Here is a 72,089-nt window from a genome sequence, read left to right as displayed (position 1 = left end):
TTCATCCATAGGCAACAGAGGAATATCACCCCCCTTAGCTCCTTCATTCTTTTCCTAAAGAGATCTGTATACCTACACAAATACACTAGCAAAGATATGAAAACAATTATCAAAAGGCAATACAAAGATATTAAGCTTTATGTACAGTCTAGCTCAATATATGACTTTCCAGAGTCCCAACTACAGTTCATTGGGATCGAGAGAGCTTCAGCTTCAGTGGTCCTGTTTCTTCAGGGATCCACTCCTTCTGCGGAGCTTTCTTCATGCGGGTATAGTGTATCCACAAATCTGTACCCTTCACTTTCACAGTGGTATAAGTGATAAGTAGCACCAGGTAAGGTCCTTTCCACCTTTCTTTCAAAGGCTCATCCTTCCAGGTGCGGATGTAAACTTCATCTCCAGGTTGAAATTCATGCACCGGTGAATCTAAAGGCAAAGGAGCTCGCTGGTTAAGGTACCTGTGCAAGGAAGACAAAGTCTGTGACAAGGATAATAAATAATTGACCAGCATTCCCTCTCCTTTCCTGTGCGTTTGGTCCTCTTTTCCTGTCATCGAATTTACAGGATATGGTTTTCCATACAGTATTTCAAAAGGACTCACTTTTTCTCTTACTCTAGGAGTAACCCAAATTCTCATTAATGCTATAGGTAGGACATCCACCCACTTCATTTGCGTTTCCTGACATAGCTTCGAGATCTGTCTCTTCAGGGTCTGATTCATCCTTTCTACCTTCCTGCTTGACTGTGGCCTCCAAGGGGTATGTAAATCCCATTGTATTTGTAAAAACTTAGAGACCCCTTGAACTATTTCCGCTACAAAGTGAGGTCCATTGTCTGATGACATCCCTTCAGGGATGCCGAATCTCAGAATCACCTCTTTGAGCAGAATTCTAACCACTTCCCTGGATTTGTTGGTACGGCACGGGAAGGCTTCAGGCCACCCAGAAAAAGTATCAACTAACACCAAGAGATACTTAAACTGGTTACATTTTGGTAACTCAGAGAAATCTACTTGCCAGTATTCCCCCGGGGTTTGACCCCGTCTCACTTGCCCGAGAGGAGGTTCCCATTGAACTTTTCTCGATGGAATCAACGCTCCAATCAATGATTCCTTTTCAGCAACCCTTTTAGCCATTTCATATGCCTTTTGATTTCCTTTAATAACCTCAGTTTGTCCTTTCTGGTGGGCTTTGCAGTGTACAATTGCAACTTCTTTTGGTCCCAAAACAGCTTGCAGCAGTTTTAAAATCTCTGGTCCATACTTGATAGGGGTTCCCTGAGAGGATAACAGTCCACGCTCTTTCCAAATGGCTCCATGTGCATGGACCACTCCAAACGCATATTTGGAATCTGTGTATATGTTTACCCTTTTATCTTTGGATAGCTCTAAAGCTCAAGTAATAGCTATGATTTCTGCTTTCTGAGCGGAGGTATTGGGTGGCAATGCTCATGCTTCATCTTCCTCTTGTAGAGTTACCATGGCATATCCAGCTTTTCATTCTCCATTCACCATGAAGCTACTTCCATCTGTGAAAAGTTCAACTTCTGGATCGCTTAATGGTACATCTTTCAAATCGGGTCTGCTGGAATATACCTTTTCGATAACATGTAGGCAGTCGTGTTCTAGCTCTCCCTTCTCATCTATTGGCATTAAAGTGGCAGGATTTAAGGTTGAAGACAATTTTAAAGTGGCATCGTCTTGTTTGATCAACACCGTCTGATATTTGGCTCGCCTGCTAGGAGAGATCCAGTGATGCCCCTTTTGTTCAAGTACAGCCATCACTGCATGTGGTACAAAAACTATGATAGGCTGCCCCAAGGTTAATTTCCGGGCTTCTTTGACTAGCAGCACCACTGCAGCTACAGCTCTCAAACATGCAGGCCATCCTTTGCTTACTTCATCTAACTGTTTGGAGAAGCAAGCTACTGGTCTTCTCCAGTCTCCCAGAGTCTGGGTCAGAACTCCTAATGCTACATGTTGCCTTTCATGCACATATAGCGTAAATGGTTTTGTCAGGTCCAACAACCCCAAAGCGGGGGCCCTCATTAATTCAGCTTTGATGGTATCGAATCCTTTCCGGCATTCTGGAGTCCGTTCCAAAGTTTCCCCAGGTCCTTTGATAGCAGCATATAATGGTTTGGCAATTAAACTGAAATTTGGTATCCAAAGTCTGCACCACCCTGCCATTCCCAGGAATCCTCGCAGTTCTTTCTTAGACTGCGGAGGAGCTATTCGACAAATAGCTTCATTTCGTTCCACGCCCAGTTCCCTTTTTCCCTGAGATATTTCAAATCCCAGGTAAATTACAGTTGTCTGCACAACTTGGGCCTTTTTCTGGGATACTCGGTACCCAGCCAGTCCTAGGAAATTCAACAAATCTATGGTCACAATTTTGCATTCCTGCTCAGTCTTCGCCCCCAATAGTATATCATCTACATATTGTAACAGGGTAGTGGAAGGATTCTTACCTTGCCATTCTTCCAATTCTTTGGCAAGTATGTTACCAAACAAGGTTGGGCTGTTCTTGAATCCTTGCAGTAGTACAGTCCAGCAGAGCTGTGTCTTCCTTCCAGTGGTGGGACTCTCCCATTCAGAGGCGAAAATCTTCTGGCTCTCCTCTTCCAGGGGAACGCAGAAGAAGGCATCCTTTAAATCTAACACTGTAAAATACACATTGTCTTCGGGTATTGCAGACAACAAGGTGTAGGGATTTGGTACAACTGGATGTACATCAACTGTGATTTTATTAATTTCTCTTAAGTCTTGTACCAATCGATACTCTTGGGTTCGAGGTTTCTTAACTGGTAAGATGGGAGTATTGTACTCTGATTGGCACTCCCGCAACAGTCCATACTGCATAAAAGTATTAATCAATGGTTCTAAGCCCACTCTAACCTCTAATTTCATAGGGTATTGTCTTTTTCTTACCAGTTGAGCTCCCGATTTTAATTCGACCTTTACCGGAACAGCGTTCTTGGCTCGTCCAGGTTTCTTGGAAGCCCATACCAGGGGTATTATAGCATTCAAAATTTCCTCTGGGATTCTGGTCCCTTCTTGTTTCTTTTCAGTCAATAGACACAGTTGAGCTCTCCACGCTGTCTCCTCGGGCACATGTAACTGAATGGACTTATCAGAGAATGTTAATTGCGCTTTCAATTTACACAATAGATCACATCCCAGCAATGGGAGGGGTCATTCTGTCATATATAGAAATTCGTGAGTCAATGTAGTGTTTCCAGTTGTGCATTCCATAGGTTTTAAAAATGGCCTAAGAGCTCGCTTTCCCGTGACCCCAACAATTGGCATATACATTTTACTTAAAGGCCCTTTACAACTAGTTACTACCGAATGGGTTGCCCCGCTATCTACTAAGAAATCTATAACCTCGTTCCCCAGCTTTACGGGAACCAGGGGATCGGCTGGGGAAATCTTGATATTCTCCCCTGGTCCCTTCATTCAGTATCAGATGTCCCTAACATGATCAGATTAGCATCTGATTCTTGCCCCCCTTCTCCTGAGGATTCAGCAAATGATTGTCTTCTCTGTGGGCATTCAGATTTCCAGCGTCCTTCCTTTCTACAATAAGCACACTGATTAGGACCCAAAGGAGTACGGTTCAAGGAATTAACTTCCCACCCCACTCCGCTCCGCATTTTCCCCTATCTCTATTATTATAAACCTTGCATACTATTTCTATCAACTGTGATACAGACATCCCTCCAGCTCCATTTACCTGTTGCAGTTTCTTTCTAATGTCAGGGGCTGATTGTCTGCACATCCTCAGCCTCCCCACTGTCCTCAATGCATTTCTTTTCACGTTCTTTGCAGCAACCCTTTTTCTTTCCTTTCCCATTAACCCTTTCTGCTAATACATACATCCCATCAGCATCGTCCATCAACGATCTACATTTTTTCTTTTTTTTTTTTCTTTCATGATCAGGCCTCAAAACAAAAAACAAATCGACGTACGCAACCTCATCCCATTTATCCATCCTTCTACAAAACAGCATTAACTGCAAAATAGTGTCATAATTCAGTGATCCATTCTCTGGCCATTTTTCTCCATCATCCAGTTCATACATCGGTCACCATTGGGCACAATAAGCTTTTAATTTATCTTTCTTTAGGGGATCCCCTCCAAACCTTCTCCAATTTTTCAGGATGCATCCTAAGGGAGTACACAGGGGTACTTTGGTAGAGGCAGCTGCACCCATATTACCAGACTCCAACCCCCTGTCGGAATAGGAATCCTCTTTAACCTCCTGCTGCGGGCCTTTCTTGATGCGTCTTATGCAGAGCAAGTCCACAAAAGCGGCTACTTACCTCCATAGTCCCTTGCCTCCTTTTAAATATCTCATATTGGTGTTGCACCGTTGAGTTGCCTGTCGTCCGTCCGCAGACAGGAACCGGTGAATTCCCCAATCAAAAAGGTCAGTGCGTGCTGGAGTCCTTCCCGGTCCCATCTCTTGTCTGGAGAATCATAGAATCATAGAATCACTGAGGTTGGAAAAGACCTCTAAGATCATCAAGTCCAACCGTCGACCTAACACCACCACCTACTAAACCATGTCCCTAAGTACCTCATCTACTCGTCTTTTAAATACCTCCAGGGATGGGGACTCAACCACTTCCCTGGGCAGCCTGTTCCAATGTTTAACCACTCTTTCAGTAAAGAAATTTTTCCTCACATCCAATCTAAACCTCCCCTGGCACAACTTGAGGCCATTTCCTCTCGTCCTATCACTAGTTACTTGGGAGAAGAGACCAACACCCACCTCGCTACAACCTCCTTTCAGGTAGTTGTAGAGAGCGATGAGGTCTCCCCTCAGCCTCCTTTTCTGCAGGCTAAACAACCCCAGTTCCCTCAGCCGCTCCTCATAAGACTTGTTCTCCAGACCCCTCACCAGCCTCGTTGCCCTTCTCTGGACATGCTCCAGCACCTCAAAATCCTTCTTGGATGGATCCTGGAGCAGCAGGAAAATCCGGGCAAGGCTTAAAATAGCGGTCCCATCTGGGTCACCAGAAACTGTCGTCCCACAAGTGGGGTCCGGTACCGGGTGTGCAATAAGCCAATCTTACGCACAGAGCCGAGATATTTAGTTAGCTCATGTTTGCACAAAGATGGGTGCTAGGTGGTAATTCCACAAAGCTAGCACACCACACAAAAGAACTACAGCGTATTTATATTGTTACATGATTAGCAAAAACCCGCCTAAGTTCATGCTCATTGGTTATGTTCAAATTAGCCTCGCTTGCTATGTAAATTAGCACGCATGCTCCTTGCAGGTGTCGGGGGGGCAAGTCTTTCCAGTCTTGAACTGAGTCGGTGGTCACAATCTCCCCCTGCCGCCTTTACCTTTCCCCTAGTTACTGCAGTTTCTTGCAGTAATCAGTCTAGTACAATGAAGACTACAGTCTAGGATAGCTATTAACCCAAACATGGCTACAACAGGGTGTCGTGGTTTAATCTCAGTCAGCAATTAAGCACCACGCAGCCGCTCGCTCACTCCCCCCCACCCGGTGGGATGGGGGAGAGAATTGGAAGAGCACAAGTTAGAAAGACTCGTGGGTTGAGATAAAAACAGTTTAATAATTGAAATAAAATGATAATAATAATATGATAATAATAATAATAATACACAAAACAAGTGATGCACAGTACAATTGCTCACCACCCGCTGACCGATGCCCAGCCAGTCCCCGAGCAGCGGCCCCCCCGGCCAGCTTTCCCCAGTTTATGTACTGAGCATGACGTTACATGGTATGGAATGTCCCTTTGGCCAGTTTGACTGTGCCCCCTCCCAGCTTCTTGTGCACCTCCAGCCTTCTCAGTCAGTAGAGCATGGGAAGCTGAAAAGTCCTTGGCTAGTGTAAGCATTACCTAGCAACAACTAAAACATCGGTGTGTTATCAACTTTGTTCTCATCCTAAATCCAAAACACTGTACCAGCTACTAGAAAGGAAATTAACTCTATCCCTGCCGAAACCAGGACAATATCCACCCCTTATTCTATACCATTTGCATCATGCTCAAGTCTCACATTTTCCAGTACATTTTCATTAATCACCACCCCCTTTTATATATATATATACACACATACACAGATATCATTCCCTTCATCTGTGGGCCATCCCTCTAAAATGTTCGGTGAGTTCATTTAGTCCATGACTTCAGGCTCCATCAGTCATAATAATCTTTCAGGGCAGGAAAAATGGAGATAGTATGTGGTGTTGGATTGTTTCATGTTGAAGTCAGTTCTGGTACCATCATCACTGTGCTTTGCTTGGTTTCACTGAAGTTATTCTTCATTACTCTGGGTGATTCTTATTATAATAACATTAGTATGGCATATAATATTATTAGTATTATTAGTATATCTGTGTATTATTAGTATAACTATTATAACTATAATTAGTACTTAACATGACATAATTCAGATCATTGGCTATTCTCACCCAAAATCAAATCCCCTTGAGGCACACATCGGACTTCCCCATCCTTCCGCATTATCCACCAAGTGCACCCAGGTCCTTGAGCAAAAGCAATCCCACGGATGGGTCTGCCTCTGCCCGAGGCAGGAATAACCCAGACTGTCTTCCCCAGCATATTTTTTATGTGCACTACAGGGACTTTATTCCCATCTACAGTACGTAAAAGTTCTGACTGGGCAGGGCCTGCTCGATTGGCAGATCCCCGAGTGTTGACTAACCAGGTGGCCTTTGCTAAATGGGTATCCCAATGTTTAAACGTCCCACCACCCATTGCTCTCAGCGTAGTCTTTAACAGTCCATTGTATCGTTCAATTTTCCCAGAAGCTGGTGCATGATAGGGGATGTGATACACCCACTCAATGCCGTGCTCTTTGGCCCAGGTGTCTATGAGGTTGTTTCGGAAATGAGTCCCATTGTCTGACTCAATTCTTTCTGGGGTGCCATGTCGCCATAGGACTTGCTTTTCAAGGCCCAGGATAGTGTTCCGGGCAGTGGCATGGGGCACGGGATATGTTTCCAGCCATCCGGTGGTTGCCTCCACCATTGTAAGCACGTGGCGCTTGCCTTGGCGGGTTTGTGGGAGTGTGATATAATCGATCTGCCAGGCCTCCCCATATTTATATTTCAGCCATCGTCCTCCATACCAAAAAGGCTTTAACCGCTTGGCTTGCTTGATTGCAGCGCATGTTTCGCATTCATGGATAACCTGGGCTATAGTGTCCATGGTCAAGTCCACCCCTCGATCACGAGCCCATCTGTATGTTGCATCTCTTCCTTGGTGACCTGAGGTGTCATGGGCCCACTGAGCTAGAAATAATTCACCCTTCTGTTGCCAGTCCAGATCCACCTGAGCCACTTCAATCTTAGCAGCCTGATCCACCTGCTGGTTGTTTTGATGTTCTTCAGTGGCCCGACTCTTGGGTACGTGAGCATCTACGTGATGGACTTTTACAACCAGGTTCTCCACCCGGGCAGCAATATCTTGCCACAATGCGGCAGCCCAGATGGGTTTGCCTCTGCGCTGCCAGTTGCTCTGCTTCCATTGCTGCAACCACCCCCACAGGGCATTTGCCACCATCCATGAGTCAGTATAGAGATAGAGCACTGGCCACTTTTCTCGGTCAGCAATGTCTAAAGCCAGCTGGATGGCCTTTACTTCTGCAAATTGGCTTGATTCACCTTCTCCTTCAGCCGTTTCTACAACTTGTCGCATAGGACTCCATACAGCAGCTTTCCACCTCCGATGCTTTCCCACAAGACGACAGGACCCATCAGTGAACAGGGCATATTGCTTCTCATTTTCTGGTAGTTCATTATACACTGGGGCCTCTTCAGCACGCGTTACCTCCTCCTCTGGCAATATTCCAAAATCTTTGCCCTCTGGCCAATCCATGATCACTTCCAGAATTCCTGGGCGACTGGGGTTTCCTATTCGAGCCCATTGTGTGATTAGTGCGACCCACTTACTCCATGTAGCATCAGTTGCATGATGTGGACAGGGGACCCTCCCTCTGAACATCCAGCCCAGCACCGGCAGTCGGGGTGCCAGGAGGAGCTGTGCTTCAGTGCCAATCACTTCTGAAGCAGCTCGAACCCCTTCATATGCTGCTAATATCTCTTTTTCAGTTGGAGTATAGCGGGCCTCGGATCCTCTGTATCCCCGACTCCAAAACCCTAGGGGTCGGCCTCGAGTCTCCCCTGGTGCTTTCTGCCAGAGGCTCCAGGTAGGGCCATTCTCCCCGGCTGCGGTGTAGAGCACATTTTTTACCTCTTGCCCTGCCCGGACTGGCCCCAGGGCTACTGCATGAACTATCTCCTCTTTAATTTGTTCAAAGGCTTGTCGTTGCTCAGGGCCCCATTTGAAATCGTTCTTCTTTCGGGTCACTTGATAGAGAGGGTTTACAATCAGACTGTAATTTGGAATGTGCATTCTCCAAAAACCCACGACGCCTAAGAAAGCTTGTGTTTCCTTTTTGCTAGTTGGTGGAGACATGGCTGTTATTTTGTTGATCACATCCATTGGGATCTGACGACGTCCGTCTTGCCATTTTATTCCTAAAAACTGGATCTCCTGTGCAGGTCCCTTGACCTTACTTTGTTTTATGGCAAAACCGGCCTTCAGCAGGATTTGGACTATTTCCTTCCCTTTTTCAAAAACTTCTCCTGCTGTGTTGCCCCACACGATGATGTCATCAATGTATTGCAGGTGTTCTGGAGCTCCACCCTGTTCTAATGCAGTCTGGATCAGTCCATGGCAAATGGTAGGGCTGTGTTTCCACCCCTGGGGCAGTCGGTTCCAGGTGTACTGGACGCCCCTCCAAGTGAAAGCAAATTGTGGCCTGCACTCCGCTGCCAAAGGGATTGAGAAAAACGCATTAGCAATATCAATTGTGGCATACCACTTGGCTGCCTTTGATTCCAATTCATATTGAAGTTCTAGCATGTCTGGCACAGCAGCGCTCAGCGGTGGCGTGACTTCATTTAGGCCACGATAGTCTACTGTTAGTCTCCACTCTCCATTAGACTTCCGCACTGGCCATATGGGACTGTTAAAGGGTGAGCGGGTCTTGCTGATCACTCCTTGGCTCTCCAGTCGACGAATCAGCTCATGGATGGGAATCAGGGAGTCTCGGTTGGTGCGATATTGCCGCCGGTGCACTGTGGTGGTAGCGATTGGCACTTGTTGGTCTTCGACCTTCAGCAACCCCACAACAGAAGGGTCCTCCGAGAGACCAGGCAAGGTGGACAGCTGTTTAATCTCCTCCGTCTCCAAGGCAGCTATACCAAAAGCCCACCGGTACCCTTTTGGGTCCTTGAAATACCCTCTCCTGAGGTATTCTATGCCAAGGATGCACGGAGCATCTGGGCCAGTCACAATGGGGTGCTTCTGCCACCCATTCCCAGTTAGACTCACTTCGGCTTCCAATACAGATAGCTGTTGGGATCCCCCCGTCACCCCAGAAATATAGATGGGTTCTGTTCCTATATATCTTGATGGCATTAGGGTACACTGTGCACCGGTGTCTACCAGAGCCTTATACTTCTGTGGGTCTGATGTGCCAGGCCACCGAATCCACACAGTCCAGTAAACCCGGTTGTCCCTTTCCTCCCCCTGGCTGGAGGCAGGGCCCCTCTAATCCTCATCACAGTACTCGTTTCTCATTTCTTGTACGTATGAGTCAGAAGTTTCTTCATTAAGATCAAGAGTAAGATCAGCCCTTCTACTCTGTCTGGGGAACTGCCCGCTGGAAACTGGAGCAGCAATTTTCCTGGAAGAACCTCTTTCTGTGATTGTTTTCCCTTGTAATTCACGTACCCGTGCCCCTAGGGCTGCAGTAGGTTTCCCATCCCACTTCCTCATGTCCTCTCCGTGGTCACGCAGGTAAAACCATAGGGTGCCCCGTGGTGTGTATCCTTTATATTCTCTCTCTTGAGCAAAAGAACGCTTACTTCTAATAGCCGAGATACTGGTCCGTATAGGTGAGGAGTAGGACCTATCCTCTCTGAGTTGCTGGATCTCCCGGGACAGTTTCTCCACAGCCGAGACAATGGAGGAAGAAAGACTTTCCTCGTATTGCCGGAGTTGACTAGCCAATTCATCCACTGTTTGTTCCTCTCCATCTTTCCAGGTTATCACTGCCAATGAATTGGCGTATGACGATGGTGCGCTCCTTATAAACTTCCGCCACATGGGTCGTGTGCACTTGACTTCGTCTGGATCTTTGGATAGTTGTTCATTGTTCAGGTCATCATAAATCACCTCCAGCACAGCTAATTCCCTCAGAAACTGGATACCCTTCTCCATGGTGGCCCACTTGCTTGGGCGACATATGACATCTTCCTTGAAGGGATATCTTTCCTTCACGCTTGACAAGAGTCGCCTCCAAAGGCTGAGGATACGTGTCCCTTTTCCAATTGCTTTATCAGTGCCCCCTTCCCTAGAAAGGGATCCCAGCTGCTTGGCTTCCCTACCCTCTAATTCCAGGCTACTGGCCCCATTATCCCAGCATCGGAGCAGCCAGGTGACAATATGCTCACCTGGACGACGGCTGAAATCTTTTTGTATATCTCGCAGCTCACTCAGGGATAGAGATCGGGTGGTCACTGCCTCGTTTATGAGTTCTTCCTCTTCCTCCTCCCCGATCAGCGGCCGGCTTTCCTCCTCCCGTTCTCGTGATGGTCCTTCTCTAGGGTCATCTGTCTCGTATACTTCTTCCTCCGGTTCCCTTTTAGAAGAAGCTTCTTCCTCCCTTACTAAACGAGCTGACTTCCGCTTCCAAAATTTCTTCTTGTGTACAGGGGCGACTGATACCGGCACAGGCTCGTTCTTTGGTTCAGCCACAGGGCGTGTTGCTGGGGTTGGAGTGGCCGCAGTGCAAGTGCATGTCACCGGAGTCTGAGTGGCCGCAGGGCCTGTTGCCGGGGTTGGAGTGGCCGCAGTGCATGTCGCTGGGGTTGGAGTGGCCGCAGTGCATGTCGCCGGGGTTGGAGTGGCCGCAGTGCATGTCGCCGGGGTTGGAGTGGCCGCAGTGCATGTCGCCGGGGTTGGAGTGGCCGCAGTGCAAGTGCATGTCACCGGAGTCTGAGTGGCCACAGGGCCTGTTGCCGGGGTTGGAGTGGCCGCAGTGCAAGTGCATGTCACCGGAGTCTGAGTGGCCGCAGGGCCTGTCGCCGGGGTCTGAGTGGCCGCAGAGCCTGTCGCCGGGGTCGGAGTGGCCGTAGTGCGTGTTGCCCGGGTTTGAGTGGCTGCACGGCCTGTTGCCCGGGTCTGAGTGGCCGCAGTGCGTGTCGTTTTACTGTCAGAGCCAGAGACCTTCCCTTCCCTTTGAGGGTACTGAATGGTGTTGAACAGGGCTCGGTAGGCATGGGCCAGGCCCCAGCATGTTGCAATGAGTTGCATCTCTCTAGAGTTGCCAGGGTGACAGCATACTTTGTCCAAATATTCTAGTAACTTTTCAGGATTCTGCATTTGCTCAGGGGTGAAGTTCCAAAACACTGGGGGTGCCCATTGGCCTAGGTACTTGCCCATCTTGTCCCACACACCCTGCCACTCATAATTATTCAGCCTTGGGGCAGATCTCTGGATGATATTCTTAAATTGCTTACCAACTTTAGACAAAACCGAAACAATATTCCCAAGAAGTATTAATAGAAGTATCTTAACTGCCCAAGGATGCTCAAAATACTGAAAAATTACTGTAATGAAGGAGGAAACATCATAGAAGAAGGTAGTGACACTGCCATTCTGTATTTCCTCCGTAAAAAAACTCTCAGAAAAGTTACTGCAATTGCTAGTTGTCTCCACGATATGGTATCCATGGTACAGTAACGGCTTCATTGCGAAGTTTACATACCACAGAAACGTCAAGGTCAATGTTCTAAAAACAAACCTCACAAGCGAGACATTACTATTCACTGCAGACCACAGCAAACTGCAAAAACCAACACCAATCTTTAACATGTACAGCAGGAAAAAGAGCGCGATGCAGATTATACAAATCAATATCGAGAACAGAGAAACCAGCTTTGCGACCCACAACTATTAACAGATATAAGTTCCTTAATACACTCCGGTTAATCTGTTATTATCTCAAACCCTTCGTGCCCCACGTTGGGCGCCAAAAAGGACTGTCGTGGTTTAATCTCAGTCAGCAATTAAGCACCACGCAGCCGCTCGCTCACTCCCCCCACAACCCCGGTGGGATGGGGGAGAGAATTGGAAGAGCACAAGTTAGAAAGACTCGTGGGTTGAGATAAAAACAGTTTAATAATTGAAATAAAATGATAATAATAATATGATAATAATAATAATAATACACAAAACAAGTGATGCACAGTACAATTGCTCACCACCCGCTGACCGATGCCCAGCCAGTCCCCGAGCAGCGGCCCCCCCGGCCAGCTTTCCCCAGTTTATGTACTGAGCATGACGTCACATGGTATGGAATGTCCCTTTGGCCAGTTTGGCTGTGCCCCCTCCCAGCTTCTTGTGCACCTCCAGCCTTCTCAGTCAGTAGAGCATGGGAAGCTGAAAAGTCCTTGGCTAGTGTAAGCATTACCTAGCAACAACTAAAACACCGGTGTGTTATCAACTTTGTTCTCATCCTAAATCCAAAACACTGTACCAGCTACTAGAAAGGAAATTAACTCTATCCCTGCCGAAACCAGGACACAGGGTCAGACAAAACTGTCAGGGAGACCCTCCCGTTGAGTCATGAGGTTCAGAAAGGACCCCCTTGCTTTCTAGACTCCTTCTCAGAGAGGAGTCTAGGTGCGGCTGGATCCAATCCTAGTCCCAGACTTGGTCAACGGTTTATGTCTAAAGGATTATATATGCGCAATTAATCCTTTATATCACTTAGCTAAGATTTCAAAGTTTAGCATGCTATTAGTCACTTACCGAGGATCTGTTGCGGCAAGGAAACTCTCAGCCTCGAGGAGTAACCTTGAGAGGCGTCCCTACTCAAGGGGAGATCCCGCCGTGCAGCCCGCTGCCATGCAGGAGAGCTCAAAGGGCTCTTGGGCTGCTCACTATTTATAGGGGTAAGATCATAGAATCATAGTCATATTTGCATACCAATCACTGTGGTTAGGTGGGTGTATTTCTCACAATAACCCTTGGTTATTGTGGTGTTATCTGGCTCCCAAATCCACCTTGAATGGACACAGCTGTCACTATCAGCATCCATTAACGACTGCCCCTGGTAGTTCTCACTTAGGTAGGGTTACAGGAGATAAAGGTCAGGTTGGGCGGGGGAGCACACTGTCACAGGCACCATGTCCATTCAGAGAAGACCGCTGTTTTTGAATTTTAATTTTGGAAGTCCATCTTTTTCTGTTCATTGTATTAAATTCATGGGGGTTTTTGCAACTTTCTATCAGTATAGCATATATAGATAACATACGGGACTGTATTGTGTTAGTGTCAGAAAAATGGGGGATCCTCAGATACTAGTGACTTTTTATAAAGGGACATGAATTAATGTTTTTGTTCTTAGTTTCTTAGGTTTTGAAGGCCAAAAAGCATTATTAGATTATTTAATCTGACTTCTTTCATACCACTCATTTACTTTCACAGTTACCCCATACTGAAACTAATTATTTCACGTTTTAGTCATTAAGCATTTAATGCTAGTGAATTGTTATATCCCAAAATTGTTATATGCCACAGCTAGAAGGTTCTAGTGAAAGATATATCACCAGTACTCAAGCACATAATGTACTAGAGAAAATATTAAGATTTGCCCAATTTGGTGGGCAATATGTAGCAAGAAGGAGACCTCCCAAAATTTCATGTCAGTTGGACCTGTGGAGAAACTCCCTTATGATACCTAGTTAGATATTTTGAGTCTTTATCTCAAGATTTGACAGAAAGGATTTTTTTTTTATGCTACCTGAGAAGAGTGACGTAGCCCCTCTGATACTTTGTCCCCCTTCTTTTTCAATCACTGATTCTATAAAGGAAAGAAAAGAACTCCGACAAATTGTATATAAGTGGGATAAAAATCTTTCTTGTCCTTGTTTGTGTAGTATCATATTTGATTATCATTACTGTCTTAATTAAGAATTTCTAATGTCATGGCCATGTTAGAATTGCAAACCTTAGGCTTTTCAACATAGACTGCAAAGCATGTGCAGGGAAAGGGGGGACATTTGTTTGTTAATGAGTAATGAAAATAGATCAGAGGCAAATGTTATATTCTTAAGATAGCAAAGTTTGTGCTTATTCTTTTGTCACGTGGGAAGTTATTTTAATAAATATATAGAATCATAGAATTGTTTAGGTTGGAAAAGACCTTTAAGATCATTGAGTCCAACCATTAACCTAGCACTGCCAAGTCCACCACTAAACCATGTCCCTAAGTGCCTCATCTACTCGTCTTTTAAATACCTCCAGGGATGGGGACTCCACCACTTCCCTGGGCAGCCTGTTCCAACGCTTGACAACCCTTTCGGTGAAGAAATTTTTCCTAATATCCAATCTAAACCTCCCCTGGAGCAACTTGAGGCCCTTTCCTCTTGTCCTGTCCCTTGTTACTTGGGAAAAGAGACCGACACCCACCTCGCTACAGCCTCCTTTCTGGTAGTTGTAGAGAGTGATAAGGTCTCCCCTCAGCCTCCTTTTCTCCAGACTAAACAACCCCAGTTCCCTCAGCCGCTCCTCATAAGACTTGTTTTCTCTAGACCCTTCACCAGCTTCGTTGCTCTTCTTTGGACTCGCTCCAGCACCTCAATGTCCTTCTTGTAGTGAGGGGCCCAAAACTGAACACAGTATTCGAGGTGCGGCCTCACCAGGGCCGAGTACAGGGGCACGATCACTTCCCTACTCCTGCTGGCCACACTATTTCTGATACAGGCCAGGATGCCATTGGCCTTCTTGGCCGCCTGGGCACACTGCCGGCTCATGTTCAGCCGGCTGTCGACCAGCACCCCCAGGTCCTTTTCCGACAGGCAGCTTTCCAGCCACTCTTCCCCAAGCCTGTAGCGCTGCATAGGGTTGTTGTGGCCGAAGTGCAGGACCCGGCACTTGGCCTTGTTGAACCTCATACAGTTGGCCTCGGCCCATCGATCCAGCCTGTCCAGGTCCCTCTGCAGAGCCTTCCTACCCTCGAGCAGATCAACACTCCCGCCCAACTTGGTGTCGCCTGCAAACTTACTGAGGGTGCACTCGATCCCCTCATCCAGATCATCGATAAAGACATTAAACAGAACTGTCCCCAGTACTGAGCCCTGGGGAACACCACTTGTGACCGGCCGCCAACTGGATTGAACTCCATTCACCACAACTCTTTGGGCCTGGCCATCCAGCCAGTTTTTAACCCAGCAAAGAGTATGCCCGTTCAAGCCATGAGCAGCCAGTTTCTCCAGGAGAATGCTGTGGGAGACAGTGTCAAAGGCCTTACTGAAGTCCACGTAAACAACATCCACAGCCTTTCCCTCATCCACTAAGCAGGTCACCTTGTCATAGAAGGAGATCAGGTTAGTCAAGGAGGACCTGCCTTTCATAAACCCATGCTGACTGGGCCTGATCTCCTGGTTATCCTGTACGTGCCGCGTGATGGCACTCAAGATGATCTGCTCCATAACCTTCCCCGGCACCGAGGTCAGGCTGACAGGCCTGTAGTTCCCTGGATATGCTTACTGCCAGGAAATTCTTGGGTAAACTTCTTTCTTTTTTATTCTGCTTGCAGGGGAGCATTTAGGAATCTAGGAACAGATGTATAAAAGGGACATTCGATTACACTCAGAACAGGCCCCTGCTATTGCAGGTACCAAATTATACAATCCCTTTCATGAATTTATCAAGATTTATTTTAAGAAAGATTTTGCTGGGTTTTTTCTTAATTTAGATAGGTACTGCCACATACATGTATTTTCACTGTTCTATCTGGATATTTTTCTTTTTGTCATGTCAGAGTTTTACCTGGACATGATTTTCTGGAAAACTGTTAGACTACTCTCAGAACCTAGTTATTTATAATGAGGCTTTTTCAGAGTTTTTCATCTAGAAACGTTACAGCTGGCTTTCCCTTTCCCTAGCATGCTTACAAAGCTGTCTTTTATTCTGCTGCTTCTCTCTACACTTCTTTACTATACATGCTTTTCTAAATATATCCTTTGCTACCATGCTGCCTATAAGTCTACCGGTTTCTTCAGAATATCTGAATAAAATAGATTACTAGGGTTTTATTCCATCCTTGTCATTATATCCCTCATTTATATGACTGACATATGTGAACTAGACTAGAGATATCATAAGAACAAAAATAAGAAAAATATAAACAGGCATATTTTCTTAATTTGCTGCTTACATGTTGGAGATTATCTTCATTCTTTTGTTTTACAAATACAATGACTGTTTTCTTTTCATAAAGTCCAGCAGTCCTCTTTGACTCAGTTATGATTAGACACAGGAATATTTCTTCTATCAAATATGTCAGATTTGTGCAGAAGAGGATAGAAGGAGTTTTATCTGTTTATTAAAAAGATTGTATCTGTCTTCTAAAAAGAAAAGTCTACCATGCATTCATAAAATGTGTAGATCAGGAGTGAGATCTAACCATTTAATTTAAGAAAATGAAATTCACTTGCAGTCATCATTATAAAGCCAAATATTTTTCACATATCTTTCACAGATTACACAGAGCCTTTGGGAAGGCTGGAAGAGAATATTTCCTGCAAGACTCTGGCATTAACTCAGGTAGCCAGGAGGGTTATTAAATTTCCCAAATATTTGAGCTCAAATATTCTAAAACAGCTTTGGAAAGTACAGTAGATCCAAAGGATTTTCACCATATTTTCTTTCCAGTTCTTTGTAGGTAACTATCCAAAATTACAGTGTTGGAGTAGACTGTGCTGTCTCTGTGTATAAGTGAGTAAATGGTGCCTGATTCTGTCACCTTCATACTAATGATTGTTCAAAGAGAATCGTACATGATGGAGACTTTGGTAAAAAAAATCTACCATTTACACATTTCATTTGTATACAAAAGTCTGTGTTCTGGTCTATGAATCTTAGTTAAGTTTGGACACTATAGATTTTTGCTTGGCAAGGAAGTATGTTTATTTTGGCTAACTGTGGAAACGTGAAACTTTCCTTTTTTTCCATCATGTAAACTAGAAATAGAAAAAAAAGTAGCATGGATTTTTGGGAGCTATTAGATCGTCTAGTCTGACGTTCTGTATATCACGGTTTGTCCCACTTACCCTTTTTGTAAGCCCAGTAATTTGTGTTTTGTGAAGGCAGAATTAGTGTTCAATTGTAGAATATCTTTTGGAGAAGAGTCTAGTCTTGATGTGAAGACAGGAAAACGTGGAGAATGTATTGCTTCTTTTGGTAGTTTCTTCTAGTGATTAGGTATAGCTCCTGCGAAACATTTGTGCCCGATTCAGTACCAGCAAATATGTCTTTTTGCTTTTCTCTGCTAAGTTTACATCCTTCTCAATTCTTGGTATTATTTCCTCTGATTTCAGTTGTAGACTTATACTGTCTATCTTCTCAATTTATTTGGGGGGTGGGGGGGAAAGACAGAATAGGCAGTCTTGCACTCTTGATACAAGGAATTATCTCCAATAGCTGAGCAGTTTTTTTGGCTCACTTCTGTACTACCTATGAAATTGCACTTGTTAGATAAGACCTATTTTCCATAAAATTCTTTAATAATAGAAACTTTACCACTTACTATTTACAAAATACCTTTTTTTCCCCTCATTTTTTCTTGTATTTAAGTAGTTTGTTGATACCAAGCTAATTGGCCTATAAAACCCCTGGATAATCTTAAATTCACTTTGCAAAGATTGGCATGATATTCTCAGTCTTCTAATATTCATATGATAAATTGAAAGATGAGGAGACACACTCTCTCAGCTAAGCCTTTTAGAAATTTAAATAGAAGTTAACAGATAAAAATGTATTTATTGTTCCACTAGATGAGGTCTAACAACTTCCTTTACTACTGATGGTCTGAACAATACTGCAGCATTTTTGTGTAGTATGATAAGGCGATTGTATTTTTTTTCCAAAGAGAAAGAAATATTTATTCATATGTTTTATATCTCTCATTGTTATATGTAGCGTTTTTCAATTCTAGTTGCTGCCTTCACTTTGACAGTGAACCTGGCTGGGTTTTCTACCAGTGTTGTCCTTTTTCTGTGTTGCGGAATTGTGATTTTTGGGCCAACTAAATTGCTGTCTTTAAGGACTTTCAATTGCAATCACAATTTCTTTGCATTTTAGTACTCTCAATTTTGTAATAATGCTACAATCCTTCCATAATTTTTATCAGTATTGGAAAACTAGCTAAAATGTCACACTGTTTTCATATGGTTGTGAGCCAGTTTGCTCTTTTTTTCTCTTTTATTTTGGTGTGTAATCAGTGGTCTCTAAGCAGTCGCTCACAATTCAGTAACCGACTAAACTTCATCTAACCTTCATACCTAAACAATTACAATTTTTATTGTTAAAAATTATTATGGATTAATCGTGAATGCTTCAGTGCAATTCCTTGGCATCTTCTAATGAGAAGGTACATAGCTGGTCATTATCTCTTTCTCTCCTTTGGTGCTAGGCATTGAGTTTGTTTAAAGTTGGCAGTTTCTGTGCATGGTTTATCACTAGCTTATACCCTGGCAGCAGGTAAAAAACTGCAACAGTGCAACTATAGTAATCTGAGTTCTAAAAATGAGGAGAGGGTTCACAAAAATGTTTTAAATATTTAATGTTTTAAATATTCAGTCAGCTTAAATGGAAGTAGATAATGACTCTATTTGCATTCTTTTTATTTTAATAGTTGTTTCTATGTGTAATGTATACAGTTCGCCTTTTGGTGGAGACCTAGAATGCTCTGTGCAAACATTTCGCTGGAAGGTAAAAATTGCTGACTCATTGAATTCAAGAGGCTAGGCTCTGGGTTATGGGGTAAGAGGAGAGGCTTGTTAAGGCTGTGAAACAGGAGACAAACAAAACAGTGTCCAAGTCATAGAACTTCTTATGAAATACATAAACATGTAGCACAGAATGGAGGTGAGAGAAGGAGTTTGGTGGCATCACGGAGACGTGGTGGGATGGCTCCTATGACTGGAGTGTTGGGATGGAGGGATACAGGCTCTTTAGGAAGGACAGGCAGGGGAGACGAGGAGGGGGTGTCGCCCTCTATGTCAATGACCAGCTGGAGTGCATGGAGCTCTGCCTGGGGATGGATGAGGAGCTGACCGAGAGCTTGTGGGTCAGGGTTAAAGGGAAGTCAGGGACAGGTGACATTACGGTGGGGGTCTGCTACAGGCCACCTGACCAGGAAGACCAAGCGGATGAGGCCCTCTATAGACAGATAGGAGCAGCCTCACGCTCACAAGCCCTGGTCCTCATGGGGGACTTCAACCACCCCGACATCTGTTGGAGGGACAACACGGCAGGGCATAAGCAATCCGGGAGGTTCCTGGAATGCGTCGATGATAACTTCCTTCTCCAAGTGGTAGAGGAGCCAACGAGGAGAGGTCCTATGCTGGACCTTGTTCTCACCAACAAGGAGGGGCTGGTGGGGAATGTGGAGCTCAAGGGCAGCCTGGGCTGCAGTGACCACAAAATGGTGGAGTTCAAGATCCTTAGGGCACCGAGGAGGGCGCACAGCAAGCTCACTACCCTGGACATCAGGAGAGCAGACTTTGGCCTCTTCAGGGATCTGCTTGGCAGAGTGCCATGGGACAAAGCCCTGGAGGGACGAGGGACCCAAGAAAGCTGGGTAATAGTCAAGGAACACCTCCTTCAAGCTCGGGAGCGATGCATCCCAACAAAGAGGGAGTCAGGCAAAAACACCAGGAGGCCGGCATGGATGAACAAGGAGCTCCTGGACAAACTCAAACACAAAAAGGAAGCCTACAGGGGGTGGAAGCAAGGACAGGTAGCCTGGGAGGAATACAGAGAAGTTGTCCGAGCAGCCAAGGATCAGGTTAGGAAAGCTAAAGCCCTGATAGAATTAAATCTGGCCAGGGACATCAAGGGCAACAAGAAAAGAATCTGTAGGTACGTCGGGGATAAAAGGAAGACGAGGGAAAATGTGGGCCCTCTCCGGAACGAAACGGGAGACCTGATTACCCGGGACACGGAGAAGGCGGAGGTACTCAATGACTTTTTTGCCTCGGTCTTCACCGGCAAGTGCACGAGCCTCACCGCCCAAGTCACAGAAGGCAAAGGCGGGGACTGGGAGAATGAAGAGCCACCCACTGTGGGAGAACATCAGGTTCGAGTCCATCTAAGGCACCTGAAGGTGCACAAGTCCATGGGACCCGATGAGACCCATCCGCGGGTCCTGAAGGGACTGGCGGATGAAGTTGCTAAGCCACTATCCATCATATTTGAGAAGTCGAGGCAGTCTGGAGAAGTTCCCAGTGACTGGAAAAGGGGAAACATAACCCCCATTTTTAAAAAGGGAAAAAAGGAAGACCCGGGGAACTACAGGCCAGTCAGTCTCACCTCTGTGCCTGGGAAGATCATGGAACAGATCCTCCTGGAAGCTATGCTAAGGCACATGGAGGATAGGGAGGTGATTTGAGACAGCCAGCATGACTTCACCAAGGGCAAGTCCTGCCTGACTAACCTAGTGGCCTTCTATGATGGAGTGACTACATCAGTGGACACGGGAAGGGCTACAGATGTCATCTATCCGGACCTCTGCAAGGCCTTTGACACGGTCCCCCACAACATCCTTCTCTCTAAACTGGAGAGGTATGGATTTGATGGGTGGACTGTCCGGTGGGTGAGGAACTGGTTAGATGGTCGCATCCAGAGGGTAGTGGTCAACGGCTCAATGTCCAGATGGAGATTGGTGACGAGTGGCGTCCCGCAGGGGTCTGTATTGGGACCGGTACTGTTTAATATCTTCATCAACGGCATAGACAGTGGGATCGAGTGCACCCTCAGCAAGTTTGCAGACGACACCAAGCTGAGTGGTGCGGTCGACACGCCAGAGGGATGGGATGCCATCCAGAGGGACCTGGACAAGCTCGAGAAGTGAGCCCATGTGAACCTCATGAGGTTCAACAAGGCCAAGTGCAAGGTCCTGCACCTGGGTCGTGGCAACCCCCAGTATCAATACAGGCTGGGGGATGAAGGGATTGAGAGCAGCCCTGCCGAGAAGGACTTGGGGGTACTGGTGGATGAAAAGCTGGACATGAGCCAGCAATGTGCGCTCGCAGCCCAGAAGGCCAATCGTATCCTGGGCTGCATCAAAAGAAGCGTGGCCAGCAGGTCGAGGGAGGTGATTCTGCCCCTCTACTCTGCTCTGGTGAGACCCCACCTGGAGTACTGCGTCCAGCTCTGGAGCCCTCAGCATAAGAAAGACACGGACCTGTTGGAGCGGGTCCAGAAGAGGGCCACGAAAATGATCAGGGGGATGGAACACCTCTCCTATGAAGAAAGGCTGAGAGAGTTGGGTTTGTTCAGCCTAGAGAAGAGAAGGCTTTGGGGAGACCTTATTGCAGCCTATCAGTACTTAAAGGGGGCTTATAAAAAAGATGGCGGCAAACTTTTTAGCAGGGCCTGTTGCAACAGGACAAGGGGGAATGGCTTTAAACTAAAGGGGGGTGGATTTAGACTAGATATAAGGAAGACATTTTTTACGCTGAGGGTGGTGAAACACTGGAACAGGTTGCTCAGAGAGGTGGTGGATGCCCCATCCCTGGAAACATTCAAGGTCAGGCTGGACGGGGCTCTGAGCAACCTGATCTAGTTGAAGATGTCCCTGCCCACGGCAGGGGGGTTGGACTAGATGACCTTTAGAGGTCCCTTCCAACCCAAACCATTCCATGATTCTATGATTCTATGATCTCAAGGAAATGAAGTTATAGGGAAAGGATGCATTTTAATGTAAACTCACTGTGTGCTGGAAATGTCTTTTATATGCCCCCCAAGCAGATGAAAGGGTGCTTTTTTCTTTTCATTAATTGAGACAAAAACATAACATCGCTACTCCACTGGAGACTCCTGTGGGACAGGTGTGGTCAGAAAAAGACTCCGAACACTGTCTGAAAGGAGGGAGTCTGAGTGAGCAGTGCTTTGAGACAGTTAACATTCACTGTTCTGTAACAAGTTTTTGCACACATTTCCAGACCATTTTTTGTAAAGCTTACTTAAACAGTGAACATAATGTTTTTTATATTTTCCCTCTTTATTTTTTTTTAAAAAAAGTTGAATCAGTTTTTTAGGTTTGCTGTGTTTTAGGTTATTGACTTCAAGTTCTTTGTACATGATTCTTCCCTATCTCTATTGAAAGACAGCATGAAAAAAGTATGTGATATTGAGTTAATCTAACGCTGGTATGTGAAGGAACATGGATAACCCAGAAGTTGCCAATTACAAGAAGTTTGATCACCAAGAGGGGCAAAGTCACATTTACTCTATGACCAAGAAAATATGTATTTCAGAATTGCAGATGGGTTGTTGAGCACAGTGAGGTATATGTCTCTAATGTAATAGTGTTTTACATATATTGTTCTGTGGGACAATACAATGACAGTTCAGTCATTATTTGAATGATATGTCTTTAATTTTGTGGTCATACAGTATATATTACCTATTTTTAAAATTAGCATAAATATTTAATATACAAAAGGTAAGCTACTTTTGTATCAAATACAAGGTCAGGCATGTCTTCAATATAAAGAGTCTTAAAGTACATGCATTGAGTTCAGTTGCCTAAATTGCAATGTTCTCATAAGTCTATTAATGTTATGGGAAGAAAAATATTCAGAGGTACAAATATAATAAACTTTTTTGTCATTAGATCCAGCTATTTTAACTGTACAAGATTATTCTGTTCTATGGGAGAATAAAAGAATTGTCGAATAGTACATAAAAATGTCACCTAGATCAGCCTTTTATTTATCCTTCTTAAGAAAAATGGTAGCTGTCAGGAAATTATATATTTTGGGGTATAGAGCAGGGGATAGGCATACCTTTTTGACAAGGTTCTTACCTTTCTTCTGATTTTTCTTTCCTGATATTTAAAAATTATATGAATTTATGCATGAAGCAGGTATAAGACATAAAAATAATAAAAAAACCCCAAACTTCCTGCAAAACTAGCTATCCTAAGAGCAAAACTTAAAAGTTGCGTTGAGAAGATCATTCCTATAAACCCCAACCAGCTGACACAGAACAACATAGAATTTTATTTTCATGTCAAAATGCTTTTAAGTTATGTCATTGTTTCTCAGGCCGTAAAATCAGATTGTTCAGTTCTAAACAATTTAACATCCCTAGCCCATTCATGCAATGATAAAAATGTCAGAGCAGCACTAATTTCCATTTCAGTGTGATAAGAGATACTTCTGAGTTTGAGATGATTTTTTTTTTTAGTGGTGATGAAAAGAATCACCTTTACATCCAGCAGATGACTTTTTTTTTTATCCCAGCACTTCACACACTGTTAATCTGTACAGTGGTGGTGCAGCTTCATAGCTAACAGTTAATCACTTTTTATATGTTCCCAAGGTATCCTTTTGGGACTTTGAAATATAGTAAGCAACAGAACAGTAAATGTTTTCTTTTGTTGTTTCTATACTTAAAAATATTAAATATGTAATAGCAGTTTAATTCAGTTTAAGTTTTAGCTTCTGGATTCAGGAACAGAAAAGACACCAAACTGTAAAAATCACCTGCAAAAGTGGTATCATGGATCATGAATTATTCATGAACAAATATGTAATACCTCTAGTAAGTAATACTGCTACCAAATGTAAAAAAAATACCCAAAACAAAACCAAAACAAAACCCACCCAAAGAAAGTCCTGAAACATGAGTCAAACTGTATGTGTAGCAATCAATATTCTCAAAATATTTTATGGAGTTCTCCATGCATATTTAAAACTTAGACTGTTCAGTTAGGAAGTACTGTTTAATGAATTGCTACCTTTTCTCCTTAATTTCCCTCTGCCCATCACTTAATATGTAAACATTTGCAAGTGTTAAGTATATATGAGAGAGCATATATACTATCTCCTCTTGTTCTTCTGTCTACCAGCTTGTCTGATTGGATGTCGAGCTGTTACTAACCACCCTTGCAACTAATAATTTCGCAAACAGATTACTGAATTTTTCAACATAGCAAGTGTGTCTCCACCCCTAACTCTCTTAGGGGCTCAGAAAAATATTCTGAAGGAAATCACTAAGTATTCTGAGGTTAAAGGGAGTATCTTTTAGCAAGGGTGCTGCAGTTGTGTACCATCTTCACCCTTACTGCACTTGGTAGATGGTTCCCCCTGCTCCAGAACTCTAGCTGTGTCATGGATTTGTTCAGATCGGGATGTATACAGCAGAACAGGAGGGAATAACTAAAGAAAGAGTACCATCAGTTCGGTTTGGCCAGAGTTTAGGTAAAGCAGGATGCACATTGGATAGATGGATGGATGGAGTAGCTCATCAAGGCTTGAAAAAGAGTCAGAAGAGTAGAGGGGGAGGGGAAACATAAGAATTGAGATTATATATATGGTAGCATTCACAGTTCCAAACTAATAATCAGTGTTTACAGGTTTTGGTATTTAATTACTGGTTGTGATTGCATGCTGAAATTGCCATGGCTGAAACCTGGTTCTTGTGGTTCAAGTGAAGAAGGTTCAAGGGCTCGAGAGGCCCTGGGTACTGCGACTTAGACATTCCATATGTATTTACTGCTCTCTAAAATGAGTTGACTTCATTCTTAAAAAACATCAGTATAATAATCTGCTATACAGGTTTTTCAAAATTACGTTTTTTTTCTCAACTAGAATAATTTTATAGGACTCCTAAAACCATTCCTTGCCTGCATAAACCAGTTTGGTTTGCACTGGCATGGAAAGCAAGATTGCCAATTATTCCAGAAGTAGTTATGTGCAGACTAACACCATGAGCTGTATTCAGTTAATGTTTTAACATAAAGGTTTGTTAAGTATGAGCTTGTCACTGCACTGAATTTGGTCTCTGTAATATTCTTACTTTTGTGATGCATATTTGAAATATAGGGGTTTTTCTCCATTTATGTAGTCAACTCTGTAGAAATACGTCTTTTTATTTGCATTCATATATGAAGGCATTTCGCAATAAAATACTGGAGAGAAAAAAAGTTACTTTTTATATGTGTATATTTACATATAAAAATCCAATCTGGTAGATCATACTTATTTTTAATAATAAATCTGGAAATTGCTATTCTTCGTTTGTTGCAGCTGGATGGTGTTGCTCATTTGGAAGGTGATCGCATGATAATGACTTTTAAAATAATGTTTAAGTATTTCTGCTTATCTTGAAATGCTCAGCAAAGTTGCCATAAAAAAAAAGTAATTTATTCCTCATTAGTCTTGATAGTCTTGATGATTATTGGCAGTGAGGGTGTCGATGCTACCAGATGTGGCTGGATTTAGGTCATTTCAGACTAGATTCTGTGTTAGCATGGAAAGGACTAGTACACTAGTCTTCACTAGTGTACTTCCAAGCTATATGCAAACAGAAAAGTGAGGATTATGGGGTATAGGTACAACATACAAATAATGAGCACCACATCATAAGACTGTCTTTAGAAAGTAATGTAGTTCCTCTTTTCTTGCTTACTATTTTGATAAGTGGGAGTAGAGAAAGACAGTGGGGGAAAGTAAAGAGAAGAGAAAAGAGAAGAGAAGAGAAGAGAAGAGAAGAGAAGAGAAGAGAAGAGAAGAGAAGAGAAGAGAAGAGAAGAGAAGAGAAGAGAAGAGAAGAGAAGAGAAGAGAAGAGAAGAGAAGAGAAGAGAAGAGAAGAGAAGAGAAGAGAAGAGAATATTTCAGTTGGAAGGGACCTACAATGATCATCTAATCTGATCACTGCCTGACCAATTCAGGGCTGACCAAAAGTTAAAGCATGTTAGTAAGGGCATTGTCCAAATGCCTCTTAAACACTGACAGGCTTGGGGCATCGACCACCTCTCTAGGAAGCCTGTTCCAGTGTTTGACCACCCTCTCGGTAAAGAAATGCTTCCTAATGTCCAGTCTAAACCTCCCCTGGCGCAGCTTTGAACCATTCCCACGCGTCCTATCACTGGATCCCAGGGAGAAGAGATCAGCCCCTCCCTCTCCACTTCCCCTCCTCAGGAAGCTGTAGAGAGCAATGAGGTCGCCCCTCAGCCTCCTTTTCTCCAAACTAGACAAGTCCAAAGTCCTTAGCCGCTCCTCATAGGACTTGCCTTCCAGCCCTTTCACCAGCTTTGTTGTCCTCCTCTGGACGCACTCAAGGACCTGAACATGCTTCTTTAACTGTGGGGCCCAGAACTGCACACAGTTCTCAAGGTGGGGCCGCACCAACACTGAATACAGCAGGATAATCACCTCTTTTGACCGGATGGTTATACTGTGCTTGATGCACCCCAGGATGCGGTTTGCCCTCTTGGCTGCCAGGGCACACTGCTGACTCATATTGAGCCTGCTGACTCATATTGAGCCTGCTATAGAAGGTAGCTATAGACTGGCATCTGTTTACCTGTGGTGTCAGTCGGAATTTTGGCAGAGGATGAGTAACACAGGAGGCTTTTGAGGAAGAAGTGTTAGTCTCTGTCTGGATTTTATCAGGGAATTTCAACACAGACAAAAGAGGCAGTAAAAGAGAAAGCAAAATAATATTTAGGGGAAGAGCTGACAATATATATGTTCAGAGCTTGATACAGCTATTATAGGAAGTCTGTGAGAAAGGGGTTAACTGTATCATTTTATACTGTAATAGGTACATGAAAGGCAATTGCCTGAAGTCATTTTACTTGTCTGTAGTAAACCCAAATTTTCATCTTGGTGCTCATATGGTCTGATTGGAGTCAAAACACTGCAGTTGTGTAGGATTGATCTCCCATTGTACAAATGTAATCAACAGTGAACGTGTACTGTTGCTATATTCAATTTGAGCACTGAAAAACTGCCAGGGCAGCATTTTGAGCTAGTAGTTTGTATCACCTATATCCAAGGCAATCTCTGTATGTTTCTGTAATACCAGTTAGCACATCCTTGGGAAGAAGAACAGTAAGAACTGGCATTGTTTTCTCATTTCATATGTTGTCCTTTTTAACGCAAAGGAAGATGAGATTTTAACACTTAGTGTAAACTTTATTTTGCAATTGTTTTACTTCTTTCAAATCTAATTTCTGTATATCTCTGTAACTTCAAGGCATCAGTCCTCCCCAGAAGCAGGAAATTCCATTACTTCAAAAATACAATTGTAATCAATTTTCTGTTTTAAGAAGGCATCCCTGAAACTTAGGTTATGAAAAAAAATTCAAATTCTAATATACCCACTCATCTTTGCTTTCCTAAATGCTCTAGAACGTGTTTCTGGAGAGCTATGAACCTAGGCCCTATTTCTGCAGCAGATTATAAATAAAAAGTCTACTGAACCTGAAGGTAGCACCTTACTGTATACTATCAGAGGTGTGAGATGCAGTTAATACTTATGCATCTTTCCAAATGCATTCTGTGGATTGTTTTGGTTTTTTGATAGATCCGATACTTTATTTTAGTGGGATTTATATGACATCTGTTCCTGGTTTAGTCCTCACTACCTTCCTTTACTTACTAGAGAAGCAAGTAATTTTTTTTCCTAAATGTTAAGGTAGTGTTCTCTGTTAGTATTGAATCCTTTATCTAGAAAATACTGAATATTCTAAGCTGCAGGAAAATGCAGAAGTAATCAAAACCCTGCTTCTTTTTCTAATTCTATACTTTATAAAATGTAGCTAAGAAAAGTATTTATTAATTTTGCCTTAGCTTCTAAAGCAGTTTTACTACTTTCTCCAGAACGCTGGAAAAATTACTTTCATTTGTCATAGGGTTCTGGCATATCTGCTTAGTGTCAGGGGTGAGTAGGAAGGGCAGATGTGAAGCCTGGCAAGAGAAAGGCATGGCTGCACTTCACTAGGACTCGTTACTGATCCTGCTGTTTTCACTCTTCCGCATATCTTAACTAGTAGTGGAAAAAAATGTCCTTAATGAATTAAGCCTTCTATTTAACCTTTAAAGTAGTTTTAGTAAAGGCATTGATAAAAATATAAACAATATGGCTCTTCACTATCTCATATACTAATCATAAATGTTAAATGAATGCATTCTCTTTTTTTCTTATAAAATATTTTATACCACACTATAAATTATGCAATAATTTGTAAATTTAAGATTGCACCATTCTTTGTAATAAGTGCTTAATCTTCTTGCAAGAAAGATAAGGCAAATATATAAAAGACAGTGTTTGGCAATAGCTTGTGTAAGGGTGAATTGTTAAAAAGAAAAAGTAGATAGTAGAACAGTCTGAAAAGAAAAATAACTGATAGAAAGGCAGGAAAAACTGTTGCAAGAGTAACTACTGGAAAACTAATGAGCCACAAGCCAAAGCTGGTGTCAAACACATTAATGCTTGACTGTGATGAATAACCAAATAAGTATCAAGCACTTTGTACCTAAAATAAATGCTGGGACTAGACTGACTAAATTTTTTTTTTCATAGTGTTTTTTAGGCTCTTAAATATTTATGTCAAAGATGGTCTGGTTGATGTTTTTCTTATCTAGTAATGCAGTGAGACAGAGAAGTTGGGCAGATTTTTACAGTTGCACTGACGCAGAAGACAGACTGTTAAAGACAAGACAGTCAATGTGACTCTTGAGAAGAAAACAGAATAGTTCTTTTTCTGCATCCAAGCCACATGAAGCTGATGTAACGTACCTACAGAGTGCGTGAAAGTAGTTGGCTAGCAGCCAGCCTAGTGCAGGGTTCATTATCAGGAAAAAATAAATTTTTGAGGAAAGAAAGCCTGCAAAATAACTTGTGAACAAATTTTAAAACCAAAACCAAAAAACAAACCCCAAGAGCAGATAGAGGCAACCCACATAAAAGATGGATTTATGCAGCTGTGTGACATCAACATGTCAGCACAGTAGCTTCCATATAAGTGTGCAGTTCAATTTTTCTTTGCTTTCTATACTTTTCACTTTTTACATGGAGTGTACTTTAAAAAAGCTCTATGTTATTAATAGTTCCATGTTTTTATGGTTTTGGGAATACTTTGATCATGCTATGCATACCAAAATCCAGTAAACTATTGCTGGTTTTTAAGGGCTTGTATTATACACAGTTTTAAAAAAATTAAAAAAAAAATACTTGCCAGGTTTTAACTTGGAATTTTCCTATTATAAGTGTTTACTATTATAGTAAACACTTTATCACTTGTGTCCTGGTTTCAGCTGGGATAGAGTTAATTTTCTTCCTAGTAGCTGGTATAGTGCTGTGTTTTGGATTTAGCATGAGAATAATGTTGATAACACACTGATGTTTTAGTTGTTGCTAAGACACTAGTCAAGGACTTTTCAGCTTCTCATGCCCTGCCAGCGAGAGGCTGGGAGGGGGCTTAGCCAGGATAGCTGACCCAAACTGGCCAAAGGGATATTCCATACCATGTGACATCATGCTCAGTATTTAAACTGGGGGGAGTTAGCCGAGGGAGGGGTGACCGCTGGGCGTCAGTTGGCGGGTGGTGAGCAATTGCATTGTGCATCACTTATTTTGTATATTCTTTTATCATTATTATTATTATTATTATTTTCCCTTCCTTTTCTGCCCTATTAAACTGTCTTTATCTCAAACAAAGAATTTTACTTTTTTTTTCCCCCGATTCTCTCCCCCATCCCACTGGGGGCAGGGGGAGTGAGCGAACGGCTGTGTGGTGTTTAGCAGCCTGCCGGGTTAAACCAAAACAGTCCTTTTGGCACCCAATGTGGGGCATGAAAGGTTGAGATAACAACAGATCTGACCAAAGTGTGTTAAGGCAAATTTGTTATAAGCATTCATCATATTGGTTTAACAGTCGCTGGTCACAATGTTAATTAATTTGCTCTCAAAGTTGTCGTGCTTGCTCTCAAAGTTGTGCTATGTAACACCTTACTTGCTGTATATGTTCCCTGTTGTGCTGTCTATCACCTCTAGGAGCTGGATCAAGGATATCATTTTGCTGCACTGTGTAACACTACTGGTTTATGATGTGATAAAATTTTTGGTCGTGAGACTAATTTTTGTATTTCTCCTTTTGAATTTGTACTCGGCATTGCCGTCATCTCCGTACCTCAGGAGCCACCTTTCAGAAACTATTAATAATTGCACCTTTTACCTTTTCTCTTCGGGGAACCAATCTATGGGGGAGATGGGGGGACACTTTCCCCAGCTCCTTCACCTTCCCTTTCTCCTTCGGGCTAGTTACAACAGCTCTTGAGAATTTTGAATATCCTTGGGATGTTCAAACCAGCATGGTCCTATTGCTCTGTCTCCTGAATGTGGTTCAGGTCTTGTTTAAGGTTAAACAATTATTTAAGAACACCATCTAGAGATCAATCCCAGCAACAGGCACTGTGGCTACTCCAACCCTGGCCACAGGCACCGCAACTACTCCAGCCCCCACAACAGGCATTGCAGATACTCAAATTCTGGCGACAGTCACTGCGGCTACTCAAACCCCAGCAACAGGCACTGTGGCTGAACCAGAGAACCACCCCATGCCAGTATCAGTCACCTCTATACACAAGAAGAAATACACAAGAAAATCAGCTTGTTTAGTAAGGGATGAAGATGAACCAGGGCCATCACGAGAACAGGAGGAGGAAGAGGCAGAAACCATAAATGAGATGGTAACCACCCAATCCCTATCTGCAAGATATGCGAAAAGATTTCAGATGTCATCCAGGCGAGCACATTGTCACCTGGCTGCTCTGATGCTGGGATAACGGGGCCAGTAGCCTGGAATTAGAGGGTAGGGAAGCCAAGCAGCTGGGATCCCTTTCCAGGGAAGGGGGCGTTGACAAAGGGATTAGAAAAGGGGCAGAACCCATCTGTATTTCTGGGGTGACAAGGGGGATCCCAACAGCTAACTGTATTGGAGGCTGAAGTGAGCCTACCTGGGAATGAGTGGCAGAAGCCCCCCTTTGTGACTGGCCCAGAGGCTCCGTGCATCCTTGGCATAGACTACCTCAGGAGAGGGTATTTCAAGGACCCAAAAGGGTACCGGTGGGCTTTTGGTATAGCTGCCTTGGAGATGGAGGAAATTAAAAAGCTGTCTACCTTGCCCGGTCTCTCGAAGGACCCTTTTGTTGTGGGGTTGCTGAAGGTCGAAGACCAACAGGTACCGATCGCCACCACAACAGTACACCGGCGGCAATGTCTAATGAAAGTCTAATGGAGAGTAGAGACTAACAGTAGACTATCATGGAGGGGGGCACAGCCAGGACAGCTGACCCAAACTGGCCAAAGGGATATTCCATACCATATGACATCATGCTCAGTATATAAACTGGGGGGGGTTATCTGGGGTGGGGGGGAGTGAGTGAATAGCTGTGTGGTGTTTAGCTGCCTGCTGGGTTAAACCACAACAACTTGCAAGCAGTATTGGCTGTTATGCAAATCCCTTGTTGAGCAAGATCATGAAGTAGGGAAATTATTTGGCAAGTAATGAGTTATAAGAAAGTTTCTGCATGTATTGCTTGCTTTGTCATTGAAATTTGGTTTAACAGAGTTTGGTTTTACTAATTGTGAAATTTCCTGCAATATAAATGTCAGTAATATAAATCATTATTTATCTTTCCTTTCTATGTTTTATTCTTGTAAGACTTATTTTAAACAAAATGTGCTATGGTTCATGACTGTTTGATCATTTCTCGGAACAGATATGCAAGTGAGATTATTGTTTTATACAGGACATTTAGAAAATATGTATAATATTTTACTGGTGAAACAATTATAGGGCTGTAGTCTATTTATTAATACATTACCTCAGAAACCATGAACAGTAACTGTTTTCCCCACCTAAATTATATTCAATATGAACACCAGCGTTGTCTTGGAAGTCAGAATTTTAATGATGTGACAGTGTAAATAGTAAACTCATTTAAGAGTATGTTTTGGAAGGCATTTATACAGAATATTAATCAGCTAGTCGCAGAGTACTAGACATATAGATATTTAATACTGTTTTGTTACTGTTTTTGTCTTCCAATGGCCACAACCACCGACCATCGTAGATCATGAAACTTCTCTTTTTATTCACTTAGAAATATTAATTGCTTTATGAACTTGTGAAAATAGCTGTCTAGCTTTTCTTTACAAACTGGGCATTTTGTATTTATTTTTTCTTCTTTAAAAAGTACAATACCTAATAAGGGATGAGGAAAACTCATAAGGAGCCAGTTACCATTAGAACATTTTTAATGTATTTTGAGTACTAATCTGTCCAAAAATCTGTTTGGAAAGTGCCTGTGCATCTTTTGGTATCTCTGGATTCCACTCAGTTTAGAAATATAATTGCATATAATTTTAACCAAACACATTTTATATGGTCTGACTTTTACAAAAAATGTTAAGAATTGAATTAATATGGTACAACTACAAGATTAAGTACTGCTGAGCAGCTGTAATTGACACCTTAATTGAATTTTAAGCTAGTATGCTTTATTTCGGACTTATGATTGCCTGAGCATGTATACAGTTATGATTGGTCAGTGGACACATGATCACCTCTAAAGCTTTAGTATCTCATGTCTGAGGGTGTAAAATAGCATGTTTGCTCACCAAGCCACTTTCAATCATTTATCAGCAGTCCTGGCTAACCGGGGAGGTCCCAGTTGACTGGAGGTTAGCAAATGTGTCGCCCATCTACAAGAAGGGCCGGAAGGAGGATCCGGGGAACTACAGGCCTGTCAGCCTGACCTCGGTGCCGGGGAAGGTTATGGAGTAGATCATCTTGAGTGCCATCACGCGGCACGTACGGGACAACCAGGTGATCAGGCCCAGTCAGCATGGGTTTGTGAAAGGCAGGTCCTGCTTGACTAACCTGATCTCCTTCTATGACAAGGTGACCCGCCTAGTGGATGAGGGAAAGGCTGTGGATGTGGTCTACCTGGACTTCAGTAAGGCCTTTGACACCATTTCCCACAGCATTCTCCTAGAGAAGCTGGCTGCTCACGGCTTGGACGGGTGTACTCTTTGCTGGGTAAAGAACTGGCTGGACGGCCGGGCCCAGAGAGTTGTGGTGAATGGAGTTAAATCCAGTTGGCGGCCGGTCACAAGCGGTGTTCCCCAGGGCTCAGTACTGGGGCCGATTCTGTATAATATCTTTATCAGTGATCTGGACGAGGGGATTGAGTGCACCCTCAGTAAGTTTGCAGGCGACACCAAGTTGGGCGGGAGTGTTGATCTGCTCGAGGGTAGGAAGGCTCTGCAGAGGGACCTGGACAGGCTGGATCGATGGGCCAAGGCCAATTGTATGAGATTCAACAAGGCCAAGTGCCGGGTCCTGCACTTGGGTCACAGCAACCCCATGCAATGCTACAGGCTTGGGGAAGAGTGGCTGGAAAGCTGCCTGTCGGAAAAGGACCTGGGGGTGCTGGTTGACAGCCGGCTGAACGTGAGCCGGCAGTGTGCCCAGGCGGCCAAGAAGGCAAATAGCTTCCTGGCTTGTATCAGAAATAGTGTGGCCAGCAGGAGCAGGGAAGTGATCGTGCCCCTGTACTCGGCCCTGGTGAGGCCGCACCTCGAATACTGTGTTCAGTTTTGGGCCCCTCACTACAAGAAAGACATTGAGGTGCCAGAGTGTGTCCAAAGAAGAGCAACAAAGCTGGTGAAGGGTCTAGAGCACAAGTCTTATGAGGAGCAGGCAGCTGAGGGAACTGGGGTTGTTTAGTTTGGAGAAAAGGAGGCTGAGGGGAGACCTTATCGCTCTCTACAACTACCTGAAAGGAGGTTGTAGCGAGGTGGGTGTTGGTCGGTTTTCCCAAGTAACTAGCGATAGGACGAGAGGAAATGGCCTCAAGTTGTGCCAGGGGAGGTCTAGATTGGATATTAGGAAAAATTTCTTCACTGAAATGGTTGTCAAGCATTGGAACAGGCTGCCCAGGGAAGTGGTTGAGTCGCCATCCCTGAAGGTATTTAAAAGATGTGTAGATGTGGCGCATAGGGACATGGTTTAGTGATGGACTTGGCAGTGTTAGGTTAACGGTTGGATTCAATGATCTTAATGGTCTTTTCCAACCTAAATGATTCTGTGATTCTATGTTACTTATGGGAGGTTTTAAAGAACAAGAACAGAAAAGATTCAGGATGATAAAAGGAGAGGAGAATCAGAATATTTGAACTGGATATCAGAAATATTTTCCAAATTATGAAACATAAGGAAATGATTATTCCAGATACCACTTTTTGGTACTCTTAGTTTAAGTACGTGTCTTCTAGAAATGAGGAAGCAGATAAACTAAGTAACCTAGTAGATCTTTTCCATTTTCTTCCTCCAGTTTTAAAAATTGTTTGCTTCAAATTTTGAAGTAGCTGTTCAAAAATCAGTTTAACATTTGTCATGTCATTATTCACAGTGAAATTTCAGCCAGGACTGTTATGATCAGAATATTAATTCCACAAATTTTTTTTAAAGGGAACTGTGAATATAGCCATAATGCTGGCTTTAATTAGGTTTGTTTGCATTGTCTGTGGGTTTCATGTTACTACTTGGTTCTTCCCATTGACTATCTGTACTTTTAACTATTTTTCCCAGATGTTTTTTCTTGCACTTTTCAAGACAGAGTTAATTTCTGTCCATATTTTAATTTTTATAAGTTTGTTAATGCATTTCTATTTTCTTACTGGAAATAATTATTTAGTGTCTGCAGATTTTATTAATGGGCTGTTTATTGTCTGATTGATAATTTAGCCAAGTCAGTTCACCCATCTCTAATAGCTAGTGAAGAAACACAGAGTGATGAGCAATACTAACAAATTCAAAATATGGATGATCACTGGAAGGTAAGATTTGTGGTACTAGAAGCATGGCAGACTGTGTAAAAACAAAAAGAGCAAAATCAAATATTTCTGAAGTCATCTGGCCACATGGAACAAGCTTCTCTCATGCGTGTTGCATCAGTATACCTCCAGTTCAGTCATAATGTGAAATGAAACACTTTTTACATGAATAGTATTTAGTCTGAGCATAAATGTAATTCAGTTTGTGGAAGTGCAATGCATCTGTATTAATAGACACACAATGATTTTATTTATGTATTTATTTTTTAAATAATAAATAATTCTGCTAGCAGATGGTGTCCAGCAAAGACCACTATTGTTTCAGCATGAGATGCTTCAAATGTTCTGAGCATTTAGCCCAGACATAGCCATTTTCCTATAGTATGTGACCAGACAATAACAAAAAGAATGAAAATAGAGGTGTCAGTCCATATAAAAATATTTTTATAACTTAATATATCTAACAAGTCAGTGGCAACGATTAAATCAAGTTAAATTAACAAAACTAATAAGATCATTCTTTTTACATTTTCATGTCTCTCCAAACAGTTATTTGGCATTCTGCCTTCTAGGAAAAATGAGTTTGGAAGGTTAAGCTACTTGCTGGTACTGTTTAAATGCCCACAGATAACATAACTCAAGCTGCGTGGTGCCCAAAAGTGAGTGTTAGGGCAATCAAAAGGAACAATAAAAATCTGTTCGAACAGAAAATCTATAAATCCCGAGGATTTGCAGCCTCCTTATGGATTTTCTTCAAATTTTGCTGTTTTCAGCAGAATCTAAGCTTTTATTTTAAAGGTGAACTGCAAAGCTGAAAAGAAAATTCAGTTTATAAAATATATGCTGAATCCCCTGCTCTCCTTTTGCAGCCTGCTAACTGGGGCCCTCTGCCACATGTTTTAACTTTTTCTTTAAAAAAAACAAAAACACAAAACCCCCCAACAAACTCCCTCTTTGAATATCATTTAATACTTACTTGTTAACTTCAAGAATAAACTCCTATTCTTCTTAATAGTCTATTAACTCTGAAGTATTTCTTAAATCCATGAATTTGTTTTCTACAAGTTAAATGACTGCCATCCCTCAACTTAGTCTTATCCACTTTCTTTGTCTGTATTTAACTCTTTAGAATGTGAACTCTTGAGCATACAGCTGTATCCTTCCATTTACTATCTGACATCTTTTTTAAGAAGAATGAGACGAATTAAGTGTTTTTGGGAAAATGCATGGATATTACAGATATAAAATACGTTTAGGATAAGATTTTGGTACAGATAGCTTGAATGAGGAGTGACTATTGATTTAGTTTACAACCATCAAAGTATTTTTAGTTTTAAAAAGTAAAAATCAGATGAACTCTCACAACTGTTGTGAGAATTTGATTTGTGGTAACTTAAAAGCCATGAGAAAGAGTTTTACATAAAATTTCAACTGGAATTCCTTATTTGAGAATATTTAGTGATAATCATTAGTAGTTCAGTGAAAATAGGAATAGGATTTTACTGACTAATCAACAAATGAAAACCAGATCCCAAATGGTAATAGTGATAAAAGAGAAGTAACTAATAGTCCTATTAGTAGCTATGAATTTTTAAGTAAAAACACTAAATTACTGTACGTGTATTACTTTTGTTTTATTATGCATGCACTTTATGATAGAAAGGAGAAATACTATTAAAAATTCTTTCTTTTTGTTGTTGTTGTTTTGTTTTGTTTTGATATAAAGGAGAAGTACTGCTGAAGACTATGGGATCTATTCTCTGTGTTCCAGTGACCTTTGTTATTCTAGCAGTGAATAACACGTGCAATGTAAAAACTAAAACAGAAGATGCACCCTAGTAAAAAGAGTATTGGCAAACTTTTTAATTTTATATTGTTCCAGTAAGACTACTTGCTATGATGTCTTGATCTTTTTCTTCATTGTATTCTTTTTCTTCATTGATCTTGACTGGCAATAAATGTTCTCTGCCAGTAATTTTAGTAAGAAAATGAAAACTTTTAAAAACAGCATCCTTTGATTTCTAATTGCAGATCTCATCATTATTTCAACTGTTTGACTTCTTAAGCACTGAGTTATTGGTTTAGTGGTAGACTTTAATATTTTTAACTAATTAAATAGTTGTAAATTCAAACCAGCTTAGAGATAACGTATAGTTTAATGCTGAGAGTCCCAGCTTTTTGGACAAATAGACTTCTATCAACTCTAATAATTTATCACAAAACAAAGATCACCCTTACAATTACATATTTAATTAAAAACACTGTTAAAAGCATTGTTTATGGTGCCACGCGCCTACTGTGTTCCACAGGTGGGATCCACTAGTCCAGTCACTAATTTTGTTTTGTAACCCAAATAAGCACTGTCTTCAGCAAGCCATAGAAATATTTCATTAGTGTTACAGCTGAACTGGTTTTCTTGTCTGTTTAATGGAACTCATCTGTACTAAGAATAATTTTCATTATAGTGTAAAACATGTAAAAATGTTGATAGTGTATGAGGAGTATTGGTATATTATGTAGCATATTTAAGCAATAGTAAAGCAGTTGCAATATTCAGAAGATTTTTTTAAAAACAAATACTATACTTAAACATGGAAAAAATACTACTTACATAATAAAATGTTTATATTTGACAAATAAGTGCCCTCTAACAGCATTGATCAAATTAATGTCATTGGTGGCATTGTTACAAGAACTGTTTTTGTGATACTAAATGTAAAAATATTATCTATGCCAGCTTAAAAATATAACATTTAGGCAACTGTTTTATAATAAATTAGGCTGGTAAAGACAAAAATTTAATTGACTGAAGCCTAAAAAGAGGAAAATTCTAAGTGCAGAATACTTGTTGATGGAAGCACAGTCCATTGCATAAAATGCATGTCAACTTGCACCTCTCTTGCAAATGCTTAACTAATTGTTTGGAAGTGTTTGTAGATTTTAAACTTTCAGCCTCAACATTTTAAGTCTATGTAATACATGATTTATTGCCAAATTTTTTTATCATTTCATTTTCAGATACAGGTATAATAAATTAAACTGTACTTTGAATAACAGTGGAATTATTTACATGTAAAGCAAAGTACAAAAGTGTCTGCAGGATTGGAGACTGTATTTATAATGGAAATAATTAACTTGGTTAATTATGCCAATCTGTTATCTCTATTATGGCTACTAGAATAAAAAATAATGTTGAGCATCATAAAATAGATTTGATACAAATAATATTCAGTATTAGTCAATTACCTGCTTTGCTTTTTAAATCAAAATAAATATTTTCAGTTACATCAGGGGGTGAGACGATCCTCTGAAGCGGACTTTTATTACATCATATGATTCAGGTCCAGTTTGAGATCTACTGCAAAAATAAAACATCTTTTCTATTTGATTTGAATTTCTTTGATACTTGCTTTAGCTCCATTTAAAAACACTTTTTATTCAGTCTAAAGAGGTTTCAAAATGTTTTTTTCTGGCTCACATATGGTCCATGATTAATTGATGTACAGATGTGGGATAATAATGTAAGAGGCATTTTGGAGCTGTTCTTTCTTCAAGTGAGAAGGGAATGGGTAAAGGAAGAGATTAGAGATGGAGCTACTTCATAAGAATGTGAAATCCATCTGGGGTAAGGAGCAGATCAGCTCAAATATTCTGCTGTAAAATAACCTAGAGCTCAGATTGTGCTTCTTACTAGTTAAAGATTTTTTTCCTGTAATTTTTTTTTATTCATTTATAACTCTGAGTTAATGGACCTTACTTTCTGTTCTTCACAGACTTCACAGATTTTAATAGTTGCTACAGGAATATCATTTTAACTTGCTGAATTCTTTTTTAGTAATCTTACTGTGAAGCTAATATGTTGGTGATTTTTGTGACTAATTTTATAGTTGAAAGAAAAACATCAGATGCACAGAATATGCTGGGCACACAAATATGTGCTTGAACACTGTGGGAAGCTGGGGGAGTTTTTCTGATTGTGCATACATCAGTGTAATTAATTCTATAGTCTTCAGGCATTTGCTGGATAACTCTACATCAGCTATGGCATAACTGTCATGTTAACTGCTCAGTATGGAAGAAGTTCACACAGGTCCTAAATACTGAGTCAGGCTCTGATCATATTTCAAAATCCATCTAGTGCTTATTAAACTCCTTCCTTATTTAACCATTCATGCATTACATAAAAAATAGAAACATATTTTGTGGGGATTAAGGCACGGACTCTGGCCGGAGGCAACCAAAGACCTTTATTATACATTAAGCTCTCCTCTTATACAAAACTCAAGTGTTCACGCGCTATCAGCAGCTTACTGATAGGGTACAGCCTTTTGATCACGCGCATCTAGACACAAGCACATAGGCTAGTCTTCTATAAACACAGCAGTTTCTTCTTACTTGTTGTTCTCTTCTCACGGACACAAGGCTTGGTCGTCAAGGTCAAACTCCGCAATGCCTATCCCCTCGATTCCCCCTTTTTGTTTTACAACAAAGACTGCCGAAACCGACCTTTCGACCGTCTTCCGTATACATTGCAACCAACATGGTACACAAACCAAAATGCATATAAACACTACTACGCATATCCCTCCTAGCTTGGCTAGTCCTTTTAACCAGCCGCTTAAACTCCATTCCCTGAACAATCTGTCTAGCCAGTTCCAGGGGTCCTCCATCCTTAATTTCTGCACTCCTTCCTTCAATTGCTGAATACTGCGGTGAATCGATTCTGAATGGTCAGATAAATTCATGCAACACATTCCCTCCAACTCTTCACATCCATGTCCTTGCGCTAAAAGCAAAAAGTCTATTGCTGCTCTATTTTGCAAATTAGCATGTCGTATAGAATCTACATCCATTAGTAATCCTGTTAGTGCTTCAGAGGTTGCATTTGATTGTTTCGCAAGCCAACATCCTAATTTATTTAACATGCTCAGACCCTTTGCCGCCGTGGCGCCCGGGGCCAAAATTGCAACCGCAGCTATAGTGTCTGGGTCCCATAGGTCGACAGAATCATCACATTGTGAATTATAGGCATGCGCTCCGTGCTTACTGTGCGTCTTGGGAGCACCCCTTCTGTGGTCTAAGATCATAGATGTATTTGGCGTTAGTAGAGTTAATCTTCCCAACGAACACAGCCCACCCTTAATATGAGAGGGAATGCCAGGCCAGGCCCAGTCTCCACATATTAAAAAGACCCCCCTGGGTAACCCTATAGGTGCATTCGACGATCTAGATATATTGCTGCTTGTCTGGTTACACCACAGTGATTCATTCTTATAGATTTCCAGGGTAGCGTTAACCGACCAGGCACGGGAAACATTTGCCCCTGAATAATTGAAATGCAAACACCAATCCATTTTTGTGGACCCTAATAGCTCGAGTTCCTGAGGCTCTATTGGTAATTGATTAAGATGCGGTAGGCATCCATCCCAATTGTTAGTGGTGTTTCGCCCCCCCCCCCCCCGCAGGCTTCGTTGAAAGGAGTAGGCAGTCTCAAGTCCCAATTATCTAAAGGAAGCCCCACTAGGCAGGTGGAAAAGGGGTTGCCGGGGGAAGATATCGACAGGCAGATGGAATCTTGTCCTGTCTGATTGGCCAGAGTCACCCAAACATTTTCCTTTGGTTGTGAAGGCACCCACAACGCAGCAACCGCACACAGCGATGCTAGCCACAAGATGCCTGCCCACAATGGCCCCATGGCTTACGTCTTCCTGCTGCTCCTTTTCCACCCAAATCGCTTGTTACACTATCGATTGGTACTTTCCCAATCTATTTCCCACACTGTCCACAGCTAGGGGACACAATGTGATCTCCCACACACTAGCTGTAGAATCTGTGGTTCGGCACTCCCGATGGTGTTCGGAATCCCTGTCGCACGGTTATTCAGTTGCTGGCTCTCTACCCCGGCGCGGCCTGGCCCACTAGATGGTTCCCTGAATATCAAACGAGATACTTTGCGTAGTTCCCAATAGTCTACTTTAAACCATTGATGCATCCGTGGGCTCCTTCTTCAGGTACGGTCGAACGCAGCGGGCGGGTACCCATCGGGGTCCATGATCTGTGGAAACACAAGCATATCCTCTCCCCCATGTTATAAGGTCATAAGGACCCTCCCATTGGCTATTTTCCAGTGACTTGACCCACACCCAAGCCCTTTCCTTTACCGGAGAAGCCGAGTTATAAGATGTAAAATGTCGCGCTATTACCGTGTTAGGGCTGTCAATAGCTGTCCTGTCTTCGCTTATCGTAAGATGATTTAACACATATACTGCTTTATGGAGGCGGGCTTGCGGTGATTCCCCTAGCATTCCCCCTTTTTGTTTTTGTAGCAGCTGCTTGAGAGTGAGGTGAGCCCGCTCAACGATGCCCTGGCTTTGAGGGGAATAGGGGATACCAGTTATATGTCAAATGCCCCACTGTGCCAAAAAGGCCTGCGTTTTTGTGCTTATATACCCGGGCCCGTTGTCTGTTTTGATCTGGTGGGGAACCCCTAGAGCAGCAAAGGCCCCTTTCCAGTGCCGTAAAATATCTTTGCTTTTTTCTCCAGTCTCAGCGGTCGCCCATAGAGCTCCGGAGAACGTATCGATGGAAACATGCACATACCTTTGTTTGCCAAAGTCCCCGATATGAGTAACATCGGATTGCCAAATCTGTAGGGCCTTTTCTCCTCGGGGATTCACCCCTGTGTGGGGAATGGGAGCCAAGCGCTGACAGTCTGGGCACATCTGTACGATACTTCGTGCCATGCCCCAAGCCAGCCCAAATTGTCGGCGCAGCATTCGGGCAGATTGATGGAAAAATTCGTGCGACAATCGGGCTTGTGTAGAAACGTCTGGTATAGGGACTGTCCATGCGGGGGCAGCGAGAAGATCGGCTCGCGCATTGCCTTCTGATATAAACCCCAGGAGAGAGGTATGGCTTCTCACATGGAGCACATAATAAGGGTTCATGTGGCGACTTAACAAGTCCCATACCTGTTTAAACATTAAAAACACCGGTTCGCTGTCAACTTCCTTGAGCCAAGCCTTTTCCAAGCGTCTGACGACGTTGGCAACGTACTGGGAATCGGTAACCAAATTTAAAGGCATCTCCCATTGGCGAAAGACCTGAATTACCGCGTATATTTCCACCAGCTGAGGGCTCCCTACTACCTGATGAACTTGGTGTTTCCATTCCCCCCTGTCGCACCACACTATGACTGCCTTGCCTGTCCGTCCTGATCCATCGGTGAATAAGGTGGGTCCTTCAACAGGTACCTCCCTACTCAACGATTTGGGGATTATACTAATTTCCTCGTTAAAGGAGAATAGTTTGTGGGATGGATAGTGAACTAGAATTTGTCCCCTAAAGTTTTCCAGCGCTATCTGTAGCTCCAGGCTATTAGCCTCACACCAGTTAAGGTGGTCCATGGTCAGTGGGAGATAAATGGTGTTGAGCTCTGTTCCCGTCAATTCCAAACATTGCGCGCGTCCCTTTCGTACAAGCATCGAAAACATTTCTACCCGCGTCACTATCGTTTTCGGTGCTTGATACGGCAGGAATACCCACTCAATGATGGCTAAGGGGTCCTGGGTACCGTTGCTGTCCCATTGGCCTAAGAGGCCCACTGCTTGTCAGGACTGATTTAGGACATACAAGTTAACTCCTAATCCTTCAATCACTCGTTGTGCCTGCCTTTCGGCAAGCGCCTGTGATATTTTCTCTAGCGCTTGTCTGGCCTCTGTCGTTAATTCTCGTGGAGATGTCAACTCGGGATCACCCTTTAACAACTTGAACAGTGGGGTTAACATGTCATTATCTATTCCTAGTAATGGGCGCACCCAATTAATTGTCCCTACTAGTTTTTGCAAGTCATTTAGTGTCTTAATGTGAGATTGCAGGGTTATGGGTTGAGGCTGTATCGTATGTTCTAAAATCTTTCACCCCAAGTACTTCCACGGGGCTTGCACTTGCACCTTTTCAGGAGCTATTTGCAAGCCATATTTCTTTAACCCCTCCAACATATCTTTCATAACTGTGACCAGCTCCTTTGGGTCCCGTCCGGCAATTAAAATGTCGTCCATGTAATGATAACAAATTAAGTCAGGATATTTGTTTCTTATGGGCGATAGCGCACACGCAACATACATTTGACATATTGTGGGACTGTTTTTCATGCCCTGGGGCAACACCGTCCAATGATATCGCAACCTAGGCCCTTGATGATTTACAACTGGCAGAGAGAAGGCGAATTTGGGAGCATCTTCCGGCGCTAAGGGAATCGTGAAAAAGCAGTCTTTCAAATCGATAATCACAATGTCCCATTGACGAGGTATCAATGTCGGTGAAGGCATGCCTGGTTGCAATGTCCCCATATCTTGAATCATGGCATTTACTTGCCGTAAATCATGTAGAAGTCTCCATTTGCCACTTTTCTTTTTTATAACAAACACTGGGGTGTTCCAGGCGCTGGTGGTGGGAACCAGATGTCCTTGACTCACTTGCTCGTCCACTAACGTTCGCAACGCGTCGGCCTTTTCCTGTGATAGGGGCCACTGATCCACCCACACTGGCTGATCGGTGAGCCATGTGAGTCGAACGGTGGGCCGAGCGTCAGTGACCCCCTCTAAAAACGCTGATGCGGGTCGGCAGTGCCAATCATTATTCCCCAAGTGCTCAAGACATCTCGTCCCCACAGGTTTAACGGCACAGGAACCACAAAAGGCCGGATGGTTGCAACCTGCCCCTCCGGGCTTACAATCTGTATTAATTTGGCACTCTGCCTGGACACTGATAGGCCTCCAATTCCCACTAACCCCGTGTCGACCGGAACGGTCTCCCATGATTCAGGCCACTTTGCGGTACTGATGATAGTAACGTCTGCCCCCGTATCTATCATTCCCTTCACTACCAAGTTTTCCGGTTTGCCTCCCTTGTTTTTTAGTGTGCACATCAAAGTAGGCTGTTCCTTGCCGAGCGATTGAGCCCAAAAGATGCTGGGCTCCCCGGTCGAGCCAAAACCGCCCCTCTCCTGGGGAACAAGCTCTCGGTGTCGCATTATGCTCCTAAAAGGGACCAATTGCACGATCCTGCTTCCGGCTGGAATATACACTGGGGGGGATGGGGTCCATAGCAATGCTTGCACCTGTCCCGTATAGTCGGAGTCGATAACTCCAGGTAAAACAAACAAACCCTGCATGGTAGCACTGGACCTTCCCAACAATAGGGCACTTAGCCCTTGGCCAAGGGGGCCCCTCACATTGAGGGGCACCCTATGTACGGTCTGGTCGTTTATTGAGAGGCTGGCAGCTGTGGAGACATCCACTCCGGCACTCCCGAGGGTTCTGGCCTTGAGGTGATCCAGGCCTGCTGAGACGACGGCCCCATGGGGCTTTGGGGTGGCATTTGTATCGGAGCGCGCCCCCACCTCGCGCTCGACCTCCCGTTTCCCGATAAGGGTCGGCCGCTGAGATCATACCTTGATTGGCATTGATTATTATAATGCTTCCCCTTGCGGCAGCGCGGGCAAATCCCGGGGGGCTGCTGAATCCCTTCTGATCCTCCCTTTTGCGCGGGGTTCTCAGGACATTGCCGCTTAAAATGTCCCGATTTTCCACAGCGGAAACACGCCTTATTGCCGGTACGCAGGGCAGCGGCTAGAGAGGCTGCAAAGACCTCATTTTTATGTGCAATTGAACCCACACGGTTGCATGCGTCTATCATATCTACTATGGTGGGATTTCGCAACATCTGCAGAACTCTCTTACAGTCCTCGTTGGCATTTTCAATAGCCAATTTCATAAGCAACGCCTCTTTGGCTTCAGGGTTTTGTACTTGTTTCTGAATAGCTTCCTGGAGCTTATCGATAAAATCCATATATGATTCGTTGCCTCCTTGCTTAATGTTGGTGAAAGACTTCACAGGTCGTCCCGTATCAAGGACCTTTGACATCGCTTGAAATGCGAGGTCCGCCGATTGTCTCAGAATTTCAGGCGCCAGCCGTGCCTGCAATTGCGGCGTGCTGACAGGAGCCTCCCCCATTAACTGGGCAACCCCCGCGCCTACCAACGGATCTCCCGGATTCCTATTTAAGTTGTTTAACGACTCTAACTCACACAACTCTCTCCAGTGTGCTTGCCAGAGCACCTTTTGCGTAGGGGAGAATATCAAATCGGCTAAAGATTTTATATCAAAAGGTGTTAATAGATGTCCCTTCAATATATTTTGCAGCAGATTCTGTGTAAATGGGGCCCCCAGCCCATATTGCATAATTGTCCTTCGTAACTCCTTAACAAGGTCCCACTGTAAAGGCTGCCATCGATTGGGCCCTTGATCACTAATTATAACAGGGTACGCCGCACAGGCAGAGGCACCTAGCCCCCCTTCCGCCAAAGCTTGTTGCCGCACAGCCTGCCAATGAGCGGCCGGGTCATAACCAGGGAGATCCTCTCCCCGGCGGAGCGACTGCGCCTGCGGGGGGGGCTGTCTAATACCCGCAAGTCTGCAAGCGCAGCATCAACTGCCGGAATGGAGGGGGTGGCTGGGCAAGCTGGGCCCGGGGGAGCCGGGACCGGCAGGTCAGGGGCAGTGGCCGCCGCCACCGCTTGATGGGCGGCGTGGTCAGTCTTTAACTGCTTTAGCGAATCCGCTATCAGCCGCCACATAGTCAGCAGGGGGTTTTTTTGGGTGGTGTTTTTTTTTTTTTTTAGTCGCCATGTAGTCAGCAAGTTTTTCGCGGCCTGCTCCCCCTTCGTCGCCACGTCCCATAACAAATCCCCGGCTTTATCCCAAGTCTCTACCCGAAAGGCTGTTGCTGAGTCCGGTGGAATCCCTTTTCTTTTTAGCCATGCAAGCAACAGGCGGAGGGTATAATCATCATACTTAATCCCACGCTTCTCTAATAGCTTCTTAAGAATACATAGTATAGATTCCTCCTCCTTAGTTGCGATCCCATTCTTAAGATCCCAGCTGCTCACCTGCTCCTGGCGAGGTGATTTTTGTGTCGACCACAGCTCTCCTTGAGATGTCCGAGTCTCCCGCTGTCTGTTATTCGTCCAGCTGGGCCCGCCAGCTGCCCACCTGGGCCCGCCAGCTGCCCACCTGCTCCTGGCGAGGTGATTTTTGTATCGACCACAGCTCTCCTTGAGACTTCCAAGTCTCCCGCTGTCTGTTATTCGTCCAGCTGGGCTCCCCACCGGTGCTTAGTTCCAGCATTCAAGTCCCTGTTCGGGCACCATTTGTGGGGATTAAGGCACGGACTCTGGCCGGAGGCAACCAAAGACCTTTATTATACATTAAGCTCTCCTCTTATACAAAACTCAAGTGTTCACGCGCTATCAGCAGCTTACTGATAGGGTACAGCCTTTTGATCACGCGCATCTAGACACAAGCACATAGGCTAGTCTTCTATAAACACAGCAGTTTCTTCTTACTTGTTGTTCTCTTCTCATGGACACAAGGCTCGGTACACAGCAGTTTCTTCTTACTTGTTCTCTTCTCACGGACACAAGGCTTGGTACACAGCAGTTTCTTCTTACTTGTTGTTCTCTTCTCACGGACACAAGGCTCGGTCATCAAGGTCAAACTCCGCAATGCCTATCCCCTCAATATTTTTTTCTTTTTGTTTTACCTTTACATATCCCACAGCTGTTGCTTTCAAAGTTATATCAAGCTTTTCCAGTTACATAAAAAAGAAGCTGATCTTAGAGCTGTGAAAATGCTTACTTCCTCTCCATTCAAAAACAGAAAATGCCAGATTGCTTTCTCTGAGGAATATTTTTACATAAAAGATATTTCATCCAAAAATCAAGCAAAAAATCAAATGTATTTCTGCACTTTTAGACATGGACCTCTCCAATATGGAAAATATCGCTCCATGCTTATGTGCTGCTAATTCAAAGTAATAAATGTCAGTGTTTTAGAAGTCATAATTGATTTAAGAATAAACTGTGCTGGATTAGATCAAAGATCCATTTAGCCAAATATCCTGTCTGACAGTGGCCAGAAGCAAGGTAGGTCTAAGATACTACTGGGGAAATTTTCCTGTTTCCAGCAATCTGAAGTTTAAGGCTTATTTAGTCAGAAAGTTCATTTGTCCTGTTGCGTTTAATGGTCTTTGGTGTATTTTTCTTCTGTGAATAGATCTAGCTGTTCATGCTTTTGATCTAGTCTATGGTATCTTGTGGTAATACATTCCTCAATTTAATTGTAAGCAGTGTGGACAATATTTCCTCTTGTTTGTTTTAAATCTGCTGTCTTGCAGTTTCATTTTATGCCTGCAAGTCCTTGTCATATGAAAAATAATGAATAACTCCTGTAGCTTTCCTTCTGTTGAAGACATTTCTGTTCCATATTTGTTTGGATATCATTTTCAGGCTCATTCAAATCTCTATTTACATTCTAATTTGCCTTCCATATGAAATGTCCATATCCAGCATCTCTAATTGCATCCAGTCTCTAATGGCTGGATTCTGAATCGTGAACAAACTTTGGAAGTGGTGAGAGAGACATGAGAGATATCTTCTTTCACTGGACAGCCAGAGGGACTTGATGGCCCATTCTCACTGAAATCCTAATTGAATGTGGTCTGCTCCTTCTGTCGGCATATTTAGATAGAGGGGATCATAAAAATAAGGCAAGGGGTTCTTAAAAGGTCCTCTTAACTGCTCTTGTGTTTTGAGACAGCAGCAGTTGTAGACTGAGCTATGATGCTTGACTGGTGAGTGAGCTGCATAGTTTTTCCAGAGATAGAGAATTTCTGAAATGTTACTTGGCTTATTGTGAATGCATTGTACAGTACATCTCTGAAGATCAATTCCCTGAAGTGCTGTATTTACTGTGCATGCCTGTGTTTTCTGCCTTAAACAGGAAAAGAGAAACAAGGAGCAGGATGCTGCTACCAGAGCATTTCATCCAGCCTCTACCTAGCACTCTCTGTCTTCAGGAGCCACTCATACCTGGACAAGAAGTATGATGTAAGCCAGAGAAATTGTTCTGACAGTGGAACTCCTGGTTTTTCACTTTCCCAGAGAGTCCTGCGTCCCTCCCCATCACGTCACATACATGTGGTCTTTCATTTGACAAAAGAAGGTTTGGGGAAGGCAGTGCTCCAGCTAGGTTTTTTTTCTTGCTGCCAGAAAAATTCTTTCTGGTCTGCTCTCCCTTGTCTGGATCAGAGGAGCTCCTAGAAGAGGGGGCAGCCAGGAAGGATCCTCAGGCTGGATGAATCACCCTGTTGGATCTTTTAAGGCTAAAATAGTACTATTTGGAAAGAGGAGGTTTTTGTTAGCTTTGAGTGAGGCTCAGTGATTGCTTCTAGACTTGAAACATTCTGCAAATCAGTCTTTAAACTGACATTAAGTTGATGACATTTTTATGTATAGAAAAGCAATTTTATGTAATTCTGAGGTTTTAGAAGAATTAAGTTATTTTGTTTCTCTGCAGAGATCTGTTCATTTTGAGTCTTAGTAAAAAGAGAATCTGTACTTATTTGTGGAGGAATACAATAAGTAGATTGAGTAGAATGTTTAACTGATCTTTCAGTCAATTTGATCCTGCAAACACCTCGGCATATGCTTTGAGCCTTTTTGTAAGTTAATAGAACTACTAACTACTGTGTACTCAAACAGAGTTTGCAGTAGTAATTTGCAGTAGCAGAGCATTTGAATATGATTTGTTTCAAATATGCATTATAGAGAGACTGCAGAGCAGACTCACTTGGGAATAATGTTGACATTTCATAATAGGGAAGGATGCTAAAACCTAGAAATGTCTAGGCCAGCTAACTCTATGAAACATTTTTTGCAAGATTTTCTTTTTTGAATCTGGCTTTTCACTCTAATTACAAATTAAGTGAAGTTGACTATTTGTTTTATTTAAGGCTGCTCCTATGACAGAATTTACTATTTTGTATAGACAGGTGATATGACAGGTCAGAAAAGGATTCTATACGTCTGTGGTGACTATACTTTACAGTGTCTGATAGTGTTTGTGATTAAATCAGCAGAATGGACAACATGAAGGGAATGCTGTTCACTTTGCAATCACTTCCATCTGTTATAAATTTTTATCAGATGTTGGGAAACAGCAGGCAAAACTCAGAGCATTTTATCCAATTTCCAAGAAACGGTGATATGTAATTGGCATATATTGTGCTCTTAGTTTAATCTGTCCATTTAGATATTTAAAATGTCCTATGGTATACTGATATTAATAGAGTATAGAGAAAGTTATTTCCATCATTCCTCACATTATTTTCTTTTGAAGGCTGTGATGCTGATATAAATGTTTTGATACTTGGTAATCGTGAGCACTGATGACACTTTTCATAAAATGGAGGGTCAAAGTGAGACTTGGAGAGGAAAATCTTCATTAGGCATATGCTGCTGTCCTAAGTGGCTTTGCCTCCATTGATGATGTAGGAATCTGCAAGTGGAATTGGCTGGCCAGTGGCCAGTACCATTTGCCTCAGAGAAGTGGGAGAGGAATCCATCAGCAATAGGCATAAGCTGATTTATAATTAGATGGTCCTAAGGAATGAAGTCTTATGTTTCTTCTGAAATTCATTTTTACCATTAATTGTTCTAAATATATATTCCTGGTTTTCATGTAAATGTCTGAGATGCTTTTAATCATATGAAGATTTTTACTCCAAAGAAATTGTGCCCAAGAGAGTTGTGTGGTCTCATCTGAAGAGTGAAAAATATTTTATCTTTTTTTTTTCTAATTTACTGAGATTTTACTGAATGTCTCCTTGACTCAGATATTAGAAGTCTGCAGTGTTTGTGTTTTTCCTACCCTTTTTCATGTTTCCTCTCTCATTTTCTTTCTGAATGAATAATTCTGTTCTTCTCCATCTTCGTGTCAAGGAAGATTGGTCATGGTGGGAATAATCTTTGTCATCCTTTCTGGAGCTTCTTGTATTACTGTGTTGGCCATTTTGACATGGGATGTCCAGTTTTGTTTATAGTATTCTAAATTGAGCAATATTAGCTGTCTCTTGTAGTGCCACTATAAATACTTTTTGTATTATTCTCCTTAATAAGTGTACATTTTATGTTATTGTTTTCCACAACTACATATTAGTGGAGGTCTTCATTGAGCTGTCACTAGTAAATCTCAGAAGCGTTTCATGAACTCATTCTGTTACTTTAGAGCTGTGTAAGGCGTACAAGGATTTCCCTCTGCAGAGTCTCCTTCAATTTTGTAAGAGAGTTTCATCAGAATTTCTGAGAACCTGACTGTGGCCATTTATTCCATTCCAATTATTCCTGAGTTAAAACCATGAGAAATCACCATATTTTGTCTGGGCTTGACTGAGCTCCTGATTTTGGAGCTTCCGGAAACATTACCATCATGTATCTCAGTTTTTTTCCAGGGTTTTTAACTTGAAGTATTACCTTTTGCCATATTGAAAGGTAATTGCTTATTCTTTTCTCAGTTTGGCTAATTTTTTTCAGTGTGCTTTGTTTTCAATCCATTTCTCACAGTTTGCTTTCTCTAATAGTTTTTTAAAAGGCTCATGTTAAAGGCTTTTTGAATATCTAAAGCTGTTTACCTTGTTGTCCATTACTCTGTTTATCCACACCTTCACCAACACATTGGAATGAAACTACTAGATTAGTGAGACAGCATAGGGACTCACTGTTCAAGATGGTGTTTATTTTATTAGTTGCTTAAAACTACTCACCAGAGGCTGCCATGAGGTTTACTGTGCTTTCCTTGGTCATCCCTTTTGTTCTAAAGGTTCAGTGTTTGTTACTATCTGGTCATCCAATACAACATTGTTTTTAAGGTGAGTTAGTGGAACAGCCATTCCTGAGTTCCTTCCAGAGGATGTACTCTGGATCTTTATCACACTTTAATTGGTTGATATCTCTTCTTCTGACACCTCTCTCTCTGGTACTCTCTCATCTTTATGTCCAAATCAGATCAGGTTCTTAGAGATTTATCTCCCTAGCATCTTCTCTTGAGAAAGCTGACACAAATCAATCATTTATCTTATCAGCAGTGGTTTTGTTTTACTTTATTATTCCCTTTAATCCCATGTGACCTAGTGACCTCTTCCTTCTTTTATGTTTTCTTGTTTAAGTTAATTCAATCATTTTAGCATTAATACCTTCAGCTGTTTCCTCTTTAAAACTCATCATAGTCCCTTTTATACATCTTCTAACATATGACCTTCTACAATCTATTCTGACAGCCCTATGTTTAGGTTTACAGATATAAAATTATTTGGCTTGAATAACTTCTTAAAACTTGTTTAGTCACACTGTTTAATTCCTTGCCTTTCTGGTCCCTTTTTTGTGAGCTTTGCATTGCATCCAATACTTTTATAGTTTTACAGGAAGCATCCATGTTACTTCTAAAGCATTTAGTACTTTTATCTAAGAGATTAGAACTTCTCTGACTTATCTGGTGAAACCACCCTTCTAAATTTTCTGAAAGACTGATGGATTTGGTTCACTTCCTCTAAGATGGTAGAACAATATAATACAATGGTCTAGATTTGAAAGTATGAATAATTAAAGACAAAGATTAGTAGCTAATAGAAAAATATGTTGAATTGGTTTACTAAAGGAGATTCTGCCAAACTAACCTGTCTTTCGGTCTTTCCTGAGCAAAAGTAATCTTTTTCTCTAGGCTGAATATATATGATAAAACTTACTCTGGATTAATCTGGAGGAAACGGTTAAAGTGAAGGAGATGGAAATTTAGAACAAGAACTGTAAAATAGGTAAGAAATTGGTTAAAGGAGAACATAAATTATGTTGAAAGAGCAGCTATTATTTTGAGTCAAGTTTATTAGGATAGTTCTTATTTCAGGTTTTCAGTAATACTTTAAATATGAAAAAAACCTAAGTTTCTTAAAAGAAGCTTGTAGATGGTACAAAGTTGGAAAGTAATGTTAATGAGATAGGAATAACTTAGATAGGAATACCCTAATGGAAAATTGGATGATCTCAAAAGCTTGAATGACAGAAATAGGGTGAAACTTAAGTCATAAGATCATGCAGTAAGGGACTAAAACAAGAATTCTTCCTGCAAGCCATCATTTGGAAGTGACAGAAGAGGAGGAAAACCTCTTAATTACAACAGCTGTGAATGACCATTGTGGTGTTATATTACAAAAAAGAAAAAAGGTAAATGCATTTCTATCATGCATTAAACTAGGCATTTGCAATCTAGATAGATATACCATGGTTCTGGATGAGAGATGCTGGCAGTCTCCTCCAGTTTTTCTGCTTGTTTTAGTTTAACAGTGTTTCCTATCTTACATTAGCCAAAGTTAGGTTCTTCTCTTACACTGGGAAAATTTAGGTTCTCCTATCTGTTCCAGAATCTGCTGTGAACATAGAAGTACAGATAGTGCATAAAATCAGCCTTAAGCTAAAACTATGATATATGCTTCTATACATGCCCTAATGCATACATCTGCAGTTTCTGGCAGTGTAACTGGTGGCTGAACAATGTAAGCAAAGAAAGATTGTAGGGAAAGCTAATACCTTTTGTTAGGCAAACTGTGGAAGAAAAATAAACTAGCTGAAGAAGAGCTCATGTGCCTTGAAACTTGCGCGGGTTTTTTCCCTCTCCAGCTATCTTAGTTGCCTTAATGAAAGATTTTGCTTTTCCCTTAATATCTTTCTTCTCCTTGTGCAAGTTTATACTTTATGCTCAGTCTGCAGGCCCTGCTGTTTTGCTAAGCTTCTCCCAACAGAATAAAATGGTAACATTCTTCATCAGTCTCAGCCTGTGAGAATTCACTGCTCAGTATTGAGATTGCTGACATACAATGTAGTTTATAGTCCAGTATGCATAATTACATTAAAATAGAGTGCCAATTATCTGATGCTTTAATTATGTGACTGTAAGGGACGAGGCCCAAGTGACTGTGCTGTAAGCACAGACAATGCCCCAGGGAAAGCTCCAGAAGCCAGCCATGGGGAGGGGCCTGGTGTCACTCTCCTTGACTGACTAATGCCTCAACCACTCCTGGAGCTGGGGTGAGAGAAGATTCTAGAAACCTTGGGCTGGAGCCAATAAATAGGGGTGCACGTGAGCTTCCTCAAGGGCACTTTCCACACTGACACCCCCCTCCTGTTGGCAGGTCCGATGCTGGATCCAGGATTGGTGATCTCTCTGTCTCTCTCTACCTCTCTCCTGCTTCCCAGCTCTCTCTCTCTTTCTCTCTCTCTCTCTCTCTCCCCCTCCTCCTTCTTGCTCTCTGCTTTTGATGTTGCTAAGTAATACAAGTCCTACCTCAACTCCTCATGAAGCCGCTTAGCTTGTATTATATATTAAGACAGAGAGGGTTGATGCTTATAGAAGTGTTTGTGCCATTAAAGTTGGAGTTCGTGTTTGGACCTTGAGTGTTATTTCACCTTAATCCACACCGAGGGGATTTGCAGACCTTAGTCACTCTCCCCTTCCCGCAGGTGGGATGTGACATATTAATTGGTGTCACGGACAGGATCCCCTCAGTGTTGGAAGGTCCTATGGGATACTGACTCTCCACCTGGTGAGTGCGGGCGGGGAGAGCTGGGAAGTGACCTCTCAGCTATAAGCCGGGAGAGGTTCGAGCAGTGGCAAGCCATGGCTGCCCGGGAAATGCCGGTGCTTGACTGCCTCCCTGTGGTTGAAAAGTTAAAGGAATGTAAGGCATGCCCTTCCCCACCAGGAATGGCATGGGCCCATATTAGTTGGCACGACCCAAAAGCTGCAGCGGACAAAATCACAACCCTCATGAAAGAACAAAAGGCTCGACCGGGAAAAGGGAAAGCCACGGTGTGTGCTGTGTTGGGAGCAGCACTAGTGGCAGCCCAGAAGGAGAGGCACCTGGTTAAGTGAACCAACGATGAAATGGTTGAATCTTTACAAGAACAAATAAAAACCCTGCAGGGTCAACTAGCTGCTGAACGCAACACTACTCAGCGACTCCACGTGGCCCTGTCAGATGCACTGGACCAAGAAAAAATTTTATGGTCTGAATTAGAGGAAGGGGGACAAAAATCTCCCAACCGGACAGATCTTGTTTCTGTTCCAGATAGTGTGCCGGGATTTACAAGCTTGGCACAGATGGCCGAAAAGCAGAGCCTAAGACCTTTGTACCCAAGTAAAGAGCTAGAAATCGAGCGAGAAATATTTTACCCTGAGAATGGAGAAGTGGTGATGAGGCCGGTGATTAAAACGGAGACCACTGATGATGGCCAAGGTGGGGGAGCTCCGAAAATCACCACCCGAATGGTGCCGTACTCGGTGGCCGAAATGTCAAAAATCCAAGAAAAATATACTAGATTGGCTCAAGAAACTGAAACGGAATATGTATGGAGGGTATCGCTAACTGGTGGTGACTGAATCCTGTTGTCAGAAGATGAGGCCCAGGGGTACTGGGGGCCAGGGGTTTTCCTAACTACCGATGACCCCAGGGAGCCGTGGTCATTAACCCAGCGAGCTGCCTATTGGGCAGGGGGTCTAGACCCCTTGGAAAGGGGAGATCCCGTGTGTATTGAAACCCCGACCACAAACCACTTGATCGAGAGTCTTCAAAAGGCTGCTTGTCTTCAATTAATGCATGATAGGCGTTTGGTCCCTCAACAACCTTTCCCAATGTTATTAATTGCAAACCCCGACAGAATGACTCCCCTAATCCGAGGTTTACCTGATTCCTTGAAACTATATGCAGTGCAACTGCAAGACTGCTTGCGGGATGCACTAGCCCCACGAGGAGGGAGATGAGCCCGAGGAGGGCCCATGACTTGGGGCGAAGTAGCCCAAGAGTTAATAAATTATGGTAGGAGGATGGGAATCACGGGGGGGAGCCACAAAATCGAAAACTGCGGTGCGGAGAGCGGAACAGCAGGAGAATTGACCCCTGCCCCCTGCGCAAACCTTGGGGGCAAAGAGAAACCTATTGTGGGCTGAGGGAATTGAAAAGGGGATTCCCCGGGACGTAATGGATGGTATGCCCACTATGGCCTTAGAAAAACTCATCCGAGCCTGGAAAGACAAAAGGAAAATGCCCCCCAAATTTGAACAGCCCACTTGGGAGAGTATGAGGGCAGAACCCCAATTTGACGATAGGGCAATGATTGCCTCTAAGGCTCCTACCGCCCCCGAAAAGGATTTGATTGACCTGGGAATGGGAAACTGGACGCGCCGTCCCCAGTAAGTGAGCCAGGGGACGGCCAGTGGGTCCATTTAAGAAAGCTCACAGAAAATAGTAAAGGGGACCTATTGATAACATTTCCCCTCAGTCCCTTTAAGACCCCCGTTACGTTCCTAGTAGACACAGGTGCTCAAATGTCAGCACTTCAGGCGAACGTTGCTAACCGCAATGGTATAGTCACCGACAAAAAGCAAATCTGTGTTCGGAAACTCCGAACCGCAGCCCACAGCTCGAGTCAAGTGCCGGTTGCCGGGGGACACATCCCCTATTGAGGTTATGATGATACTGGGTGTATTGCCTACGAATATTTTGGGACTTGATGTATTGAAGGGGCGAGCCTGGGTAGACTCAAAGGGGAGGGAGTGGAAATTTGGACTCCCCGCAGCTCTCATAAGACTTTTACAATCGGCGCCCGCGCTCCCCCCCTCCAAAATTGTTAATGTAAAACCCTATGCCCTACCATTAGGAGCAAGGAAGGGAATAATTCCTGTGATAGCCGAACTGCGAGAACAAGGGATAATCATCCCCACTCACTCACCTTATAACTCCCCAGTATGGCCAGTCCGTAAACCCAATGGAAAATGGCGATTGACAATTGATTATCGGCGTTTAAATGCCAACACGGGCCCCTTGACAGCCACAGTGCCTAACATGGCCGAATTAATCGCAACTATACAGGAGCAAGCCCACCAAATTTTAGCAACCATTGATGTGAAATATATGTTTTTTATGGTCCCCTTACAGGAAGCAGACAGAGATTGCTTCGCCTTTACATGGGAAGGTGTGCAATTCACCTTCACACGCCTCCCCCAAGGATATCGCCATTCGCCGACCATTGCACACTTCGCACTGGCACAAGAGCTTGCCCGAGTCACTCCCGGAGAGGGGGTCAAAATATATCAATATATCGACGATATGTTGATCGGCAGCTCTGATGCCACGGTGGTGGGACAAACCCAAACTAAGATAATTACTCACCTAGAAAATTTGGGGCTTCAGATTCCGGCGGAAAAGGTACAGCTCCCATCTTCCGAGGTAAAGTTCCTGGGTATTTGGTGGAAGGGAGGAACAGTGTGTATTCCTCCTGAAACCTTAACTACCCTTGAACAAGTACGGATGCCGGGAAATAAAAGGGAGCTGCAACATGCCCTAGGCTTATTGGTATTTTGGAGAAAGCATATCCCAGACTTCTCCATCATAGCCTGCCCCCTTTGTGATTTAACTCGCAAGAGGGCCACCTGGGACTGGACCCCCATCCATGAAGAAGCCTTAAAGTTGTTAATCTTTGAGGCTGGGGTATATCAGGCCTTGGGGCCCATACACCCAACAGACCCGCTTTATACTGAATGGGGTTTCGCAATCCACGGACTATCTATACATATGTGGCAGCGTGGACCGGAAGGTCCGACCTGTCCCATCGGGTTTTACTCGCGCAGCTTCAAAGATGCAGAAAAGCGTTACTCGGTTTGGGAGAAGGGCCTCTTTGTGGTGAGTCTAGCCCTACAGGAAGCTGAAAAAATCATATGGCAACAACCAATCATTCTTCAAGGACCCTTTAAGATCTTGAAGCCAGTACTGGCTGGAACCCCACCCCCTGCGGGGGTTGCACAGTGAGAGACAATAAGAAAGTGGTATGCGCAATTAGATCATTACTGCCATATGTGCCAGATAGAGGAGGGAGCACCTAAAATGCTCCAAATACAAGAACCTCCTGACAACCAACCAAATCAAGGACCACCCCCCTCTTATATAAAACCTGACCCTCCATTCAACCCCCACCAGAAAAACGTGTGGTTCACTGATGCGTCCTCTAGGAGAGAGGGAAAGATGTGGAAATACCAGGCGGTAGCCCTACATGTTGATTCTGGGAACCGAATCGTAACAGAAGGGGAGGGAAGTGCTCAAGTGGGAGAATTGGTAGCTGTGTGGAGCGTGGTTGTTAAAGGGGCTGAGACTAAAGAACCGGTGTTTATTTACACAGACTCATACGCTGTATTCAAGGGATGCACCGAATGGCTCCCGTTTTGGGAACAGAATCAATGGGAGGTCAATCGGGTACCAGTGTGGCAATGAGAAAAATGGGAAGAAATCCTAAATATCGCCAAGCAGAAACCCTTTCTAGTAGGGTGGGTTGCTGCACACCAAGCTGGGAATCACCCAGCTCACCTTCTGAATAATCAGGTGGACTCATTAACCTGTTTAGCAGGAATGGCTGTAGAAGGTGAGGGGGAAAAATGGGAACACCTGTTGGAATGGTTGCATGTAAAACGAGGCCATTTGGGAAGTAAAGATCTATTTAGGGAAGCAATTAGCAGAGGGTGGTCTGTAACCAGAGAGCTGTGTAACACTATTATTTCCGCGTGCAGCTTATGTCGCACCCGATTAGGGGAGCACAACCCCCTTAAGGACCCGCCTCTGCACATAAGAGATAATAAAGGGTTGTGGGACGCTTGGCAGGTGGACTACATTGGTCCATTTCGGATCTCTGAAGGAAAACAATATGTACTAGTAGGAGTTGAAGTGGTATCGGGATTGACCCAAGCAGAAGCAGTACAACGGGTGACGGGAGATAATACTGTAAAAGGTTTAAAGTTGTGGTTCAGTTATCTACCTAAACCCCAATCAATCCAATCGGATAATGGAAGCCACTTTACTGCCGGGGTGGTTCAAGAGTGGGCATGAAGCAAAGGAATACAGTGGATCTTCCACACCCCATACTACCCCCAGGCAAACGGCATTGTCGAGCGCACCAACGGACTCTTAAAGAGAGCTCTGAAACCGCACGAACCTGGGTGGGCACAGTGACTGTCAGATGCAGTATATAAAGTTAATAGCCGCTGGGGAATTAACGGGTGCCCACGACTCACCGCATTCTGCCCCAAGCCTCCGTCCATACTCCCCGGAAAAAGGGAGGCTAAAGACCCGGTGAATCCGCTCAATTATCTGGGACAACCCGTTCTGGTGGACCTACCGACGGTGGGAGCGGTGCCTTTAACCTTAAAAAACCCGCTAAATCTCTATACTTGGGTGGCCACCGACGCACATGGGAAGGGTCACCGAATCCATACCCGATGGATTGTCCCATCTTATTAATCATTGTTCGTCTTTATGAATATATTTTGCAGGTTGTCAGAAGCCCACCGTGGGACTTAAGCTTTCGGTTGTTGAGTGGGTCATTCTTTGCATTGTTTGTCTGATTTTACTAAGCTTGCTCTGTTTCTTTCCTAGAGAGAGATGGTGTGGGAGAAGTTTATATTCTTACTTTGTGAATGTACAATCTTGTTTCAACCAACTGGGAGTTTGAATAACCAACCCAACTTGGCATGGGAGTTGATTACTGGCTTTACCCGAATCTGGAATCGAACAGACCAAGGTCTTTGTGTGGACCTCCCCACATCTGTGTCAGTGGGATTTAAATTTGCCGTTATCTGGTTAAATTTTTCACGAATTCTAAATTCAAAGCTAGAGATACTAAACGAAAAGTGCATCCAAAATCCACATGGGAAAGGAAAATGTTTGTGGGGAGCAGATTCATTCCCATTCCAAGAATATAGCGGGACAACTTGGTATACACCCTCTCCAGTGGCCTACCTATTTCCAATTAACAGGACCTGGAGAGACATGTGGAATGCTACCTGTTCGAAGCAACAACTTTGTAAGGGAACTGCAAGCGCTGCCTTCGCAGCCCGAAAGAACTGGACATTATGTCCCCAGGAAGTGAAGATCCCTTGCAATCTTGTACTGGAATGGACATGGTGTCCCCGAGAGGTGGAGATCCCCTGTAACCTGGTACGGTGGTGGGACTCCCCGCCTCACGGCGAACCCCTACACCACGAATATAATGTCCCGTTTTCCCCCAGTTGGTGTATTCAAATTCCTAGTAAATGGGGTGGCTACGCCCAGCATGATCGTTCTCGTTATGAATATGCTTGGTCCTTTAAACATTTCTTATCCAGCCCAGATAGTATAGTTGATAGGCGAGAAATAGATCCCCTACCCTATGAGAATACTCCTCTAATGAATTGCTCACGAACAATTAGCTGTGACTCATTATCGTGGGAACCAAGAGAAACCTGGTATGTACCAGAACTGCAAATCTTTATCTGAGATATGTGCATTTGTTGGGGTTTCTCAGTACCAGGATTTAAGCCTGGAGATCCCATGTGTTATAGAAACATTATCAATCAAGAAACCGCGTTAAAATGTGGAGTTACACTTACCCATGAAACAAAGTGGAATCTTGCGTGGGAAGGGGAAGCCAAACTAGCCGAATCCTACGACCCATCAACATGCTCCACTGCTAAATATCCAGCCCCTCAGGGTACCTTTTGGGCATGTTCAGATGGGAAGATGTACTCACACCTACATGTACACGAAATGGCAGGTTTACGCTGTGCCATCGGGATTCCATCAATGTGCCCTTCCAAAACATTTGATTTTATTAATTCTGGGTACAACCGAAAGAAACGAGATACTCAAACACCCCAATCTGCACCTGAGTGGGCAGTGCATGGAGTCCAAATACCTGACTATTATACCTGGGGCATGACAACATCTCTGATGTTAGAAAATATATTCACCCCATATGTAACTCTTAAAAGACACCAGTTTGTGTTAGAAAACTTAACCTGGCAAATGCATGTTTTGAGTAATTGGACCTCACATGCTTTTGGAGAATTAAATTTACAGGTGCAGCAGGTGTCGAAGATGGCCTTGCAAAACCGCTTAGCCTTGGACATGCTGCTAGTTAAAGAACAAGGTGTGTGTGGAGTGCTAAACCATACGGCTGGAGAATGCTGCATTACCATACACAATGCCACGACCACGATCGAGGAAGCCCGTCAGAAGATGCAGGAAATCACAGCCAAGACAGGAGACTTGTTCCAATCAATGTTACCGAGTGATTGGAAAGGGGATTGGAACCCAGCCTCATGGATTTCAACTTTGCTCAAAAGCCTCGGATTTACGGGATGGTGGGATTGGATAGTAGAAGCCTTAGTAATGTTTTTGTTAATATTAATCGGTCTAGCTATCGGCTTTGCTGTAATGAGGTGCCTGATTCGCCACTCCTTCTCTTCTATCTCTTCCTCTCTGCGCTATGTCCAGATCACGACCATCGAAGAGGACCTCGGAGTGTTTGAGCCACGGGGTGGTGTAAGGGACGAGGCCCACGTGGCTGTGCTGTAAGCACAGACAATGCCCCAGGGAAAGCTCCAGAAGCCAGCCATGGGGAGGGGCCTGGTGTCACTCTCCTTGACTGACTAATGCCTCAACCACTCCTGGAGCTGGGGTGAGAGAAGATTCCAGAAACCTTGGGCTGGAGCCAATAAATAGGGGTGCACGTGAGCTTCCTCAAGGGCACTCTCCACACTGACACCCCCCTCCTGTTGGCAGGTCCGGCGCTGGATCCAGGATTGGTGATCTCTCTGTCTCTCTCTACCTCTCTCCTGCTTCCCAGCTCTTTCTCTCTCTCTCTCTCTCCCCCTCCTCCTTCTTGCTCTCTGCTTTTGATGTTGCTAAGTAATACAAGTCCTACCTCAACTCCTCACGAAGCCGCTTAGCTTGTATTATATATTAAGACAGAGAGGGTTGATGCTTATAGAAGTGTTTGTGCCATTAAAGTTGGAGTTCGTGTTTGGACCTTGAGTGTTATTTCACCTTAATCCACACCGAGGGGATTTGCAGACCTTAGTCACTCTCCCCTTCCCGCAGGTGGGACGTGACAGTGACCTGCATGTTTACACTCAGATTTATGGAAATGGAAAGGCAGTAATGGTTGCCAGTGTACTCTCTAATAAACATGCCAGTCATATTAGATTTCAGCATTGAAGTCTTTCAGTAGTCCTAGATAAAATATATAAATACTGGCAATTCATCCATAAACTCTCTTAGTGCAGAAGTTTTTTTATACAAAGAGTTATAGTACTAATTGCAAACTGTAATATACCAAGTACTGTTAAAGTCAAGAAACAGCATTAACTGTTAGTGTTAGCACAGGTGTCCATACAGGGCCTAGCAGCTACATTAAAATATTTAGCTTACACGTTTCCAGTGTCAACACCTGTTAAATATGTCTTCCACTATTTTTATATAATCATCTTATTTGAGATACGACTGTGATGTACCATCTGCAAAAGACAGACAAATGTCTGACTCCTACAGCAAAACCAGGCTGGCAAAAAGACACAGTGCACATTCCAAACCCATAATTTTCATTCTCATTTTTGCAGTTGTAAAATCATTGCAGTGCCAGAGATGAACAGCAATGCAATCCAGATAAAAATAAGATTCTTGAACCCTAGAAAAGTCTTAGATCTACATGCCAAATGGGGGAATTTGCTATCCATTCCAATAACTGTATGTTCTGCAGGTACCCCAAGAGGCTGAAGGGGGAATATCAGAAAAGGCTTCAAACCTGTGACATTGTAGAGCAGACATTTCCCTTGATTCTTCCATGCCTTCTGCATATCAGTTAGTTGTACAAACATGGCATTATATATTGTTTTGTTTTATCATTAGAGTTCTCTATTCAGAAACACTATTTATATTTTAACTTAAAATTGGAATTCTCAAACAGAATATTATGCATTTTTCAATATCTAGCAGAAATTGAAAGCTGTCATCTGAACAGGGATTCTTCCTCATTGTCCCTGATATTACTAAGGTGTTTGCTTGTCAGTTCTAGAATGACCTTTCCGTATAAATCATGCATGCTAATGATACAATAGGCATTGAAAATTATCATTAATAAATTTAAGAAAGTTAATATGGAATGTGCTTTTTATGGAATTAATAAATTTGGGAAAAGAAATGTGACTGTCTGTAATAGGAGAGAATTGAATCCAGGACTTCTTTCCAGGCTGTTAGCTTACATTATGAAGGGATGATATTGTACTACAGCTTGATTTTTATTCAGTTTATCTAAACTAAATTAGCATCATCCATTCTGCTATGAAATTCACAGGAGCAGTGTTAAAGTACTTCGGTATTAATTTTATTTTATTGTATATGTATATAATTTCTAGAATAGTTTACACTGGGGAGTAGTATAAGGGAAAACAAACTGACAAAAGATGTTAAAGGATGCTGCTCATGTAAAAATTAAACTTTTATGTGACAATCTTGCCATGCTTTTATTATTTATAACATTTTAATATTACTTTGTAAAATTAATGAGTATTTTTTTTTTTCTTGTTCTGATATGTTTACTTTGAACAACACTTACTAAATAATTTTATCATTTAAGGATAGCCAGTTAGTAATTTTCCTCTGATGCTGCTGAATGAAAAGCCAGAAAAGCAAATGAAAGGAAATGGCCATTAAAAAAATAAAAACAATGTGATTATAATACCATAAAAGAGAAAGGGAAATAGCATACTATGCCATCAAAAATAATCATTTAATCTAATACTCATTATTACAGAAAACAGCACTTCCCTGAATTAATTCTTGCTTCAACTACAGCATACCTTTTAGAAAAATACCAAGTCCAGTGATGGAGAATACACCATAATCTTTCAGCTGTTCAGTCACTGAATAGTTCCTCCATTATAAATTCACATTTATCTGAGTGAATCCTCTGACTGTGAGGCTATCTGTAAAGTTTTGGCACCACCTAAGTACTTGAGTTTTGAAAGAATGTCTCCTTGTTTAATATTGTTTGTACCAGGATCGGTGAATGACTGTGTGCTAAGCTAACCTCAAGCAATTTGGGCCCCTCTAAGGGCTTAGGTGGAGTTTAGAGGGGGAGCGGTGACTACTCTGAATTGCAGTGGAGTTTAGACTGGAGTTGGGATTAATTTGGAAATACATGGAAGGCTAAGTTCTAAGGCATTTTGTGACTGAAATATAGGCATCAAACAAATTTTAGCATCTACTGGGCTTTGCCATCACTGGATGGGGAATATCTAAATTACAGTTTTGAGTATATGCAACCACCTTTTTCCCAAAATCACAGTTGAATAAGGTACTGTGCCTCTCTAGGTCTTATTTGTGTCTGTGTATCATATATATTTTATTAGTTACAGATTTTATAGGCTTAAATAAATACAGCCAGTTATGGTTTATATACATGCGTGCATGAGCATACAAGTACAAAGAGACATTTATATGTAGAGAGAGAGGGGTGGTTTTGTGTTTGTGCATAGCAAGTATAATCATATGGTCACTTACACCAAAGTCACAATTAGTGTTTATTTCTGTAATCAGTTCTCTTTTATTCTGCCAAAGTGAAGTCGAATATAGAACTTCTCCTTTTTGAATTAGGTAGTTACTTTGTAAATTCAGAAGACCCCTTATTACTTGCAGCAAGACACCTTCAGTACATGGCACTTCGAAACAAGTTTATTCATTTAACTTAGAATATTTGGCTAAATTTCCAATTGATTATATTCCTTATTAACTAAGTATTAATTCCTGATTTAAAATACAGAAGAAAAATAAAATAGATTTATTAGAAAGCTGAAGCATGGAATATATGATGTTATAAAGGTAACTGTAGAAAACTCTACAATTAAGATAAAAGTATATTGAAATATAAAGCTTTCATACTGGTACAGCTAAAAGCTGAGAGATGGAAGATCTCCTGTAGTAAACAAGCAGTACAAGTGGATTTTGCATGCACTTTAACCAAGCCAAAAAGCAACTGAGCTTGAATCAGTAAAATGACTAAGGTACTGAAACTGCATACCATAGCAGTACTGTCATGAGTTTTTGGATCTATGCTTACTCACAGCTCATCAGCTAAGGGCACAATGTAGCAAGTGTGTGCTTCCTCACTTGTGGGTAGATCCTTAGTGACAGAACCAAGATAAGAGTTATGTTATTAACCTTGAGTCTTGTGTTCAAGCCACTGCTTCCCATTGCATTTCATAGGGATGGAATCTTGATCTGCCAAAATCTGCTTTCTTTCAAATTCAGTAGGAGGATTACAGGAGGTCAAACAGTCTCCATCAGATTGTGTGTGGAGTCTGTTCAGCCATGTGAATGTCTCTAGGCTTCTAGGGTATTCTTACTTTATATAACTTGTGACATGAATCTCTGAAACAGTCTTAGACTTGGAGTCAAGAAACTCTTGCAACTTATGTATAGAAACAATCAATGAAAAGTATCTTTTAACCTTGAGATCATAGAAAATAGAGGAACATTGGAAGATTTTCCAGACCGATACTTCTGTGTGACTGAGGCCTGCTTTGCCATGAAGTACATAAAACTGCAAATGAATCATGAAAGTATTTCTGCTGCGATGAAGTAAGAAAAAGTACTTCTCAATCATTAGGTGCAAGCTGAATTGTTTCAGATATGTTGATCTACTTTATTGCTGGCTTAGAGATTAGCAGTCAAATAGTGTTCATGATTGGATTTCATTTAATTTGTATAACTGAGTTGGAAAATTAAAGGCAGAATGAAGTGTTATCAAAATATAAGAATTGTTCAGGGATGCCCATATTGGATGTTTCCTTACACTGGTAAGGAAACATTCTGGTTTTAAAAAAATATGAAATCAGTGAAAAAGAAAAAGGATATGGCTAAGAAAGTGTCAAATTAAAATACAGATACCAACAAGAAAGGCCAAAAGTCAATGAAATATTGATGGCATTACCATGAGGCTTAAAGTGAGCAAGGAGGCATTTCTTAAACAGCTTAGATTAAAAATGAGGGGAAAAAAACCCTAGATAGGTTATATATTGAGTCATCTGCTATATTAAAATGATAAAATCATTATATAGAAAATGAAAATTTATTCAACAGGTATTCATGTTCTGTGTGTGGAATGTGGAACATGCATCATGTGAGTGGAATAAAAAGTTCACATCCATTAAAAAGAGGGAAGTTGGGCAGCAGCTTTTAAGATTAAACATTTTCAGACACCAGGCCTAGCTAACTTAAGTCCAAGAACTTTGGTGAAAATGGAATGTTTTCTGCTCTACTAGTGTTCAATTTTAATAAAAATTGGAAAACTATGGGAATTCCAAAGAACTGTAGAACTGCTATTTCAGAGTCTAAACATGGCAAAAGGTATGATGTAGAGAAATGAAGACGGGTTAGCCTTGCTTCACTCCTAACCAGGTATAACAGAATGCTTTCTTTGGTACACTCCTCAGCAAAAAAATAGACTAAAGCTTTAACTGATTCTGGTTAGTGTGATTTTGTAGGTAGTAGGTAACTATGTTGCCTTTTGGGGAAACTGGAGAGAGGGGATGATACAGGTTTAAAGAGAGTTGACTTTTTTGATTTATAAAAGAACTGAGTTGGTACAGTGTGTTTATAGGACAGGTAGATTTGTATCAAACATTTGTTTAAAAGCCACTGACATTCTTATTTTTATTTTTTTAAAGTCTTTATAAGAAAATAGTAGGGTACATGAGAACAGACTGTTACAAATAATTGGAATTGAATACCTAAGTGGCCACAATGCAATAAAAAAAACTTGTAACGCAACTAAACACTAGGTTATACAATTGGAAATCAGAAATGCAGGTTGTAGCTGCAGGATAGTACAACTGCTGAATGACATTTTAGAGTCATTGTGGAAAATAATGTGAGTGCTCAGTGCAGTGATGACCTCGTGTTCCTTGGCGAGTTAAAACTAAGGTACCAAGTACACTATCAGCAGAGCTCTATGGGAATGCTGGAACCTGTCAGTATGTCTGATTCTGAAGTCCATGTTCAAAAGGATTGTGGAAAAACTGCAGGGAGTTCTGAAGTAGACAGAGGTGATAAAAGCTAGAACATCCTTTCCTTTAAGTTAAAAAGTATAAATTATTTAGTCTGCTGAAGAGAAGCCCGAGTGGTGACCAAGATAACAGTGTAGAGGTGTTTGTTGATCATGCATTCAAATAGTTTACCAGGAAAGCTGATAGTTTCACCATGCATCAGTCCTATCAAATTGGTGGATACCGAGCCACATTTGAACCAGAAATTCAAAGGTATTCCTAGACTTGATTTTGTTAGAAATTTTCTAGATAAAACAATTTGCTTTGTTCTAAGGAAGTAATCGAAAAATTCTGGAGTTACACATTTTGTTCTGAAACTGTTTGGCTAGATTTGTTTCAATTTTCTGTGGAATGAACATTCTGATTTCAGTCAACTCTGATATGAATAAGAAAAATGAATAATTCTTTTGATATTGCTGTTTCATTCTAGTTTTCGACTTCAATGGGTGGTTTTTTGGTTTTGTTTTCTCATAGTGCTTCTTGGAGCTAAGTCTCCTAGAGAGTTTTGGCAATGTTACTTAGAGAAGAAGAATATGATCTATAATTCTTGTCTTCGGAAACATTCAATATATAATTTATCATATGTATGCATGCATATACATGCACATATACACAGGGTTATTTCTTTGCTTGATCTTGAATACGGAGCAGATGGTTGAGACAGTTGATGACCATTGTGCTTGGCCCTAGAATAGTATAAGCCTATTGGTCAAGTTGTTTAACAGGTGTTATCTTTCAGGATGTTCTAACTTCAGTCAGAAAAAGATATTGAGGGTTATGTAGTTAAGAGATTATAGTAATTATAGAAAAATAAGTAGGCTAAGCAAGCTACTTCAGATAAAAGCTGTTGTTTATGTATAAGCTAGTGCTAGCCAGTATTTGGAAAGTTATGGCTTTCATTTACTATAAAATGTAGTTTACTTTCAAAAGCTATAAAAAAAAAAAAAATCACTGGTAGTAGGAAATTTGGTCCATGTCTAATTTTAGAAGGAATATCTGCAAGGTGGAATCCAGCTTGGTACTTAAGCAATTTCACTGAAACGTTCTTCACAAACTATGGAGATAAAAGATTAGCATTTTAAAGAATGAGCTACTTTTCTGTTTTCAAAAAAATGAAATTTACGAAGGAAATGCTTTTTGGTTTTGTATGCAACATTGGCCATGCCATTTTGGGAAGAGAAAATGCAGTTGAGTGTTACTTGTTTGTTTTCTATTTGTGCATTTTGGCCCTTCAACACGGGGGTGAGTAGGCGGGGGAGGAGATTACACCTGCTCTGGAAGTATCTGTCTGTGTTGAGGGAGGGAGGACAGCTTCCAGACTGCAGGAAGTGGCAAGAAGAGGAAGAAGCAGGGAGAAAGAGGAGAGCCTGCAGCATAGTAGTGGGACCGAGAGAGCGGTGAGATGAGCATAGAGCAGACACACAGCTATGCATCTGTAGTGACAGAAACTTTCCAGGGACAGGAGGCAACTGCATAATTGGTTACAAACCAACAACAGCTAAGTTATATGAAACCTGAGTGCAAATTTACTGCATGCAAAGACCTATGCTTCAAAGATGTAGAGGCAGGTACAGATTGATTTGTAGTCCCTTATTTTGATTCTGCACTACTTCATCAATTTGACGTTTTTCTGTTTAAAGTCCGTTATTTCTAGTTCTGTTCCAGTAAATCTGGCTTCTGACTATAGCCTGACTTTCCTATTAATCAGTTCTTGTGGCTTCCTCTTTAGTATGCAGGCTTTTTGGATTACCTTTCTCATGTACCTAACTTGGTAAAGTGAGCCTAGGAATAAAAAAACCAGGAAATTTAGAGTCTATAAGGAGCCAAGTATCAAAATCCTTTATTGACCTAGTACTGATCATAGGGGGAGCTTGAAAAAATACTTTAGAATGAGGGTCTCTAGGAATTAGGACCTTCTTTGTTCTTGTCCTGGTTTCGGCAGGGATAGAGTTAATTTCCTTCCTAGTAGCTGGTACAATGCTGTGTTTTGGATTTAGGATGAGAACAAAGTTGATAACACACAGATGTTTTAGTTGTTGCTAGGTAATGCTTACACTGGCCAAGGACTTTTCAGTTTCCCATGCTCTACTGACTGAGAAGGCTGGAGGTGCACAAGAAGCTGGGAGGGGGGCACAGCCAAACTGGCCAAAGAAACATTCCATACCATGTGACGTCATGCTCAGTACATAAACTGGGGAAAGCTGGCCGGGGGGGGGCGCTGCTCGGGGACTGGCTGGGCATCGGTCGGCGGGTGGTGAGCAATTGTACTTGCTTTGTGTATTATTATTATTATTATATTGTTATTGTTGTTTTATTTCAATTATTAAACTGTTTTTATCTCAACCCACGAGCTTTTCTCACTTGTGCTCTTCCAATTCTCTCCCCCATCCCACCGGGGTGCGTGGTGCTCAGTTGCCGACTGAGGTTAAACCACGACAGTTCTGTACAAAAACCTCTTTCCGTTGGAGAAAAAAAAAGGGGGTGTGTGTCATGCGATAGTTTAGTCTTCATTCCACAATAGCTTAAGATAACTGAGAGAAAGAGTAAGTGTGTCCCTCTTACAGGAAAACTGATGTGCTAGGCTCTCTTACTCTAAGTGCCATTTGTAATCCCCTCTTGCTGTGTTGCGAAGAAGAATCAGTTTCTCCAGGAGGAAGAGAGAGCAGAATTGTACTGTACCTGTCAATGTACTTTGGGAATTTAGAGAAGAAAACCCTGTAGTTCCTAGGCACCTGGAAGATCTTCACAAACTTCCTACTGCTGCCGCTTTTAATGAGACCCAAATACATCTCGCTACCTTCTGGCACTCTAAATATTTTAAACATATAACTTTTATTGATGTGTATGTTGTTCCTGCTGTACAACTTCTATAAGAAAATGTTGCAGTATACTAGATTAGTGTTGTAATGCAGCTTGCTTACCATATTATCCCAAATTTATATAAAAGTGAGGGAGTTACTTGGGTTAAAAAAGTCTCTTTATACTTCCCCTATGATTTTCTTCTCAGGATAGAAAAGTAGAACTGTCGTCTTATGTAAAAACTGTTAATCTGGCTTAGTGTAGTTTTTGCTATGCTATTGAAAATTAAGACCTACTGCTGTAGTTGATTCTTTGAATACCTTTGCAATGTCAGTCATCTTTTTCTAGTGCTTTTCACAAGCTCTGTATTTTTGCATACTGTCACAGGTGAATTATTAAGAGAAGTCATCGTTGTGGAATTAACTAAAAGGGTTTTATTAATGATTAAATGATGATCAAATGATAATTAATCAATGATTGAATGAAAATCAAATGGCAATCAAATGGTGATTAAGCAATAATTGAATGGTAATTAGACATTAACTTGACAGTGACTTGACAGTGACTTAAATGATAATCTAGACAGTGATTAGACGATGATTAGATGGCAGTCAAACACTACTACTTACTACACTTCTAATAATTAAGCTATAGCTGGATATATAAATATCGCTAGCATACAATATACTTTTAGACCTAATGTAAAATGTCGCTTACCTCGTTATAGATATCAGATGCTGGGTAAGGGATCTCTCAACCTCGAGGAGTACCCTTGAGAGGCATCCCTGCTCAAGGGGGAGATCACCGCCGTGCAGCCTGCTGCTGTACAGGAGAGCTCAATGGGCTTGGAAGGGCTACAGATATTTATAGTGTAAAGTGATTGACTCGTAGTCAAAACCCCCTTTGGTGTACCTGCAGGTGTGCAGCCATAGCAGTTTTTAGTTTTGTCTAGTCCCAGCTCAGGCTGGTACTGTTAGCTCCTGATAAGATGTGGCCTAGACTCTGTGTCTCCTGAGAAGATATGGCCTAGCACAATTCTCAAGGTTTGCACAGCAAGGCTGATTTCAGTCAGGCCTACTTGTCGGTGATGCCTGAACCAAAGTACTGTTCACTCAGTCAGAGTGGGTGCATCTGTCACACTTCACCCCATGACTACAGTCAATTCACTTTACTTCACAGAGCAGTGGTACAGTCACCTCTTGCCTCTGTGCTATAAATATGAGGCGGTAATGGCATCATGTTATCTACTGGAGGATTAAGCAATAAATACAAAAATTAGAAGGGTTAATTATAAGACAGTTCCACACAATCAGATGGTTTCACATAATCAGTAGCAAGATATTCTGTGTTTTACAATGAGATATACTGATCAGGCTAAAAATCAAACTCGAATATATAAAAAGACAATAACAACAATACAAATTACCACAAGGGCAAACATTATCATCACGGGATGTAAAGTGGCATTCAATACACCTGTTGCCGTTGGAGACCATCCTAATAGGGTTTCCCACTAGCGGTGTTCCCCATCCTTCTTCACTCTTTCTAGTATGCGGTGTATTTCTTCTCCATTGTGATGTACAGTTATCAACGTGTTTTTGCTTTGTTGTCATGTCTTTTGTAATAAGGCCTGTAAGTCTCTATGTTCCAGTAGCTTGTGAAACAGTGACAAGTCCATTCCAATGGGGGAAGGTAAAAGGTATCGATACAGTGTGTAATTTTCTTTTCATAGAATCATAGAATGGTTTGGGATGGAAGGGACCTTAAAGAACAACTAGTTCCAACCCCCCTGCCATGGTCAGGAACACCTTCCACTAGATCAGGTTGCTCAGAGCCCCGTCCAACCTGACCTTGAATGTTTCCAGGGATGGGGCATCCACCACCTCTCTGGGCAACCTGTTCCAGTGCCTCACCACCCTCATAGTGAAGAATTTCTTCCTTATATCTAGTCTAAATCTACCCCCCTTTAGTTTAAAACCATTACCCCTTGTCCTATCACTACATGCCCTTGTAAAAAGTCCCTCTCCAGCTTTCTTGTAGGCCCCCTTCAGGTACTAGAAGGCTGCTATAAGGTCTTCCCGGAGCCTTCTCTTCTCCAGGCTGAACAACCCCAACTCTCTCAGCCTTTCTTCATAGGAGAGGTGTTCCATCCCCCTGATCATTTTCGTGGCCCTCTTCTGGACCCGCTCCAACAGGTCCATGTCTTTCTTATGCTGAGGGCTCCAGAGCTGGACGCAGTACTCCAGGTGGGGTCTCACCAGAGCAGAGTAGAGGGGCAGAATCACCTCCCTCGACCTGCTGGCCGTGCTTCTTTTGATACAGCCCAGGATACGATTGGCCTTCTGGGCTGCAAGTGCACATTGCTGGCTCATGTCCAGCTTTTCATCCACCAGTACCCCCAAGTCCTTCTCCTCAGGGCTGCTCTCAATCCATTCTCCACCCAGCCTGTATTTGTGCTTGGGATTGCCCCGACCCAGGTGCAGGACCTTGCACTTGGCCTTGTTAAACCTCATGAGGATTGCATGCGCCCACCTCTCAAGCCTCTCAAGGTCCCTCTGGATGGCATCCCTTCCCTCCAGCGTGTCGACCGCACCATTCAGCTTGGTGTCATCTGCAAACTTGCTGAGGGTGCACTCGATCCCACTGTCCATGTCCCCGACAAAGATGTTAAACAGCGTCAGTCCCGATACCAACCCCTGAGGAATGCCACTCATCACTGGTCTCCACTTGGACATTGAGCCGTTGACCGCAACTCTTTGAGTGCGGCCATCCAGCCAATTCCTTATCCACTGAGTGGTCCATCCGTCAAATCCATGTCTCTCCATTTTAGAGACAAGGATGTCGTGCGGGACAGTGTCAAATGCTTTGCACAAGTCCAGGTAGATTATGTCAGTCGCTCTTATCATAGAATCATAGAATAGTTTGGGTTGGAAGGGAAGCATCCCACAGTCCTTCCAAATCTTTTGCAATAGAGTTGGAAAAAATGGAACCACGGCACTGTATGATGGACTTGACCTTTACATCAAGTTTGACAAAATTAGGTCCCATTTGTTGATCCAGCAAAACTATAAAGATCATTACATCAGTATTAAAATATTTAAGCTCGAAACTCCTTAATCTAAGAGGATTTATTCAAATAAAACCGAATGAAACAATGGCATGGATGCACAGCACTGAAATAACAATTAAATGCCTTATTTAAGTAGTGCAGGATGCAGAAGATGCTAGTTTAAGGGATCTTGCACACTTGTGCCTTAGAGGCATCTCATCATGAAGTGTAAATAGCATCAGGCAAAGAAAGATTTATTTTTTAGTTTTAACAGAATTTCTAAGTATATTGCTACTTACCTCAGCTAGCTTGAGCTACTGCCAAGAGACCCTTCATCTTACTGTGACAAAAACTTTAGCATTTGAGTAATTTATTTTCTTTCAGATAGATTCTTCTATCCTGAAATATTCATTTAAGGAGTAACAGATGCCAACCTGATGGTGTAATCTAACCTAAAACTTTGTTTTTGAGACATGGTTTCCAATGATAGCCTGAAACTGAGGAGTTTCAGAAGTCTTTAAACCAGAAAGGGACTGATTTAAAAAAAATACAGAAGGGTTTATTTTGCTCACACTTAAATTAGGAACAGTTC

Source organism: Aptenodytes patagonicus, chromosome W, assembly GCF_965638725.1.
Source record: "Aptenodytes patagonicus chromosome W, bAptPat1.pri.cur, whole genome shotgun sequence".
NCBI lineage: Eukaryota > Metazoa > Chordata > Aves > Sphenisciformes > Spheniscidae > Aptenodytes > Aptenodytes patagonicus.
The sequence above is the reverse complement of the archived record's forward strand: the minus strand, read 5'-3'. Positions refer to the sequence as shown.